Here is a 72,089-nt window from a genome sequence, read left to right as displayed (position 1 = left end):
AATGCAGGAGACCTGGGTTCGATCCCTGAGTTGGGAAGATCCCCTGGAGAAGAAAATGCCAACCCACTCCAGTATTCTTGCCTGGAGAATCCTATGGGTGGAGGAACATGGTGGGCTACAGTCCACGGGGTCGCAAAAAGTTGGATACAACTGAGCGACTTCACTTTCACTTTCACTTTATAGATAAAGACAATGAAACAGAGAAGTTAATGTTTTCTGCCTATTTTTTGTAAAATTTGCAAATGATAGAGCCATGATTTAAAACTAGGAAATATAATTTTAAGGTCACAATATGACATTTTATATTTATATTATATTTCAATGCCTCAGATGTGAAAACACCCCTTATTTCCCAGTCAAAGGCAATGATTCCTTTTAGTGAGGAGTCACATTTAGAAACTATAATCTTGTCACTAGGTTTGCTCAGTGGTACTGGAGAGTCATTGCTTCTGGGCCACTTCATAGAACAAAATTAGAAAGTGGTATAGTTTTCAAATCTAGAGCTTATATTGATATTGCCAGTTTAAATTTAACATTATGATTTTCTCCTATTTTATGTTTGTATCTCATTTCTCTTGCACTTTACTCTTAATGTGCCTTCTTATTTGCTGTATCCTATAATACATATAAATAGTTAAGTATAGTTTTCAAAGGTCAATGTCAGAAAAAACAAACAAAGTGGGGCTAATGTTCTTGATTAAAAATGACAAAAAAACCAGAAAACCAAATATAAAGGACGAATATTGATTGGATTCTGGGTAGGAGAAACAAACAAAAAAATTATCAATAAAAAGTTTTGGGTACCCTTGGGGAAAATGGTACTGTAAAATTATAATTAATGTTTGTTGTTGGGTAACAGATTGTAGTTATCCCACTATCTATAAGGGAGACTTCCCTTATTCCTAAGAGATGTTTGCTTGAGATATTTAGAGGTGATGTATTCTGGTATGTCCAACTTAGTTTCAAATGGTTAGATAAAAAAACATAAATACATGCAAAGACAATAAAAACATCGAAAAAGTAAAAAGAACCATTTCCTTTTAAGAAATCATTTTCTTAAAAAAAAAAAAAAACCCAACAGCTGATTCCACATCTGAAGCAGGGAAATGCCAAATAAAAACAAATCTGGCCTTAAGAAAAGACTTCAATTATAAAGAAAATCTAGTGCAATGGGGAAAACACTCTGATCTCAGGAATCTGTAAATATTTAAAAATGAAACAGAGAGACTTCCTTGGTGGCCCAGTGGTTAAGAATCTGACTTGCAATACAGGGGATGCAGATTTGATTCCTGGTCAGGGAACTAAGATCCCACATGTCATGGAGCAATGAAGCCCAAGCAGTGAAATTACTGAAGCTCACAAGCTCTGGAGCCTGGACCACAACTAGAGAGAGCACACATGCCACAACTCTTGAACCCGCATGCTGCAGCCAAAGAGTCCATGCACCACAACGAATGATCCCTCATGACACACGAAGATCCTGCATGTTGCAGCTAAGACCCAGTGCAGCCTAAGAAATAATACATCTTTTAAAACCAAACGTAGAAAAGGTTATTCTTTTGTAGGGTAAAGGAAGGGAAGCAGAGATAAGCTGAATTTTTAAGAGAAAGCTGGATAAGCAAGAGGAAAGACCAGTAACATGTGACAGGAAAAGGATCTAGCTGATTGCCATGAGAAGCTGATAAGAGGACCACATTCCACTTCTCTTGTACATGCTTGCTCATGCTTGGGGCAAGGATTCAGGATTTATAGAGAAAAAAAAAATGAAGTCTCACTAAAGTTTGGTCAAGACAAAAGTATAGGGTAAAAAAATGGACAATTGTCAAATATTTGATTGGAAAATACTTTCTAAGGTCATTTTAAAATGTCCTAGTTTCAAATGAAGAGTCTACCACTTGAAAAGTTTGTGAAAATGGCACAACAAAAAAATTACACACAGGTGGCTCAGTGGTAGCGAGTCGACTTGCCAAAGCAAGAGATATATGTTCAGTGCCATGGAGCAACTAAGCTCTTGCATTACAACATTGAGCCTGTGCCCTAAAACCTGGGAACCGCAACTACTGAAGCCTGTGCACCCTAGAGCCCATGCTCTGCAATAACAGAGTAGCCTCTGTTAGCCACAACTAGAGAAAAACCCATGCAGCAACAAAGACCATGCACAGCCAAAAATAAATAAACAAATAAAATGACAAGATAAATAAATATTTTTTAAAATTACAGGCACAGAGAGATTAAAACAAATATGGATAAAATTAATAGTGAATGAATCTATATGAATGCAGTTATTTATTGTATTATTTGAATTTTCCTCTGTATTTGAATTTTTTTTTTTTTTTTTTTTGCTAATGAAAAGCTGGGAGGAATACATCCAAAGAGACATTTTACAAAAAATTTCAAGGGCTTAGGAATAAATCTAACAAAAGGTATACAACCTTTTTTTTCTTGGGAAAAAATATATGCTCATATTGAAATACCTTTAAAAAAAATCTAGATAGAGATGTACCATGATTTGGAATAAGAAGGACTAGTCAATTATCTCTAAAATCTTCTAAGATTAACTTATAACTTGACAAACTGGTTCTAAAATTATTATTGAAGAACAAAAAGGGCCAACCACAGTAAAATACTCTGCTTTTTAAAAAATGCAGTATTATAAACAAAATACCTATATATAGAAAACTATAAAACACTGATGAAAGAAATCAAAAGAGGACACAAATAGAGAAATATACCATGTTCATGGATCATAAGAATCAATATAGTGAAAATGATTATACTATCCAAAGCAATCTATAGATTCAGTGTAATCTCTACCAGGCTACCAACAGTGTTTTTCAGAACAAATAATTTCACAATTTGTATGGAAATACAAAAAAACCTTGAATAGCCAAAGCAATCTTGAGAAAGAATGATGGAACTGGAGGAATCAACCTGCCTGACTTCAGGCTCTACTACAAAGCCACAGTCATCAAGACAGTATGGTACTGGCACAAAGACAGAAATATAGATCAATGGAACAAAATAGAAAGCCCAGAGATAAATCCACACACCTATGGACACCTTATCTTTGACAAAGGAGGCAAGAATATACAATGGAGAAAAGACAATCTCTTTAACAAGTGGTGCTGGGAAAACTGGTCGACCACTTGTAAAAGAATGAAACTAGAACACTTTCTAACACCTTACACAAAAATAAACTCAAAATGGATTAAAGATCTAAATGTATAAAACTCCTAGAGGAGAACATAGGCAAAACACTCTCTGACATAAACCACAGAGAGATCCTCTATGACCCACCTCCCAGAGTAATGGAAATAAAAGCAAAAATAAACAAATGGGACCTAATTAAACATAAAAGATTTTGCACAATGAAGGAAACTATAAGCAAGGTGAAAAGACAGCCTTCAGAATGGGAGAAAATAATAGTAAATGAAGCACCTGACAAAGAATTAATCTCAAAAATATACAAGCAGCTCCTGCAGGTCAATTCCAGAAAAAATAAATGACCCAATCAAAAAATGGGCCAAAGAACTAAACAGACATTTCTCCAAAGAAGACATACAGATGGCTAACAGACACATGAAACAATGCTCAACATCACTCATTATCAGAGAAATGCAAATCAAAACCATAATGAGGTACCATCTCATGCCAATCAGAATGGCTGCTATCAAAAAGTCTACAAACAATAAATACTGGAGAAGTGTGGAGAAAAGGGAACCCACTTACACTGTTGGTTGAAATCCAAACTACTACAGCCACTATGGAGAACAGTGTGGAGATTCCTTAAAAAACTGGAAATAGAACTGCCATACAACCCAGCAATCCCACTGCTGGGCATACACACTGAGGGAACCAGAATTGAAAGAGACACGTGTACCCCAGTGTTCATCACAGCACTGTTTAAAATAGCCAGGACACAGAAGCAACCTAGATGTTCACTGGCAGACAAATGGATAAGAAAGCTGTGGTACATATATGCAGTGGACTATTACTCAGCCATTAAAAAGAATTTGAATCAGTTCTAATGAGGTGGGAGAAACTGGAACCTATTATACAGAGTAAAACCAGAAAGAAAAACACCAATACAGTATCAGTTCAGTTCAGTCGCTCAGTTGTGTCTGACTCTTTGTGACCCCATGAATCGCAGCACACCAGGCCTCCCTGTCCATCACCAACTCCCGGAGTTCACTCAGACTCACGTCCATCAAGTCGGTGATGCCATCCAGCCATCTCATCCTCTGTTGTCCCCTTCTCCTCCTGCCCCCAATCCCTCCCAGCATCAGGGTCTTTTCCAATGAGTCAACTCTTCACATGAGGTGGTCAAAGTACTAGAGTTTCAGCTTTAACATCATTCCTTCTAAAGAAATCCCAGGGCTGATCTCTTTCAGAATGGACTGGTTGGATCTCCTTGCACTCCAAGGGACTCTCAAGAGTCTTCTCCAACACCACAGTTCAAAAGCATCAATTCTTCAGCGCTCAGCCTTCTTCACAGTCCAACTCTTACATTCATACATGACTACTGGAAAAACCATAGCCTTGACTAGACAGACCTTAGTTGGCAAAGTAATGTCTCTGCTTTTGAATATGCTATCTAGGTTGGTCATAACTTGTCTTCCAAGGAGAAGTGTCTTTTTAATTTCATGGCTGTAGTCACCATCTGCAGTGATTTTGGAGCCCCCTAAAATAAAGTCTGACACTGTTTCTACTGTTTCCCCATCTATTTCCCATGAAGTGATGGGACCAGATGCCATGATCTTCGTTTTCTGAATGTTGAGCTTTAAGCCAACTTTTTCACTCTCCACTTTCACTTTCATCAAGAGGCTTTTTAGTTCCTCTTCACTTTCTGCCATAAGGGTGGTGTCATCTGCATATCTGAGGTTATTGATATTTCTCCCGGCAATCTTGATTCCAGCTTGTGTTTCCTCCAGTCCAGCGTTTCTCATGATGTACTCTGCATACAGTATACTTATGCATATATATGGAATTTAGAAAGATGGTAACAATGACCCTATATGCAAGACAGCAAAAGAGACACAGATGTAAAGAAAAGTCCTTTGAACTCTGTGAGAGAAAGTGAGGGTTGGATAATTTGAGAGAATAACATTGAAACATGTATATTATCTTATGTGAAACAGATCACCACCCCAGGTTCAATGCATGAGACAGGATGCTCCGGGCTGGTGCACTGGGATGACCCAGAGGGATGGGATGGGGAAAGAAGTGGGAGGGGGCTTCAGGATGGGGAACACATGTACACCCATGGCTGATTCATGTCAATGTATGGCAAAAAAACACTACAATATTGTAAAGTAATTAGCCTCCAATTAATATAAATAATTTAAAATAAAATTTTAAAATGCAGTATTAACTATAAGACTGGAAAAAAAATCAATGGAAAAGAATCGAGAGCTCAGAAGAAAGTCCCTTGCATGTATAAAACAGAACTACAGATCAGTGGAGAGAGGATGGCTCCTGAGTAAGTGGTAATGAAACAAAAGAGTTTTAAGTAAATTAAAGCCTTAAATATGAGAGGCAAAATTATAAAACTTTTGGAAGATAAAATAGGAAAATAGTTTAAGACTTCAAATAAGGAAATGTTTCTTAAACAGTACAAAACACACACACACAAAGGAAAAGACTGACAAATTGAATCACATTAAAATTAAGAACATCTATTTATGGAAAGACACTATAAATGAAAGATAATCATAAACAAAAAAGACTCCAAATCATATAATTGAAAGACTAATATCCAGAATATGCAAAAAATTCATACAAATAAAAAAGAAAAATTAACACATAGGAAAAGTAGGTAAAAGGCTTTTTATAAAATAGAAACCATAAAAATGTGAAAAAATGCACAACCTCTTAGAAATGAAGGAATGCAAATTGAAAACACACTGAGATAGCATTTCTTGGGCATTGAACTTGCAAAATAATTTTTAATCTGATGTTATCAAGTGTTGGCTTGGCAAAGTTGGAAATGACAACTTTCATTGTTGGTGGAAATTGGTACAACCACTGTGTGAAACAGTTTTGTGTCAGAGTAAAGTTGAACATGTGCAGAACCTTAAGCCCAGTGATTCTATACCTAGATCAGAACCCCAAGATGTGCACCTGAGCATCAGGAGACACTACAAGAATATTAATGCAACATCAGGTGTGAGTCCCATCTAAAAACTGCCTTGTGTCAATACACAGTTCAATTCAGTCGCTCAGTCATGTCTGACTCTTCCTGACCCCATGGATCACAGCATGCCAGGCCTCCCTGTCCATCACCAACTCCTGGAGTATACTCAAACTCATCTCCATTGAGTCAGCGATGCCATCTAACCATCTCATCCTCTGTCAACCACTTCTCCTCCTGCCTTCAATCTTTCCCAGTATCAGGGTCTTTGCAAATGAGTCAGCTCTTCGCATCAGGTGGCCAAAGTATTGGAGTTTCAGCTTCAACATCAGTCCTTCCAATGAAGAATTGATGCTTTTGAACTGTGGTGTTGGAGAAGACTCTTGAGAGTCCCTTGGACTGCAAGGAGATCCAACCAGTCCATCCTAAAGGAGCTCAGTCCTGGGTGTTCATTGGAAGGACTGATGTTGAAGCTAAAGTCCAATACTTTGGCCACCTGATGCGAAGAGCTGACTTATTTGCAAAGACCCTGATGCTGAGAAACAGTGAGGGCAGAAGGAGAAGGGGATGACAGAGGATGAGATGGCTGGATGGCATCACCGACTCAACGGACATGAGTTTGAGTAAACTCTGGGACTCTGGGAGGCCTGGCGTGCTGTGGTTCATAGGGTCACAAAGAGTCAGACATGACTCAGCAACTGAACTGAACTGAACCTACCTATTAAATGTATATCTCTCTGCTTAGGAGTTTATTTTCTATCTCCAACACCCACCTCATCCCCACACATTAGCCCTATGGGCTTCCTTCATAGCTCAGTTGGTAAAGGATCCACCTGCAATGCAGGAGACCCCAGTTCACTTCCTGGGTCGGGAAGATCCACTGGAGAAGGGACAGGCTACCCACACCAGTATTCTTGGGCTTCCCTTATGGCTCAGCTGGTAAAGCATCCACCTGCAATGTGGGAGACCTGGGTTTGATTCCTGGGTTGGGAAGATCCCCTGGAGAAGCGAAAGGCTTCAGAATACTCCAGTATTCTGGCCTGGAGAATTCCATGGACTTTATAGTCCATGGGGTCGCAAAGGGTCAAACACAACTGAGCTACCTTCACTTTCTCTTTCACTTGGATTTCCCTGGTGGCTCAGATGGTAAAGCATCTGCCTGCAATGCAAGACACCGGGTTCAGTCCTGGGTCGGGAAGATTCCCTGGAGAAGGAAACGGCAACCCACTCCAGTATTTTTGCCTGGAAAATCCTATGGTCAGAGAAGCCTGATAAGTTACAGTCCATGGAGTCGCAAAGAGTCTGACAAAAAGTGACTTCACTTTTGTATGTTGTACATATATGTATGGATGAGTGTAATTATATACTATGGTAAGTGCCAGAAAGAAAATGTGTATCTTCTTCTGTGATATAAAGCATACATTAGGGCTTCCTTAGTGGCTCAGACAGTAAAGTATATTTTATTGGAGTATGGTTGATTTACAATGTTGTGTTAGTTTCAGGTGTACAGAAAAGTGAATCAGTTACACATACACATGTGTGTATGCTCAGTCGTGTTGGACTCTGAGACCTCATGGACTATAGCCCCCCAGGCACCTCTGTCCATGGAATTTTCCAGGCAAGAATACTGAGACATGATGCAATTTCCTACTCCAGGGGCTCTTCCCAACCCAGGGATTGAATCTGCATCTCTTGCATCTCCTGCATTGGCAGGTGGATTCTTTACCACTGTTCCACCTGGGAAGCCCTATACATATACATATATGTACCATTTTTTCAGAGATTCTGTATTTCTCATATAGGCCATTACAGAGTACTGAGTAGAGTTCCCTGTGCTATACAGAGGCCTACATAGTAGTGTGTGTATACCAATCCCAATCTTCCCAATGTGTACCTTCCCCTTCCTTGCCTTCTAGTAACCATGTTTGTTTTCTATAAGCATGAGAGCACTTTAGATGGCATGGTTGGAGAAGGCTTTTTGAGGAAGTGACATTTCATCTGAGACTTGAACACTGAGAAAAGACCAAACACATGAAAGCAGAAAGAAAACTTAAAAGCTGTCAAATAACCAAAGTAGATGCTCTTAAGACAATAAAGACCTAGCATTGAGGAAGGAACCCAGATGGAGTCAGAGGGATAATGTTTTGAAACAAGATGGGAGAGGTAGGCAAAGTCCAGGTCATATGCCCTTGGAGTTCTGCATGAGAAATTTGAATTTTATTTGAAATTCATTGAAAGTCCACTGCAAATTTTTATTGACAGGAATGACATTACATTTACATGTTGAAAAGATTATTCTGGTGTAGTGTGATAAATGCAATAGAGGAAATAGAGATTGACAGCAGAAAGGCAATTTAAAAGACTGTTGCACTAATCCAAGTGAGAGACTTTGGTGTAGCTAAAAGAGGGTGGCAGCAATACAGATGGAAGGAAATGAACAGATAAGAGAGATATTTAGAAGTTAAAATTGATTGGATTTGGTGATTGATTAGATACGGAAAAGGAAAGGAAAAAGCAGATCTTCAGTTTCCTGAAAGAGGAAATTGGGTGACTGGTAATGCCATTCACTGGGATTTCCAAATGGATGTGTTAAGTATCCACGCAGATACTCAGATATGCGGATGACACCATCCTTATGGCAGAAAGCGAAGAAAAACTAGAGAGCTTCTTGATTAAAGTTAAAGAGGAGAGTGAAAAATGGGGTCGCAGAGAGTCGGACACAACTGAGTGACTGAACTGAACTGAATCTCCCTACATGTATGCTTCCCTGGTGGCTCAGTGGTAAAGAATCCACCTGCAACGCAGGCAACGTAAGTTTGATCCCTGGGTCGGGAAGATCCCCTGGAAAAGGGCATGGCAACTCAGTCCAATATTTTTGCCTAAAAAATCCCATGGACAGAGTAGCCTGGCAGACTATGGTCAATGGGGTTGCAAAGGGTTGAACACGACTAAAGTGACTGAGCATGGCATAGCACTTGTGTGCACCTCAAAAGAGGAGAAAGCCCTGGTTGTAATCTCAGAGAGACTGGTTTTATCTTCTCCACGGGGATCATTTAGATAATTTAGCTTCCCAAGGATATAAATCCAAGACTCCTCCCCTTCTATTCCTAAGGAAAATCAGTTTACATCAAGGACAAAAATGGTTGTGTCTTCCCACGTAAACTCCCAGATGCCTATTTGTGTCCCTCAACTACAGTTTGATCCCTCTGTGCATGTAGGCTTGGCTGCCTGGCTGCAGTGTTATTCTGGCACTGTGGGTAAATCGTGTTTTGATTTTTGATCCAGAGATCTCGTGTTTCTACTAGTTTCTCTTTCCCTCCCTCATTTTCCTCCCAGTCTCTCTCCCTCTCTTTCTCTCTCTCCCTTCCCATGTTAAGTAGGGGACTATCTCAGACCCCTCACAGTTTCTGACTTGACATCTTCTTTTAAGAAATTAGTGAATTACTTTCTTTAATAGTGATTCAACCAACACTGAATTTCTAATTTGTATACACCACTTAAGTATTTTTCTGCCTACAATGGAGGAAATCTGAAAATGAGGAAACACTGAGAAAATCTACTTCTAACCTATCTATTGGTTTGTGTGCTTCAGAAACATCAGTGCTATATAAGATGAAGTCTGAGGAATTATTCCAGATGAAGGGAGACAGAAGGGACACAGGGACAGGAACTAAATGAATTGTGTGAAGGGGAAAGGATTGTTATAGAGGTTATCAGAACAATTGTGAAGATTTGCGTATGGACTGTGTGTTAATAATAACAGGGTGTTGATGTTAAATTTCCTGCATTTAGCAATTACACTGTGATTTTGTAAGATAATTTCTTTTTCCCTGGTGGCTAAGACAGTAAAGAATCTGCCTGCAATATAGGAGACCCAGGTTCGATCACTGGGTCAGGAATATCCCCTGGAGATGGAAATTACTACCCTCCAGTATTCTTACTTAGAGAATTCCATGGACAGAAGAGACTGGTGGGCTAGAGTCTATGTGGTTGCCAAGATTCAAACATGACTGAGCGACTAACACTTTTCTTAAAGAATAGATGCTAATTTAATTAGATGTGAGAGGTAATGATTTCTGTGCTGTGTTGTGCTTAGTCGCTCAGTTGTGTCTGATTCTTTGGGACCCCATCATGGACTGTAGCCTGCCAGGCTCCTCTGTCTATGCAGATTCTCCAGGCAAAAGTAATGGAGTGGGTTGCCATGCCCTCCTTCAGGGATCTTCCCAAACTAGGGATTGAACCCAGATCTCCTGCATTGAAGGCAGTTTCTTTACCAACTGAGCCACTAGGGAAACCCAAGAATACTGGAGTGAGTAGGCTTTCCCTTCTCCAGGAATTGATCCTAAATACCAGCATAACCTAGGAATCAAACTGGTATCTCCTGCATTGCAGACAGATTCTTTATCAGCTGATGACATGATGTCTGTAACTCAGTTTGAAATGGAGAGATAAAAGCAAATGGCATAATATTTACTGATAATTGGTGATATAGGTGAAGGGGTTTCCAGAGTTCATGGTACTATTCTTGCAACTTCTCTCTAACACATTTTTTTTCTAAAATAAAAAGCTTTATAGAACAAACAAAAGTATTCCCATTAGGAAAAAGTATGAGGCATGGCAGGCACTGAACTAACTATAGCTCTAGAGATAGAGTATAAGACCCTCTAGTACTAACACCAAAAAAAAATGTCATTTTCATCATAGGGGATTGAAATGCAAATGTAGGAAGTCAAGAGAGATAGAGTAATGGATGCAATATGTTCCTGATACTGTAGTGAAGGAGATAAGCAAGTAAATTGATACCATGTGATGAAACAAAAAATATATATTATTTTAGAGCATGGGGTCCCTGAATTGGTTTCAGTCTATGGCCTTTTAGGAACCAGGCTGCACAGCAGGAGGTGAGTGTGGGCAAAACCAAATCCACCTTCTCCACCCTGGCCCGTGGAAAAATTGTCTTCCATGAAACTAGTCCCTGGTGCCAAAAAGGTTGGAAACTGCTGTTTTAGAGGATGATTTTGACTGTTTTCTTCACTTAGCTTGTGTGACATCACTCTCCTACTTGTGTGACATTCCCCTCCTTTCTCACTGACTGCTTCTTCTAGTATCCTTTGATAATTTCTCTACATCTCAAACTTCTAAATTCTTGCCACAAAATCCATGCTTTGAAACTTTTCCTGTCTCTACCTTCTCTTGCCCCTTAGGGGGACTTTAGTTATATAGATTTCAGTTCAGTTTAGTTCAGTTGCTCAGTCGTGTCCGACTCTTTACAACCCCATGGACTGCAGCACATCAGGTTTCCCTGTCCATCACTAACTCCCAGAGTTTACTCAAACTTATGTCCATTGAGTCAGTGATACCATACAACCATCTCATTTTCTGTCATCCCCTTCTCCTCCCGCCTTCAATCTCTCCCAGCATCAGGGTCTTTTCAAATGAGTCAGTTCTTCGCACCAGGTGGCCAAAGTATTGGCATTTCAGCTTCAACATCAGTCCTTCCAATGAACACCCAGTTACTGATCTCCTTTAGGATGGACTGGTTGGATCTCCTTCCAGTCCAAGGGACTCTCAAGAGTCTTTTCTAACACCAGTCCAAAAGCATCAATTCTTTGGCAATCAGCTTCCTTTATAGTCCAGCTCTCACATCCATACATGACTACTGGAAAAACCATAGCCTTGACTAGACGGACCTTTGTCGGCAAAGTGATGTCTCTGCTTTTCAATATGCTGTCATAACTTTAGAGGTCAGCTAAGGAAGCTAATCCCCCAGTTTATATCTCCATGCCTGGGCCTCTCCTCTGAACTCCTGCTGATTCAACAGATCTACTTGGATGTCAGACACCCATCAAAAAGGTGTTTGAAGGATTTTCAGTTCTATGGGAAAATTGCCCTGGTCAGCAACACAGAAAGAGGAAGTCGAAGACCTGGCTCTGGTACATGAGATAAGAGAACGGAAAACAAATTAAGAGCCTGAGACTTGAGACTACCAGAGCACCAGTAAGTCAGAGACACACTCGAAGCTGGCCAAAGAGGTGTATGAAGCCCACAAAAGAGAATTCTCGGGCATGTACTGGTTCCTGTAGAAATGGGCTTCCTCTTGAAGATAACATCACGAGAAATAGTGAACAGTCAACAAAGGCTGAAAACCACATTGGTCTAATTAGTGCCGCTATGGACGAAGATCCAGGGGAGATGTCTGAACAGTAGTCAAAGGATAAGTACAGAATCAGATAGGTCAACTTGGCTCACTGGAGACTTGGGCTCAGGAACTTCATGGGGACTGAATATCTGTGAACCGTTATCTGACTGGTGTGGTGATTGGGGTTTATGTTTATAAATTTGATGTTTCATTCACCAACATTGATTCATTTTGTACTTTGATAAAAGCAAAGTGTCACCAAACCAGGTTCATTTGACTGGCTTGCAGCAAACTGAATACTGAAATGCTGAGGTTTGTAGCAGAGAAAAGGTTTATTTATAAGGCAACAGAACAAGTCTAAGATCCACCTCCATCGAGAAAGGGGGTTAGGGTGGTGAGGCTTGGGGGAAGATGGTTGGAGGTAAGAAAAGTGAGGTAATTGGTGGTGTGCACTAATGTAGTTGAGCTCATGGCTCATCTTAGGATGTATATTCAGAAAATGTTGGCATTAGCATGTTCTCAGGGTGGAATTTCTGACCTTCTGACATCAAATGTTACCCATTAGACACTCATGCAGGCCCAGTTGAATGGTCATGGTCTCAATCAGCTTGAATTAGCAAGAATTAGCTCCAAGTTCCTGAAAAACAACTAGGCAATTGTTACCTAAGTTGACATCGTGACCTGTAAGTCGAGGTGGTATCTATAGGGGGTGGTTAAAAGAGTCTTATGATAATATTGTCTAAGGTAAGTGAAGCTTGAGGGGACTGCAGTTTGCAAGAACAATGAAAGCAACCTTGATCAGTGAAGGCAGGTTACAACTTACTATTTATTAGACAAGTAAGTTATAGTTTACTGGATCTACTATTCAGTTTCAAAAGTAGTTTTTTGTTTTGTTTTGGTTTGGTTTCTGAAAGGAAATAGAATTTATTCTTTGGGTTGTTGGTGTGCCTTGCTGAGGGGATGGAGTGCCTATGGTCTCTTACTGCTTGGTTTGTTTTCTCTGACCACAGTTGAAAACACAGTATCAAAGAGGAGAGCAATGTGAATCCACAATTAATACACTGTGTGATAGTGCTTCAACATGCCAAAGACCTCAGGTCAGCATATTAGCAATAATTATTATGAAATAGTTGTATTTCCATACTTTTAAATTCAAGTGTGCTCTATACACTCTAATTCTCACAACCACTCCGTGAACTAGTGTCAACTCTCCATTTTACAGTGAAGAAACTGAGGCTCAAGCAGGTTACTCTGACTTACTGAAAGTCATTCAATTGTGAGCTAAGTCTAGAGAAAATATATGTCCTGGTGTGTCCAAGAGAGTCTCAGTTTATTTCTATAGTTCCAGTATAATTATTAGTAACATCTCTTTCACTCTCCAAAGTCTCCTCATTTAACAATAAATTATATAGTCATCCTACTAAAGCTGACTGCTTTCATTCACTCATTTCCAGTCTTTCATTATTGTTTTGTCCCCTCCACTTATAGTAGATTGGGGTGGTTATAACACCCTAAAGAGCTGGCTTTGGACCATGAAATCACTTCTATGAGAAAGAGCATTTCAAAATGCAAACAAGTCAACAAGTAACTTTTAAAACTGAAAATTATCAGTTCAGTTCAGTTCAGTCGCTCAGTCGTGTCCGACTCTTTGCGACACCATGAATCGCAGCACGCCAGGCCTCCCTGTCCATCACCAACTACCGAAGTTCACTCAGATTCACGTCCATCGAGTCGGTGATGCCATCCAGCCATCTCATCCTCTGTTGTCCCCTTCTCCTTCTGCCCCCAATCCCTCCCAGCATCAGGATCTTTCCAATGAGTCAACTCTTCGCATGAGGTGGCCAAAGTACTGGAGTTTCAGCTTTAGCATCATTCTTTCCAAAGAAATCCCAGGGCTGATCTCTTTCAGAATGGACTGGTTGGATCTCCTTGCAGTCCAAGGGACTCTCAAGAGTCTTCTCCAACACCACAGTTCAAAAGCATCAATTCTTTAGCACTCAGCCTTCTTCACAGTCAAACTCTCACATCCATACATGACTACTGGAAAAACCATAGCCTTGAGTAGACGGACCTTTGTTGGCAAAGTAATGTCTCTGCTTTTGAATATGCTATCTAGGTTGGTCATAACTTTTCTTCCAAGGAGTAAGTGTCTTTTAATTTCATGGCTGCAGTCACCATCTGCAGTGATTTTGGAGCCCAAAAAAATAAAGTCTGATACTGTTTCCACTGTTTCCCCATCTATTTCCCATGAAGTGATGGGACCGGATGCCATGATCTTCGTTTTCTGAATGTTGAGCTTTAAGCCAACTTTTTCACTCTCCTTTCACTTTCATCAAGAGGCTTTTTAGTTCCTCTTCACTTTCTGCCATAAGGGTGGTGTCATCTGCATATCTGAGGTTATTGATATTTCTCTCGGCAATCTTGATTCCAGCTTGTGTTTCTTCCAGTCCAGCGTTTCTCATGATGTACTCTGCATATAAGTTAAATAGGCAGGGTGACAATATACAGCCTTGACGCACTCCTTTTCCTATTTGGAACCAGTCTGTTGTTCCATGTTCAGTTATAGCAAATAAATAATCAGGGTTTGAATCACAGTTCTATTACTTCCCAGGCATGTGGCTTTGGGGAAATTAATGTGGAAAAAAAAAATCAGCCAGAGCACCATAAGCTTTGCATTTAGTTTTATCAAGAAAATGTTAGGCTTGAGAAGACTCCTGAAGGAGCGAAGGAATGGTTTATCTTGGGGAAAGAAGGAGCAAAAATTTTAAAGAAGTTTAGCTAGTGTGGGGGAGGGGATTGTCAACAAAAATTCAGCTAGTCTGGGGAATAGTTGGTCAGAAAAACTTCTTGGAAGGGAAAGGAATTGTTGCAGATTAGCAGCCAATATTTGGGTGACTTAAATCCATCAAAATAAGTGGGAGGAACAGTTAGAGGCTAAGCTTCTATGCAAAATAAAAATGGGAGGAACAACTTCAGGCAGAGACAACACAGCGGCCACGAGGAAAATTCTCAGGACTTTAGGGTCGCTTACATTAGTTAACCTCTCCAAGGCCTATTTTACAGATTTATAGAGTGGTTCTGAGGACAGTACATAAGTGTTCAGTAAATGGCAGTTGTCATTTCTTTGAACCTCCTCCTCCACCCCACCACCAAACCCCACCCCTTGTTCCTGGTGTAGCACGTAAGGATATGGATTCTGAAGCCACACTGCCTGGGTTAGAACCCTGGCTCTACCAGTACTTAGCTTGGTGATTATTAGCAGAAAGGACCCCAAGCTATAAAGAGGGCAAATAGGCAGGTTATTTGGGGTCTTAGAATAGTGGTTTGAAGATCTCAGATTCCAGAGGAACCGAGAATAGGTTCTTCCACTTGAAGAAAGTGGGTGTGCATTTTATGCTAAAACAGGGGGAAGTTCCCTCAGGCTTACATTTGTTTACCTAGAGTTTGGATTGGAGAGTAAAATTGTTTTACACATACAAATGGGTTATGGAACACATCTCATCCTTAGTCCAGACAAAGTACTGTTCTCAGCATTATTCTTTCCTTTTGGCAACTCAGGAACTATTCGGTAGTTTAATTTAGAGTGTTCAGCAAAAGTCCAGCCCAGGTGTTAACATGGAAGTCCTCATGAAACAGGAATCCGAGTTCTTGTTCACAGAACCAAAGAATGAACTTCACAAACAGGCAAACACTCAAGGTTTATTTTGAAGAGAAGAAAAATACAATGCTATCAGTATAGACACTGAGAGGGTGAAGTGCCCGAAAAAGTGGGAATTACAGCAGTTTATAGGCTTGCTAGTATTGAGCTGTACATTTTGTTGGCCCCTTAATATATGTCATTTTTAACCAATTAGTTTAAAGGTTACAATGTTTAACTTGACATCTTTATGGCTTCTTTTGATCCTCAGTTTCTAAATCTCCTCAGACATTGAGTTGCCATCTTGTGACCCTTTCTCATGACCCCAGGCCATTGTTTAAGGACCAAATGTATGGGCTAAGAGTTAATGGTCCACCTGGTATTTTTCTTCTTGATAAGCTGGACAGCAGTTAATAGATGTCCTGTCTTGTGTCTGGATGTTTTATGACCTACCAGACCAGGGAGGCATTCTTCTGAAAGCCAGGAAACTGGACCAGAATATAGCTTTAGATTAATGGAGTGAGATGTTTATTGAAAAAAAAAAACTGAGGTCTCAGTGTCCTAGGCTGACTGCCTAGCAATTTCTACCTCACTCAGGTCCCATGTGTGTTATTCCTAACATAGTTTTTTAACAGTGACTTTAAGCAGGCTACTTAGCTTGTCTGTACCTCAGTTTCCTCATCTGCAAATAAAACCAATTATAGTTCATATCTCCCAAATTGTTGAGAAGAGTAAATATGTTGTTAATAGAAAGCAGATATAATAGCATCTGACACATACTAAGTGCTTAATAAATGGTATTGTATTTTCTTTCTTCACTTACCTCTACCTTCTGAAGGAGGATAGAATGGAAATGAGGGTGAAGATATATTTGCCAAAGAGGTTTACAGCAGTGCCATCCCCAGAATTTTTATGTAGTTGGGCTTGGGGCTGACAATTTGTTTGGAAGGGGGACAGTGACAAGAGGGGGATTCAACTGGCATTAGTGCCTCCATAAATTTAATGAACTATCCCATATACATTCTTTGATGTGGGCAAAAAAGTATTTTTTTCTCAAAGAATTCAAATTTCCATCATGCTGCACTGTTCACCACTCATCTCAAGCCAACCAAACTCCCATTTCTAAACATCAACGTTCTTGATCTGATAGGGAAGGCAACGGGAGTTTCTCAACACTCTGTTGTATTTGCACAATAAATTCACCATTTTCTACTTGGATTACATATTATAGGTCAATAAATATAACAGCATACTAAAGAAACTTTTATTTACACTTTGCATAAGTTTGAGGAAATTGTTTTTGACAGAGGATGAAAACTCCAAGAGGCATCTGGCTGAGGGCTGGAGAATGTACACAGAGATTACAGAAGCTAGGAACCTCCCAAGCTGGATTTGGACCTTGCCCACCCAGCAGATTGGAGTGGTAATTCATGGTAGTTTGAAGGTGCTTTATTTGTTACAAATTATGCAGAGATTTTACTATGTTTTCCTTTTTTTGGAAATATCTTCTTTTTTTGGCTTTTGGAAAACAAGGTAGATTTCTTCAGATGTCAAAAGTATTAATGACTATTCCAACAGCTTTTCTTTAGCCCTAAGACCAAAAAAATAGTGATTAACTCACATGTACTGTTTAGTAGTTTCATTCCCTGCATTCACAAAATTTCCATTAGATTCTTCCTGTAACTGTTCAGATTCTGTCTAAATCCAAAGGCTATAGTAATGCTGACAGTTTCTATCATAAGTATCAGGGTTCTACACATTTTTCTCTCTCTTTACAATAGTAATTTCCCAGATAGCTCAGTTGGTAAAGCATCCGCCTGCAATGCAGGAGACCCTGGTTCGATTTCTGGGGTGGGAAAACCCCCTGGAGAAGGGATAGGTTACCCGCTCCAATATTCTTGGGCTTCCTTTGTGGCTCAGCTGGTAAAGAATCTGCCTGTAATGTGGGAGACCTAGGTGCAACCCAAGAATCCACCTGCAATGCGGGAGACCTGGGTTTGATCACTGGTTTGGAAAGATCCCCTGCAGAAGGGAAAGGCTACGCACTCCAGTATTCTGGCCTAGAGAGTTCCATGGACTATTCCCATGAGGTCACAAAGAGTTGGACACGACTGAGCGACTTTCACTTTCACAACAGTAACAGTGCTTTGTAGAGATATGTGTTGCTATTAATCAATGCCCAGAGAGGCTGACCATTTTTTCCCATGTTACCGACAAGGAAATCAGCCCCTTCTGAAATCAACAGAACCAGCACAGGCACATTTCTAAAAGTTGAAAATTAACCTAACAAGAAAGATACTTCATGTTTTATTCCATGGAACAAATATTTATATAAATGCAACACTTCTATGAAGTCTAATTTTTCCTAAATTTAAGATCTATACATTTTGGTATCAGTCTAGAGGGCCCTTATCTATCTCAAGATAATAAAAATATTCAACTAGCTTTCTTTGGTATTTATTGTTTTACTACAAGTGTTTCAATATTTCATTTTGTTCCTTTCTACTTTTGTATATTAAATTGAAAATTTTACTTTTATAAGAAAAAAATAATTAAAAATGAATAAGAAAAATACAAATACATATAGAATGTACACACTATCAAATAAATAATAAAGTAGACTATAAGGGCAGAAAGAATTGGGGGAAAAGGATGAAAACTACAAGGGGTAAGAAGACTTGGTGAAGAAGGAGGGACTAAAATGGGCCTTAAAGAATGGAAATGATGTAGGTTAAGAGGAGAGCTGATGCTTTTGAACTGTGCTGTTGGAGAAGACTCTTGAGAGTCCCTTGGACTGCAAGGAGATCCAACCAGTCCATTTTGAAGGAGATCAGCCCTAGGATTTCTTTGGAAAGAATGATGCTAAAGCTGAAACTCCAGTACTTTGGCCACCTCGTGCAAAGAGTTGACTCATTGGAAAAGACTCTGATGCTGGGAGGGATTGGGGGCAGGAGGAGAAGGGGACGACAGAGGATCAGATGGCTGGATGGCATCACGGACTCGATGGACGTGAATCTGAGTGAACTCTGGGAGTTGATGATGGACAGGGAGGCCTGGCGTGCTGTGATTCATGGGGTTGCAAAGAGTTGGACACGACTGACCGACTGAACTGAACTGAAGAGGAGAGCAGAAGGATTAGGGGAAGAGGAAATACAACAAAAAACTGAGAAGATTATCTTAAGAGGGGAATAAGTCATTTTGTCTCATGTATAATGTTTAGGTAAAGGAGAAAACTTTAGGGTCCACATTATAAGAACTTGGAATTAGGATTTAAGGGGTTTTACACTTTATTCTGCAAAGCCGGAGACAAATTGAAGAACTGACTAGAGTTTCAACTTACATTGCAAAGGAGACGAAATCAAGAACATAAGAAGCATTTGTGTAAAAAATCACAAGGTCAGGTGATAACTCAGATTGTTATATGGTAGTGAGCAGTTCCAGAGAAGGCAATGGCACCCCACTCCAGTACTCTTGCCTGGAAAATCCCATTGACCGAGGACCCTGGTGGGCTGCGGTCCGTGGGGCTGCTGAGGGTCAGACACAACTGAGCGACTTCACTTTCATTTTCACTTTCACGCGTTGGAGAAGGAAATGGCAACCACTCCAGTGTTCTTGCCTGGAGAATCCCAGGGACGGGGGATCCTGGTGGGCTGCTGTCTATGGGGTCGCACAGAGTTGGACACGACTGAAGTGACTTAGCAGCAGCAGTAGCAGCAGCAGTGAGCAGTTCTGATAGGGTAAATTTTGGTTCCATTTTGATAAAAAGAGAAAAAAAGATGTTTCTGTCTTTTGAAGAAAAACAATTTTATGGCTTATCTTGGAATTCAAGGCTTTTAGAATATTCCTGTTTTTCATGACTTAGCATGCAATCCTTTTAGGAATGTCAGCCTTTTCCAGGCTGTGGTTTAGGATGTGCTTTATTAGCTATTATGGTAGGCAACATTAGACAAGATATCAGTTTTCTTTTATTGTAGAGTTTAGAGTTTAGACAGATTTCCCCAGCTGTCCCATGGTTAATATGCTGCTCTTCCATTGCAGGGGGCATGGGTTCAATCCTTAGTCAGGGGACTCAGATCCCACATGCTGAGCAGGGGAAAAAAAAAAAAAAAAATATATATATATATATATATATAGTGTGTGTGTGTGTGTGTAGAGCCTCAAAGGTCCATAGATTTTAGCTGGACTACCAGGTTAAGTAGTGCTGATTGTGCAGTTTGTGTATTGTACAACTCTAGGGGGTTGTATGTGCATTGTCCCTCTGGAATTATACAATTCAGTCTGCTCAATCATACTTGGAAACCTGGAGGCCAGGCAAGTAACACAAGTCAGTGAAGTATCTAAAGGATTCCAACTAATTAAAAAACAACATTCCTGACTTCCCTGGTGGTCCAGTGTTAAGAATCTGCTTACCAGTGCAGGGGACATGGGTTCAATCCCTGGTCTTGGAAGATTCCACGTGATGTAGGCAACTAAGCCTGTGTGTCATAACTACTGAGCCCAGGCTCTAGAGTCCATGGGCTGCAACTACTGAGGCTGCATGCCACAACTACTGAACTCTGAATGCCTAGAGCCTAAGTTCCACAACAAGAGAAGCCACGGCAATGCGAAGCCTGTACACTGCAACTAGAGAGTAGTCCCCACTTGCACAACTAGTCCATGTGCAGTAACAAAGACCCAGCAGGGCCATAAATAAATAAAATTTAAAACAAAACAAGACAAAAACACAATGTTCTGAATACTGGAGAGTTTTAATACAATAAATTTGCAGATTATATCCAACCTTGAGGCTCCAGTTTGAGGCCTCTGCTATAGAATGTAGAGTCAGTCAATATTTTTGAGCAGGGTAATGATACATTAAAGAGGTTTATAAGACAGATTATAGAGCAAAGAAATTAGAAAGAAGGAAACCAGTCAAAAACCACCTTCAATGATCTAGAGTTGAGGAAACAAGAGCCTGGGAATAGGTATAGAAAGAAAAGAATTAATAGAATTCAGATTTTATTCAGAATCAAGTCAATTAAGGTAATTTCCCATAAGAAAAAAAGAGAAGGAGTTCAGAGCAATGCAAGGTTTTGAACTTGAGTCCTTAGAAATATACTTGGAGGAAAAATATTTAACTTTGAAACAAATTTAGATATTTTCTAGAAAGGTTTTTTAGATTTTACAAACAAAAAAAATTTGAGTTTTGAAAGATTATATAATGTTATGGTACTGCTTATAATTAAAAATGTGGTGACTTTCCTGGTGGTTCAGTGGTTAAGAATCTGCCTGCCAGTGCAGGGGACATGGGTTTGATCTCTGGTCCAGGAAGATTGCACATACACAGGCAACTCAGCCCCTGTGCCACAACTACTGAAGTCCCTTCACCCTAGAGCCCATACTCTACAACAGTAGAAGCTGCCACAACAAGAAGTCTGCACTCCACATCTAGAGAAGAGCCCCCAAGTGCAGCAACAAAGAGCCAAAAATAAATCAAAAATGAGATGTAAAAATTGTATTTTTTACAAAAAATGAGGAAGGAATTCCATGCTGGTCTAGAGGTTAGGACTTTATGCTGTCATTGCCAAGAACCAGTGTTCAATCCCTGGTCAGGGAACTAAAATTCCACAAATCAAGCAACTCAGCCAAAAAAAATTAACAAAACCAAAAGACTAAAAAAAAAACCCAAACCAACCCAGATTTCAAATAAAGGTCTTCCATTTCCAAGACCTATAACTGTTTCTACAGATTAAGAATGGGAAACCAAGAAAACCATGCCTTGCTCACTGAGTTAGACCTTTCTATGAAATGACAGTGGAGCCTGTTAATCTTGCCACCTTTGCCCAGCCTTATTATCTGGTCAAGCTCCAGGCTCTCACCATGGTCCAGCCTGCTCCAACATAGTGAAATCCAAAATACAATAAAGGAAAATAGAAAGTGGTTAAAAACTCTTTCTTTAAGGAAAAATCCCACTTTCTTTTTTTAAGGTGTATTTGGCATTTAAAAATTGGCACAATGGCTTGTACTAAAATGAATACAAGATAAAGGTCTGAGATAAATAATGGAAATGGCTGAAAAACTTACAAGTTTATTACTGCAATAAGTCACATCTCAGTTCAGTTCAGTCACTCAGTCGTGTTCAACTCTTTGTGACCCCACGGACTGCAGCGCACCAGGCTTTCCTGTCCATCACTGATTCCTGGAGCTTACTCAAACTCATGTCCATAGAGTCAATGATGCCATCCAACCATTTCATCCTCTGTTGTCCCCTTCTCCTCTGGCCTTCAATCTTTTCCAGCATCATGGCCTTTTCCAACAAGTCAGTTCTTCTCATCAGGTGACCAAAGTAATGGAGTTTCAGCTTCAGCATCAGTCCTTCCAATGAATATTCAGGACTGATTTCCTTTAGGATGGATTGGTTGGATCTCCTTGTAGTCCAATGGACTCTTGAGAGTCTTCTCCAACACCACAGTTCAAAAGCATCATTTCTTCGGTGCTCAGCTTTCTTTATAGTCCAACTCTCACATCCATACGTGACTAACAGAAAAACCATAGCTTTGACTAGGTGGACTTTTGTTGGCAAAGTAATGTCTCTGCTTTTTAATATGCTACCTAGGTTGATCATAGTTTTTCTTCCAAGGAGCAAGTGTCCTTTAATTTCATGGTTGCAGTCACCAACTCAAAATCTGCTGTGATTTTGGAGCCCTCCAAAATAAAGTCTCTCACCATTTAATTTTTATTCTTGAATCTTATACTTATCACAAATGGTTAAAAGGTGAGCACAACTCTCTTGGATAATCTGAAGCAGAACATCAAGAATCAGCTTCAGTTCCACCTGGTTACATACTCACAGTTAGTTTTCCCTTCACACTGTTTTAGTATGATCCCATTTGGCAGTTATACATACTTGGTGGAAGAATTTCTCCTTGTTCTATGATCAAGGGTATTCATTTGTCTTAACTGGTATTCTACTGTGCATTATGAAAACATGATTTTTTCTTTGAATGCAATTTTGATACATTCTCAGATTGTACTTCATACATCGTGGGTTTTTAGTATATCTATTATCTGCCTGGATAATTCCCATGTTATGCTGTCTGGGTATTTGTTCATGCTTTTATGCTAACACCCTTACCACTTTGTTCAATAAAGCCTTATTGCTGGATAATTTGAATATCCTAGCAAATAGCTCACCTATCACTCTATTAATCACCTTAAAAGCAACACTGCTTTCTCTAAAGTTTATAATAATGTCACATAATACATCTTCATCAAATGAATGATTAAGTGAAATGAATATCAGCTAAGAAAAGAAGTATTATGGTCAACTTTGAGTGGATATTACAAAAAGTAGGTGCTTCCAACATTTTAAATATTATTTGAAGAGCAATAAAAATGGTTTTAAGTCTGGTTGTAGGTTAGAATTTGAAACATTTTAAGAAATGATGCCTAGGGACTTCCCTGGTGGTCCAGTGTTTAAGACTCTGTACTTCCAAAGCAGAGGATACAGCTTCCATCCCTGGTTAGGGAACTAAGATCCTACATGTCTCAAGGCACAAAGATGAAAGAAAGAGAGAGAGAAAGGAAGAAAGAAATCATGCCTAAGCAATAAAGTGTAGACGTAAAGAACAAAAACTTGTAAAAATGACCAGTTTCGATAGCTTCTCAGAGGAAGCAGGGTCCATCCTCCTGCCCAAAGCCAATCCCTCCTGTATGATTTATCTATTTCTGCTTATGGAGTTCAGGACATGCAGCCCTCAAATATGACACCTTTGTATGTTCAATATTTTAAGCTGAAGAAGCTTGAGAAAATGGGAGTAGCAGTAAGGTTGTTCTGACCTTTCTTCTGCCATTTTCCCTTGTAACAAGTTATAAAGCCCTCATGTGAAAAGTGCCTTCCCTATACCCAGAGGAAAGGAGGATCCTTATCTCAAGACAAAAGGACATCAAGAAGAATTCCAACAAACAGGCCTTGCTCAAATAACTCATACTCCTTAACCTGCCATATTTTCATAGGATGCCCACACTCTCCATCGAATCTAGCATAAAGGGGGCTTCTTTGGTGGTCCAGTGGTTAAGAATTCACCTCATAATGCAGAGGACGCCGGTTTTATCCTTGGTTAAGGAAGGTCCCACTTGCCTCAGAGCAACTAAGCCTGTGCATCTCATCAGCTGAGCCTGTGCTCTAGATAGAGCCTGTGAGCTGCAACTACTGAGCCCATACACCTAAAGCCTTTGCTGTGCAACAAGAGAAGCCACTGTGATGAAAAGCCTGAGGTCCGCAGCTGGAGAGTAGCCCCCACTCGCTGCAACTGGAGAAAGTCCCTGCACAGCAATGAAGACCTAGCATAGCCAAAAAAAATAAATAATCAAAAATTAAAAAATAAAAAAACTAGCACAAAATACACAGGTCTGTCTCTTTGGGTCTTCATTTCCTTATGAAGGCTCCTGTGCCACATAAAATTTACATGAAATAAATGTTTATGCTTTTCTCCTAACAATCTGTCTCTGTCAGTTGAATTTTCAGACCCGTCCAAGGATATTAAGAAGGCTGACAAAATCCTTTTCCTCCCCTGCATTGTACAGCAAATTACTTTATTATTAATATCTCACACCATTTCAGATGGTATGGTATGGTCTGGGAACAGCTTAACTGAGTGTTTCTGGTTCAGTGCATCTCATGTGGTTACAACCAAACTGTCAGCCAGGCTGTCGTCATCTGAAGGCTTAGCTGAGCTGGAGGATTCACTTTCAAGCTCATTCACATAGTTGTTGGCAAGAAAGTCTCACCTCTTCACCATCTGTGCCTCTCCATAGGGCTGCTTATGAAATGGCAGCTGGTTTTCTTCAGAGCAAGTGGTGGGAGACGGAGTGAGAAAAAGAAACGGCACTAAGACAGAAATGAGTGATGCCATATTCCAGGCAGCACATCCCTGGTACAAGATGGGAGGGACAACAGAGGTGGGTACCAGCAAGCAGGGAATGTCAGAAGCCATCTTGGAGTCAGACCACCAGACTTCTTCCACCTCCATCAATCACCCTTCTGCTCTCACAACTTGGACTACTTCCACTTTACTAACTCTTTCCCTATTTTGGTTGTAGATGCTCTGAAGTTATAGTCCTGAAGCTTCACTTGTATACCTTCTTGTGAAAAAAAAAAAAAAGAAAGAAAGAAACCAAAATCCTTCTGTTCTGCTCTAGTTACCACTCTATCTGTAAGGCTGAGCTCCTGAAAGAGAAGTCTACACACATTTCTTACTTCCTCCCTTCCCTTTTTTTTTTTTGGTCCACGGAGATTTGACCTGCACCCCAACTTCTCCAATGGAACTGCCATCCCAGGGTCACTGGAACATTGCAAGGACTTCTTGGTTGAAAACCCCAATACATTTTTCAGTCCTTGCTTAATCTCTTTAGCATTTGTTTCCCATGAATCTATTTCCCCATGACTGTGCTGACACCATTCTTTCCTGGCTTTTGTTCTAATCCTTTCATAACTGTTTCTCAGCCTCCATTGCATATCTCCTTCCTTTACCTCTCTTTACATACTGATATTCTCCACAATTCAAACCTCACTGTTTTTTTCTTATTATTCTAAACATTTTTCTTTATAATGTCTTCTATACCATCTCTTTAGCTACTCTCTGGATGCTGCTAACTGCCAAATCAATATTCCCAAGTTAGTTCTTGAGTTCCACCCTGTTATAAAGAAGTGGAGCAGGACCGTATGGCCCTTGCCCCCCACCAGGTCTTCCGCCTGCCTTTTACCTGTGGGAAACTTTAGTCAAAGAATAAGTTTAATCAGAGAAGTGAGAAATGCTGAAACCAAGGAAAACAGTCAAAGGAGACTAAATAATAATAGTGTAGTCATTAAGCATAAGAAAGAAAGTGAGGTTACTCAGTAGTTTCCGACTCTTTGCGACCCCATTGACTGTAGCCTACCAGGCTCCTCTGTCCATGGGATTTTCCAGGCAATAGTACTGGAGTGGATTGCCATTTCCTTCTCCAGGGGATCTTCCCAACCCAGGGCTTGAACTCGGGTCTCCTGCATTGTAGCCAGACACTTTACCGTTTGAGCCACCAGGGAAGTCATTAAGCATAGTCAAGGATATTTAGTTCTTTGTCAAGGGCTATAGATAATATTCTGAGCCATATCCTGTGAGCTGTCTTATAGATACCAAAACACCAGGTGGAGAAGTTAACTATATGATGCCCAGGCTATACCCAGTACTTGAACTGCCACAATTCCAAGAATTGACTGCAAAGAAACAGGAACAAGTGCACCCTGGAACTGAAGATTAACTGTACCTGAAACAACCAAGATGATGCTAGTCAGGCAACTCATTATCAGTTGAAGATGACTGTTAGAAATGACTGTTCTCTTTCTGCATCTTTCTCCCCAACTCCCCTTCCCCCACTCTGTCTATTTAAGCTCTCATCCCCTGCTTGTTGGGGATGGGGGAAGTTGACCTTTGGACAGATGTCTGCCACCCTCCCCTCAAGTTGCTGGCATCTGAAATAAAGCAAAATTTCCTTTCCACTTTTGGGTGGTGAGCAGCCAGAGCCCCCAACATACATCTCCTTTTGGTAACAGATTTTGGGCTCCTGTGCTTTCATGACACCAGCTTGTAGCTAGCTAGCCCCAGGTACGGGATTTGGAGGATGTTACTAGCAACTACTGAAACTATTTGTTTTGAGGATCCTCCCTGTTTCTCCCAGCTTCTTCCGGCTGCCAAATTACACTTTTCTTGGTGGAATGGAAACTTGTGTTTGGGATGAGCTGACGAGCTCCAAGACTGGGTAAGTCCACTGGTGTGCACATGGGCAACTTTTCCATTTGTGAGTGCTAGTGCTATTTGGGCATTCTTGCCAAGTGGTTCTGACTGCTGTTGAGGACTCTTTGTGTGCACCAGGGCTATTTAGTCATTCTTGCCAGTTGCTTCTGACATGTGTCTGATGTTGAAGATCATTTATGAACACTGAGTATTATTTGGGCATTTTTGCCAATTGGTTCTAATGTCTGTCTGCCATCGAGGATGGTTAATGAGCATAAATGCTTTTGGACATCCTTGCAAATTGGTTCTAACATCTGACTACTGTTGAGCACCCTTTGTGACCAAGTATCATTTAAGTATTTTGCTAACTGGTTCTGACATTTGACTACCACTGCTAGTAAAGCAATGCTCAAAATTCTCCAAGCCAGGCTTCAGCAATATGTGAACTGTGAACTTCCAGATGTTCAAGCTGGTTTTGGAAAAGGCAGAGAAACCAGAGATCAAATTGCCAACATCTGCTGGATCATGGAAAAAGAAAGAGAGTTCCAGAGAAACATCTATTTTTGATTTATAGACTATTCCAAAGCCTTTGATTGTGTGGATCACAATAAACTGTGGAAAATTCTGAAACAGATGGGAATACCAGATCACCTGACCCACCTCTTGAGAAACCTATATGCAGGTTAGGAAGCAACAGTTAGAAATGGACATGGAACAACAGACTGGTTCCAAATAGGGAAAGGAGTACATCAAGGCTGTATATTGTCACCCTGCTTATTTAACTTCTATGTAGAACGCTGGACTGGAAGAAACACAAGCTGGAATCAAGATTGCTGGCAGAAATATCAATAATCTCAGATATGCAGATGACACCACCCTTATGGCAGAAAGTGAAGAACTAAAAAGCCTCTTGATGAAAGTGAAAGAGGAGAGTGAAAAAGTTGGCTTAAAGCTAACATTCAGAAAATGAAGATCATGGCATCTGGTCCCATCACCTCATGGGAAATAGATGTGGAAGCGGTGGAAACAGTGTCAGACTTTATTTTGGGGGGCTCCAAAATCACTGCAGATGGTGATTGCAGCCATGAAATTAAAAGACTCTTACTCCTCGGAAGGAAATTTATGACCAAGCTAGACAGCATATTCAAAAGCAGAGACATTACTTTGCCAACAAAGGTCTGTCTAGTCAAAGCTCTGGTTTTTCCTGTGGTCATGTATGGATGTGAGAGTTGGACTGTGAAGAAGGCTGAGCGCTGAAGAATTGATGCTTTTGAACTGTGGTGTTGGAGAAGACTCTTGAGAGTTCCTTGGGCTGCAAGGAGATCCAACCAGTCCATCCTAAAGGAGACCAGTCCTGGGTGTTCATTGGAAGGCCTGATGCTAAAGCTGAAACTCCAGTACTTTGGCCACCTCAGGCAAAGAGTTGACTCTTTGGAAAAGACTTTGATTCTGGGAGGTATTGGGGGCAGGGGCAAAAGGGGACAACAGAGGATGAGATGGCTGGATGGCATCACCGACTCGATGGACATGAGTTTGGGTGAACTCTGGGAGTTGGTGATGGACAGGGAAGCCTGGTGTGCTGCGATTCATAGGGTCACAAAGAGTCGGACATGACTGAGAGACTGAACTGAAGTGAGGACTGTTTGTGTCGGGGAAATGTTTGTTTGGAACTCTGTACCAGTCACCCTTGGAGAGGGTTTATGACAGATCTGTCATTTGGTGTGTGAGTGTGTATTCCATTTGTAATACTGGTATCCTCATTTCCTTATGTAAAATGGGAAATTCAGTTTCAATTCATTAAGAAAAATTTTATCTGTGGAATTATGACTTCAGAAATTGTGATTAAAAATCATTTTAGCTGTGGAGTTATGACTAAGAAAAAAAGCTGTGGAATTATGATTTTTTTAATCAATATATAGCAACAATATTCTTTAGATTTCAGATTGGTTAAGATGGCACTCTTGAAATTCAAAAAAACAAGATCTTTTTGCATATGCAGTTAGGGAAAGCTAGCTTGTTAAAACACCTTTTTTTTTCAGATCCTGAAGAAACAAAAATATGCTTAGGAGAAAATTTGAAGTTAATGCTTCTCATGTCCTTGAAATACAACCACAGTCCACATAGCCTGGAACTCTAGCCTCTGGTTAATTGTAAAACTTCAAGCTAAGGAAAAAAAAAAGGAGGGAAGTCTTTTAAAATTGAGTGTGTAATTTGGTTATTCTGATTATTATCCATAAACTGATAAGTTTAATTGCAATGCCTAATTCATGAAGTGTAAAAAGATGAAACAATATGATCTCTGTTCGTCTGTATGTTTGTATGTCTCAATGTGTGTTTTGTCTTTGGATAGTATCTCTGAGGTCAATTTGTAAAGAAACTATTCAATTGGCCTTAAAAAAGCACTTAAAAATCAAACAAATCTAAATTTACCTACCTTTGTCTTCTTGTAAGAGCAAGAGGGAAACTAAAGATGTTTGGGTTTATAAAACATATATGTTGTACCACTGAAGAAAAATTATGCTATAAAAATGTATGCATTTTGAGGTTACAAAATATGTTCTTAAGTTTGCCAATCAGAAAATGCTAGTGTAACATTTCAGTACTTGTTTCCTGGTTTTGTTAAAACTTTCAAGAGTTGAAAATTGTCGTATGTAAAAATGATAAGCAAAGCATTTCAGTATGTAAAGCAAGTAGGATATATGTTGTCAACAAAGAGAAAGAATAAAGACATTTTTGTTGAGTAAAAATGATAATAATTTTGTTCTACAGTTGTTTGTTTCTGGATGAAGAAATTTTGGATCTAGAAATTGACAAAAGGTTTGTGAAAAAGGAATTTTGAAAAAAGAATTGGGTATGTTGTCAGGATTAGATTAGACTAAATTTGATTAGGTATATGAATTTTATTAACAGTGAACTGATACAAGACAAGTTTTTTTTTTTTTTTTTTTTCTCCCTGTTAAGAAAGCAAAGTTCTCCTGGAATATTGGTCTGATTTGGTAACAGAGACTTCTAATGAAAAATAATTGTTTGGTTTCTAATCAAACTTTTGACCTCAATGTTCAGGAAAGAAAAATTGTTCAGTAAAGCTGCTCATGATGTATAACACTGCTAGCTTTAAATGTACTGCTTACAACACATGCACAATGTTTGTGTGACAATTGGATATGAATGATAAAATGTTTGGTCTCTAAAGAATTTCCCTCTTAAGATACCTCTGAGCCTGTTCATGATATCTGATTAGTTTTCCCCTAATGTGGACAACAAGCCAAATATGTAAATAAAAAGGAGGCCTAGTACTGAGGGAACATAGATGGACCCAGAGCAGGCAAATGAACCACTCTGGCAACTTTGGAAAAATATATTGATTATTAATGCTCTCTATGGAAAGAGTTGTAACTTAAAAGGGGAAAAGGATGGAAGAAATATTCACATATTGAGGTATGGGAAAGTCATTCTGGCCTATACATGATTTAATTTAAACTTTAGGCTAACAAAAACAGCCTGTTAGTGGCCTATTAAACATACATTGTACATCTGCTTTAATCATTAAGACAAAAAAATGGCGCAAAGGTATATTTTGATTATTATCCTCATTGTAATATGTCTAATAATTTTCAAGTGTTTGTCCAGGTGCTATGAAAGTTTATTGCCACTCTTGTTCTGTACCTGTCCCTCCTCAAAATTGAGGAATATCAAAGCAAAGAGGGGATTGAAATGGAGCAGAATCATATGGTCCTTGCCCCCAATCATGTTCTCTGCCTGCCTTTTACCTGTGGAAAACTTTAGTCAATGAATAAGCTTAATCAGAGAAGTGAGAAATGCTGAAACAAAGGAAAACAGTCAAAGGAAACTAAATAATAATAGTGTAGTCATTAAGCATAGTCAAGGATATTTAGTTCTTTCTCAAGGGCTATAGATAATATTCTGAGCCATATCCTGTGAGCTGTCTTATAGATACCAAAACACCAGGTGGAAAAGTTAATTACATGATGACCAGGCTATACCCAGGACTTGAACTGCCACAATTCCAAGAATTGAGCACAAAGAAACGGGAACAAGTGCACCCCAGAACTGAAGATTAACTGTACCTGAAACAACCAAGGTGATGCTAGTCAGGCAACTTATGACCAGTTGAAGATGACTATTAGAGATGACTGTTCTCTTTCTGCATGTAACCCCCTCTCCAACTCTGTCTCTTACCCACTGCCTGTCGGCAGGGGTCGCATAGGGGGAGTTGGCCTTTGGACAGATGTCTACCACCCTCCCCTCAAGTTTTTGGCATCTGAAATAAAGCAAACTTTCCTTTCCACCAATCTGGCCTGCTCATTGGCTTTTGAGCAGCGAGCAGCCGGACCCCCTATGCATAACTTTCAGTAACAATAACAACTTCTGTTATTATTAAAATCTATGAAAATTTCTCAACTGACGGATGTGTTGGCTCAATTTTAGGGGATCCATTACATCTTAGAATTTCTTCTTCATCTTTTAAATTTTTGGCTGTACCAAGTAGCATGCAGGATCTTAGTTCCCTGACCAGGGGTCAGACCCACATCCCCTGCAATGGAAATGCAGTCTTAACCACTGGAGTGCCATGGAAGTCCCACTTCTGAGAACTTCTGATTGGGAGGAGTACTTTTTTAAAAGTATTCTAAAGAGAATTTTATCTCTAAAAACTGTTTTATCCATTTGCTACAATCCCTAGTGCAAAGGAAGGATGGAATGTGGACCAAGCAAAGGATTTTCCCCTCTGCCCAAAAGAAGCTACCAATATGTTCACCAAGCCATTATTTATAGCTTTAGTTCAACATAAAGAAGAATAGAAGGCTCATCCTAATAATTAGTTCTTGCAGAGAATGGTAAAAATAAGGACTGTACTAGCTTCATATCAAGTCCTATGTGCCAGCACCTCCTTCAGACAGTTTCTGGTGAATGTCCTAAGACTCTCAGAACCTTGCTGCATTCAGTCCTCCTAGCCACAACTGCTCAAGTAAGACCAGCTTCTTCCTGGAATGCTTAGGTTTTCAGACCTAAACTTCTCAACCAATTCTAAGAGTTATGTCCTACAGTGTGTTAGCATAGACATTGAGTCCATATCCTGCAGCTGTTCCTACTGCAGTTACTCCTGCTGTCCTTACATTTCTACCATATAAACATGCTGCAAATGAGAGTTCACTATGCTCATTAATACTGTAATGCCCAGTCGCAGGGTACCAGGCAGCAGCTTGACAAACAAGATCAGAAAATTTTAAGATTGCCATGTCAATATGTGCCGTTCCTCTAGATCAAAATCAGATGTCAAATGGACAAGTGTTTCCTCTTATTCAAGCCATAATCCTTATTTTTGCCAGAGTAATCACTAGCCTTGAGACTGTGCACTCAGAACTTCTTGTGCTGCACACTCCAGAGCCTTCATTCTAAGACAGATGAAGCCATCTCTCTACTTCAAACCCAACTAGTCAAAGACACTGCCCAGAAGCCAATCAGCAGTGAGACTGCAGTCCCGAGGTTAGAAACTCATGTTTCATCCAAGAAAAATATCTCAACAATGAAAAACTTCAGTATTGTGCATGTGTGTGCATGGGTGAGGGGTGGAGGGTTGATTCAAAATAAAATGAAATTCCAAGTAGAAAAAAAAACTGAAATACATATATATACTGAGAAAATACTATGTCTAACAAAATTAATGCTAGTCCTAAATTATTTATGGAGTTTTAAAAAGAGAGGAAAGAAGGAAGGAAGGAGGGAGGGAGGGAGGGAAAGAAAAACTTTAAAAAGGGAGCCCCTTTATACAGAAATCAATGAGAAAACTATAAGCCTTGGTGCTAGATACCCTGAAACTACCTTTTCCAGTTAGTTATCACTCCTTCATAGCATAGCACTACTTCTTTACCATTGGGATTGCATAAATTTATGGCTGATGTTGTTTTATACTGTATGTTTGTATTTTTGTTTTGTTGAGAATGCTTCATGAACTCTTTTCTAACTGAAACTTAATAATTCACATTTTTTACTACGTAAATTATTTGTGTCCATATGTAATCCTGATGTTTTGACGATTGACTGGGGAAAAGGTACAAAAAATTTTCAAATAGTATCTCTAGTGCCAGGACAAACCAGGAGCATTCTGATCCTAACAGTTGTTCAAAGACTGAATAGTTCTGACTCCCACTGCATACCAAAAGCCCACAAAAAGAAGATAAACTACCAGATTTGACCTTCAAATCTGCCATCATCAAATTAGGAGGAAGAATTTCAGCAGCAGAGCACGTTAAAACCTCATTCCAGAGTGTTATATGTGCCTATTAGAGTGCTGCCTATGTGCAACAGGAACCATGTCAGTATCACAAACACTTACTATAGGATGTAAACAATGGTAAGGAGACTCTGGTTAATGTTATAAATTTGAGATGGCTTTAATTATGTATGTTTTTTTCAAAAAGTTATTCCTACAAGCGTGGCTAAGAAACTATGATACTGACATGAATCACAAGATCAGTAAAACCTTTCAAGAATCTGGAAACTTGGTACCTCTGTCTCCTTGACAGTCTCCTGTTACAATTGAGACAGGCTGTTCAGACTGAGGAGGAGGCTGAATGGACAGCCTGAAGAAAATAGTAAATGTTTGTTAAAATCTGAAAGAATTTTGGAGAAACAGATGGCTCAAAGCAATAAAAAGATTGCCAAGTTCTTTTGGAGGTTCACCTGAGTTTAGAGGTCACAGATTGATTGTGGGGATTTCATGCCAGATCCCTTAAGTTTGTTTACACATTTAATCTTCATGACATTCATATATGTAAATATAATTTTCTTGATTATACGGAATGTAAGTCACTAATATAAGCTTCCATAGCTATTTAGTTAGGGTTTTGTGGTTGCAGACAATAGAAAATTACTCTGGCTAATATAAGGTAAAAGAAATTTTGAAAGGATGTTTGAAAGCTGACAAAACATATTGGCTAATGAACCAATATATAAAGGATGAAACCAAAGCATTTTCACAGGTCTCACTAGTAGAAACGGATAAACTGACTCTTTAGGACATAGCTACCTATTAAATCATTTAATGTCTTTGGATCACTCCATTCAATTAACATTGCTATAGATTATATACAAAAGTTGTCAGGACATGTGAGATGAAAGTCGCTCAGTGGTGTCTGACTCTTTGTGACCCCATGGACTATACAATCCATGGAATTCTCTAGGCCAGAATACTGAAGTGGGTAGCCTTTCCCTTCTCTGGAGGAACTTCCCAACCCAGGGATCACACCCAGGTCTCCCACATTGCAGGCAGATTCTTTACCAGCTGAGCCGCAAGGGAAGCCCAAGAATACTGGAGTGGGTAGTCTATCCCTTCTCCAGTGGATCTTTCCAACCCAGGAATTGAACCAGGATCTCCTGCATTGCAAGCAGATTCTTTACCAACTGAGCTATCAGGGAAGCCCCAGGACATGCACCTGTGACCAATTAAATTTATGACAAAGGAGGCAAGAATATACACTGGAGAAGAAAACAGTCTCTTCAAGTAAGTGGTGCTTGCAAAACTTGACAGCTACACATGAAATAATGAAATTAGAACATTCTCTAATACCATCCACAAAAATAAACTCAAAGTGGATCAAAGACCTAAATGTAAGGCGTGCATGCTAAGTTGCTTCAGCTGTGTCTGACTCTTTGCGGCCCTATGACTATAGCCCACCAGTCTCCTCTGTCCGTGGGATTCTCCTGGCAAGAACACTGGAGTGGGTTGACATGCCTTTCTCCAGGAGATCTTCCAGATCCAGGGACTGAACCTGCATCTCCTCTGTCTCCTGCATTGGCAGGTGGGTTGTTTACCACCAGTGCCACCTGGGAAGCCCAACTGTAAAGCTCTTAGAGGAAAAACAGTCAAAATACTCATATAAATTGAAGCAATATCTTTTTCAATCCACCTCCCAAAGTACTGAAAAACAAAAATAAACAAATGGGACCTAATTAAACTTAAAGGCTTTTGCATAGCAAAGGAAACCAAAAACAAAATATTTTCTTCCACAAAATGGAAGAGAACATTTACAGATGAAGTGACCAACAAAGGGTTAATCTCCAGCTGATAACAGTTCATTCATACTCCTCCCCAGGGGAATAGGAAGGACTGGTTGGACATGTGAGTTGGGGAGAATAAACAGCTCAGCCGTCCCCACCCTTTCTATTAATAGGCCTATGTTTTGCGGAAAGTGGGTCTGATCTCCTCACATGGGCCTCTATTGTTCTACTGGGAAGCCTGTGGTTTTCAACTATGCCAGTGCCCAGTCCATAAGTCTGGGAAAAGTGTGTGTCCACTTGGCCACGCCTTCCAGTCAGCTTTATTAAGATAATATTTTGACCTTCCTCAGTGTGACTCATATCTCAATTGATTCTGAATTCAGAAGGAAGAATGGGACAATATTTATTAGGTACCTGGTATTTTGGGGGGCTCCAAAATCACTGCAGATGGTGACTGCAGCCATGAAATTAAAAGACTCTTACTTCTTGGAAGGAAAGTTATGACCAACCTAGATAGCATATTCAAAAGCAGAGACATTACATTGCCAACAAAGGTCTGTCTAGTCAAGGCTATGGTTTTTCCAGTGGTCATGTGTGGATGTGAGAGTTGGACTGTGAAGAAAGCTGAGTGCCAAAGAATTGATGCTTTTGAACTGTGGTGTTGGAGAAGACTCTTGAAAGTCACTTGGACTGCAAGGAGATCCAGCCAGTCCATTCTGAAGGAGATCAGCCCTGGGATTTCTTTGGAAGGAATGATGCTAAAGCTGAAACTCCAGTACTTTGGCCACCTCATGCAAAGAGTTGACTCATTGGAAAAGACTCTGATGCTGGGAGGGATTGGGGGCAGGAGGAGAAGGGGACAACAGAGGATGAGATGGTTGGATGGCATCACTGACTCGATGGACATGAGTTTGGGTAAACTCCGGGAGTTGATGATGGACAGGGAGGCCTGGCGTGTTGCAATTCATGGGGTCGCAAAGAGTCGAACACAACTGAGCGACTGAACTGAACTGACTTGCAAGGAAAAGATTTTCAGCTGGTGTGAACTCTTAGGTCAGGCTCAGGGACCCTGGAGGTATGACCTTAGATTTGCCTTCTTGCTACTCTCCTCTCCAGAGGGTAGTGATGTGAGATAAATGTGGAATGTTAGCAGATCAGATTACACCTGGTTCCAGGAGCATTCTCTGTGAAATCTCTCTCATGAGTTGCAGCTGCACTGGGAGGCAGGCATGTGACTTGGCACACACTCCTAAAGAGACTGGGCAGCAAGCATAGGACATACACAGGCAGGGAATAGGAAGGGAGGCTGCCCCAAGGTGAAGTTGTCTGCAACTGGCTCTACCTCATTCTTGGGACTGAACCCTGGGGAGTGGAAGAAAGTGGAAGCTGAACCTAACTTGTTGCCAGATGTTAGGAGGCCTCTGTCTTTTGGCTTTGTGCATTATTATGGTTTATCTTTCAAAGTTAAGGAAACTGGTGTGGAGGTGGGGAACATGTCTTTGTTGCAGAAGTCGGAGGGTGAAGAAACCAAGCACCACGTTCTGAAAGTTGGAGATAAGACATCAGGCCCAGAGGAGTTAACACTTCTAGCTCTGAGCCCCCCAAAAGCAGTTACAGTTGTTATGGGCAGTGCATGACATCAGACTATAGTGAGCAGTGCCGACTGTTAATAGGCCAGTTTAAACTAGGGGTTCTCCTCACCCCTGAGAACAGCTGTTAGGACACAGCATGGAGGATGCCTGACCTTTACACAAACAATCATGGTTAAGGGTATTACAGGGGCTGGGTAATTGACAAGGGTTAGTGAGGTAAGTTTCAGTTCCTAACATTAAGTTTCCATTTCCCCAAAACTATGTAACTTACCTAACTTTGCAAAGAGTAAGCTGAGCTACAGAAGCAGAAGGGAGCATGAAGTTCTTTCTAGCTGGGTGGAAGTTTTAAACTTTCCTTTTCATCTTGACTTTTTATCAATTTTGAGCCAATAAGACCAACTAATATTGAGTAACACAGCAAGTAGTCTGGGAAAATTCTAATACTTGGTATCTGCTCTTCAATAACGAGATAAAGTCTTTGTTAAGTTCACTTGGTTTTTGCAGTCCATCTATCACCCATTTCAACCCTTATTTCAATTTCCCTTTCTTTTTAATTTTTTTACTTTTATTAAAAAAATTTTTTTTTGGTCTACATCAAGTGACATGTGGAACTTCCCTGCCCACATGCCCTCTGCAGTGGAAGCATGCAGACTTAACCACTGGACCAAAACGAAAGTCTTTTCCTTCCTTTTTCAGAGAAGCAGGATAATAATTAAAAAAAAAAAACTTTCCTTCTCATATTTCCTGTTAGACTCAATTCTGGCACATAAAATTAAAACTGATTTTCTTCTGGTACAGCACTTTCTAGTTCATTATTCTTCCCTAGAACACACATGTGATGCCTGAGGCTTGGCAATCATTACTAAGTATGGTAGAGCACAAGACAAAAGGGATTGGTTTCCCTGATGGCCTTATTGAGTGACCACGACTGTCTTAAATTTCCCCTTTCCTAGATTTACTGGTATATGAGATAAAGAAATCCTTTGCTGTTTTTGGCAGTCAGTTCAGTTCAGTCACTCAGTCGTGTCCGACTCTTTGCAACCCCATGAATTGCAGCACGTCAGGCCTCCCTGTCCATCACCAACCCCCGGAATTCACTCAGACTCACATCCATCAAGTCAGTGATGCCATCCTCAGCCCTCTCATCCTCTGTCGTCCCCTTCTTCTCCTGCCCTCAATCCCTCCCAGCATCAGAGTCTTTTCCAATGAGTCAATCTTCGCATGAGGTGGCCAAAGTACTGGAGTTTCAGCTTTAGCATCATTCCTTCCAAAGAACACCCAGGACTGATCTGCTTTAGAATGGACTGGTTGGATCTCCTTGCAGCTCAAGGAACTCTCAAGAGTCTTCTCCAACACCACACTTCAAAAGCATCAATTCCTCGGCGCTCAGCTGCTGGAGCTCCTGCAGCCAGGAAATCAGCCTGAAGGAGTGAGCGGTGTCGGAGGACGATGATGTAACCTCTGACTCATAGTATGGAACTACATGTTTATTTCAAGCTTTAGGTTCTCTTTTATACTTTGACAAAAGCATTAGGTCAGAGGTTTGACATTTTCAGTTTCCTGCACCCAGATTTACTGTCTCCAGAAATCACTGTTGTCCTTCAGAGTTCCTGCTTGATTCTCTCAGAATTGGCTTTACTATCTATTATCTACTTTCTCTTATATCTATTATCTACTTTCTCTTATGTGTCCTATACTTAACTTGTGATTACATTGTAACTCATGCTACATTCCTCAGTTTGTTTCTTATCTTTCTAAATCCTGTTTGCCCCTAGCATCTTAAGATCACTACTTCCTAAAAAGGCTTCTAGCTATTCTTAATTATTCCTAAACCCTAAACTCAGCAAACTTCTTTTGCCATAAGTATTTCCCTCACAAACAGGTCTCAGATAACAATCCTTCCCATGGCTTCAAGCTGCAGCCCATGTGCGCACCCTGGAACTTCCTTTGTAAAGATCCTTGAACAAATGTCAATGGTTACTTTATAGGTTATTTTCTGGGCACAACTGTAGAAGGCTTTGTGCTTTCTCATGTTTCTCTCAAGCACCTTAACATTCTTTCCAGCCAATTCAACCGAAGAAAGGAAAGAACAAGTCAGAATCACAAGGCCTAACTCCTTCATCCCGGGACCGTGCCTGCGAGATGAGGAGAGGGGGTTGGGGCCGTGCCTCCATTTTGTCAGTAATGCCTAACACGGCTCCCAACACTCAGCTTTCTTCACAGTCCAACTCTCACATCCATACATGACCACTGGAAAAACCATAGCCTTTACTAGACGGACCTTAGTCGCCAAAGTAATGTCTCTGCTTTTGAATATGCCGTCTAGGTTGGTCATAACTTTCCTTCCAAGGAGTAAGCATCTTTTAATTTCATGGCTGCAATCACCATCTGCAGTGATTTTGGACCCCAAAAAATTAAAGTCGGATATTGTTTCTACTGTTTCCCCATCTATTTCCCATGAAGTGATGAGACCGGATGCCATGATCTTCGTTTTCTGAATGTTGAGCTTTAAGCCAACTTTTTCACTCTCCTCTTTCACTTTCATCAAGAGACTTTTCAGTTCCTCTTCACTTTCTGCCATAAGGGTGGTGTCATCTGCATATCTGAGGTTATTGATATTTCTCCAGGCAATCTTGATTCCAGCTGGTGCTTCTTCCAGCCCAGAGTTTCTCATGATGTACTCTGCATAGAAGTTAAATAAGCAAGGTGACGATATACAGCCTTGACATACTCCTTTTCCTATTTGGAACCAGTCTGTTGTTCCATGTCCTGTTCTAACTGTTGCTTCCTGACCTGCATACAGATTTCTCAAGAGGCAGGTTAGGTGGGCTGGTATTCCCATCTCTTTCAGAATTTTCCACAGTCTATTGTGATCCACACAGTCAAAGGCTTTGGCATAGTCAGTAAAGCAAAAATAGATGTTTCTCTGGAACTCTCTTGCTTTTTCCATGATCTAGCGGATGTTGGCAATGTGATCTCTGGTTCCTCTGCCTTTTCTAAAACCAGCTTGAACATCTGGAAGTACATGGTTCATGTATTGCTGAAGCCTGGCTTGGACAATTTTAAGCATTATTTTACTAGCGTGTGAGATGAGTCTAACTGTGCGGTAGTTTGAGCATTCTTTGGCATTGCCTTTCTTTGGGATTGGAATGCAAACTGACCTTTTCCAGTCCTGTGGCCACTGCTGAGTTTTCCAAATTTGCTGGCATATTGAGTGCAGCACTTTCACACCGTCATCTTTCAGGATTTGAAACAGCTCAACTGGAATTCCTTCACCTCCACTAGCTTTGTTCGTAGTGATGCTTTCTAAGGCCAGTCAAGTGCCGTCTTAATTGATACATTCATCCATTCCATTTCCGTGTATGGTAGGCAGAATCTGCTGCTGCTAAGTCGCTTCAATAACGTCTGACTCTGTGCAACCCCATAGATGGCAACCCACCAGGCTCCCCCATCCCTGGGATTCTCCAAGCAAGAACACTGGAATGGGTTGCCATTTCCTTCTCCAATGCATGAAAGTGAAAAGTGAACGTGAAGTCGCTCAGTTGTGTCCAACTCTTAGTGACCCCGTGGACTGCAACCTACCAGGCTCCTCCATCCATGGAATTTTCCAGGCAAGAGGACTGGAGTAGTGTGCCATTGCCTTCTCCAGTAGGCAGAATAATGGTACCCTAAAGACGTCTATGTCCTAATCTCTTGAACTTGTGAATGTATCACTTTACATTGCAAAAGGGACTTTGCAGCCAGGGTTAAGTTAAGGATCTCCAGGTGAGAAAAGCATCCTGAATTCTCCAGGTGGACCCAATGTGATCATAAAAGTCCTTTTAAGTGCAAAAGGATGGCAGAAAGAAGATGTGAGAAAGACGTGACAACAGAAAGGTCAGAGAAATGCTATGTGCTGGCTTTGAAGGTAGAAGGCCATAAGCTAAAGAATGTGGGTATCTCACTGATCCTGTTCGTGATACTAATTGTCTTGCTATTCTCACTGTTCACTCAATTCACTGAACCCAGGGTAGGCAAGGCATGAGTTAAAGAGTCTCGAAGAAGACTCAAGGAGCTGTAGGAACTGCAGACACATTTATTCTCTCCTGGCTGACGTGGCAGTCATAGCAGCAGCTATAGCATAACCTAACACACTGGAGTGGGTTGCCATTGCCTTCTCTAATGCAGGAAAGAGAAAAGTGAAAGTGATTTTGCTCAGTCGAGCCCGACTCTTAGCGACCCCATGGAACACCGAAGAATTGATGCTTTTGAACTGTGGTGTTAGAGAAGGCTCTTGAGAATCCCTTGGACTGCAAGAAGATCCAACCAGTCGATCTTAAAGGAAATCAGTCCTGAATATTCATTGGAAGGACAGATGTTGAAGCTGAAACTCCAATACTTTGGCCACCAAGAGCTGACTCATTTGAAAAGACCACGATGCTGGGAAAGATTGAAGGCAGAAAGAGAAGGGGACAACAGAGGATGAGGTGGTTGGATGGCATCACCAACTCAATGGACATGAGTTTGAGTAAACTCTGGGAGTTGGTGATGTACAGGGAGGCCTGGCATGCTGCAGTCCATGGGGTTCCAAAGAGTCAGACATAACTAAACAACTGAACTGAACTGAACTGATCCTCAAACATGCATTGAATAGTCCATAGTACTTTATTTTTTTTTTTAATTTTTATTTTTACTTTATTTTACTTTACAATACTGTATTGGTTTTGCCATACATTGACATGAATCCACCACAGGTATACATGAGTTCCCAAACATGAACCCCCCTCCCACCTCCCTCCCCATAACATCTCTCTGGGTCATCCCTGTGCACCAGCCCGAAGCATCCTATATCCTGCATTGGATATAGACTGGTGATTCATTTCTTACATGATAGTATACATGTTTCAATGCCATTCTCCCAAATCATCCCACCCTCTCCCTCTCCCTCAGAGTCCAAAAGTCCACTCTACACATCTGTGTTTCTTAAAATATCACCTTATCACATGCTAATTCATTCACTAGATTGCATCTATTTCTGGATTCCATTCTGCTCTGTTGATGTATCTATTTACACACTAGCCCATACTGTTATTATAACAGCTCTAAAGCAGGTTGTCATCTCTGGTTTTACTAGTTCTCTGTCATTTTTCTTCTTCATCAGACATGTTCTCATTTGACTTTTTTTCTCTGTCAATTTTAGAATTAGTCTGTCTCTTAAATTTTTTTCTTAGAATCATGGTGGATTTTATAGATTAATTTAGAAGAACTTAAGTTTTATGATAATAAGTCATCCTATCCTATGCTTTTCCATTTATTCAGAGTTTTTGTTTTCCTTGGTAGTGAGTTAAAAGATTTCTTTGTGTATTGCACATTTTCTAATAATTTATTCCCAAGAATTCAATCTTTCATGTTGCTATTGTAACTGGCTATTTTTGAACTGATTGTTGTTTGTATCTATGAAATGGAGTGATTTCTGAATATTCAACTTTAAGGACTATATTCTCCATTTCTGAAAAGAAAAGGCTATTGGAATTTTGATTGATTTGAGTGCATATCATCAATTCATAAACACAGATAGCTTTTCAATTTCAAGTTTTCTTTAACATAGAACTGAAGGGGGCCCTGAATAGCCAAAACAATCTTGGAAAAGACAAGTTGGAGGACTCACACTTCCCCATTTCAAAACTTATTTCAAAACTACAGTAATCAGACTGTGTGGTACTGGCATAAATAGAATAGATTGAAAAATAACCTATATAATTATGATCAATTCATTTTCAATAAAGGTGTCAAGGCAATCAACAGGAGAAAGAACTGTCTTTAGCCAACAATTCTTTTAATTTCTTTCAGTGGTATTTTGTTTTTTGACTATAAACCATCCAGTTAAGTTTCAGTATTTCACTCTTTTTGATGCTTTGTGAATGAAATTGTTTTCTTAATTTTATTTTTGGATTGTATTACTAGCTTATAGAAATACAACTATTTTATATATTGATATTATATCTCTGCAAAATTGCTGAATTCATTTATTAGTCCCAATAGATTTGTAGTTTCTTCAGAATTGTCTTTAAATAAGATTGTTATATGCTGGGACTTCCCTGGTGGTCCAATGATTAAGTCTTAAACCTTGTAGGAGACAGGCCTATTAAAAGGCCTGGCAAAAGAATTAAGCAATTTTGCTGAGAGGACATGACTCAGCATGTAACTCCTGAAGGAATCCAAGAAGGAACAAAAGACAACTTGAAAGCAGGATGTACACTAGGAGTGGAAAGCCATCAACAGACTGTTCCTATCTTTAGCGGCTGGGAGGCACATAAAGATTAATTAGGGACGGTATCAGCGACCACAGGAAGATGGCTGCTTGGCCTTGGAGGCATATCTCTGGAACTGCAAAGCAGCCACAGGGTGACTTCTGTGATGGGGCTGTTAAGACGATTGATGAACCTTCTTTTTTTCAGGTGATGAAAGGGTCTTCACTGCTTGGCCCCACAGGGCAGGGACTGGAGGAGCTGCCATCCCCCGCAATGACTGAAGTCCTAGAGGTAATACGTGTTCCAGGGCACGCAGAGGCACGCTGTGCTCACTGACTCTGTTCACCTCGCCTGGGACCTGTTACAGTCCCTTGGGGCTGTGGTCTTCTCCAGTATCACATATAATGTAGTGTCACTCAAAGGCAGCACTTAACCTTTTGTTCTGTAGTGCCTGTGAGATTCCCATTGGTTTCCACCTGTATTCTATCCATGCTGCCCTGGCTGCCTTGAGAGGCCACTTCTGCCTTTCCAGTGACAAAATGGCGTGCTTTACTTGAGTTCAGTTCAGTCGCTCAGTCGTGTCTGACTCTTTGCGACCCCGTGAACAGAATGATCTCTGTTCATATCCAAGGCAAATCATTCAATATCATAGTAATCCAAGTCTATGCCCCAACCAGTAACACTGAAGAAGCTGAAGTTGAAAGGTTTTATGAAGACCTACAAGACCTTTTAGAACTAACACCCAAAAAAGCTGTTCTTTTCATTATAGGGGACTGGAATGCAAAAGTAGGAAGTCAAGAAAAACCTGGAGTAAATTTGGCCTTGGAATGCGGAATGAAGCAGGGCAAAGACTAACCGAGTTTTGCCAAGAAAATGCACTGGTCATAGCAAACACCCTCTTCCAACAACACAAGAGAAGACTCTACACATGGACATCACCAGATGGTCAACACCGAAATCAGATTGATTATATTCTTTGCAACCAAAGATGGAGAAGCTCTATACAGTCAACAAAAACAAGACCAGGAGCTGACTGTGGCTCAGATCATGAACTCCTTATTACTAAATTCAGACTCAAATTGAAGAAAGTAGGGAAAACTGCTAGACCACTCAGGTATGACCTAAATCAAACCCCTTATGATTATATAGTGGAAGTGAGAAATAGATTTAAGGGCTTAGATCTGATAGATAGAGTGCCTGATGAACTATGGAATGAGGTTCATGACATTGTATGGGAGACAGGGATCAAGATCATCCCCATGGAAAAGAAATGCAAAAAAGCAAAATGGCTGTCTGGGGAGGGCTTACAAATAGCTGTGAAAAGAAGACAGGTGAAAAGCAAAGGAGAAAAGCAAAGATATAAGCATCTGAATGCAGAGTTCCAAAGAATAGCAAGGAGAGATAAGAAAGCCTTCTTCAGCGATCAATGCAAAGAAATAGAGGAAAACAAAGAATGGGAAAGACTAGAGATCTCTTCAAGACAATTAGAGATACCAAGGAAACATTTCATGCAAAGATGGGCTCGATAAAGGACAGAAATGGTCTGGACCTAACAGAAGCAGAAGATATTAAGAAGGGGTGGCAAGAATACACAGAAGAACTGTACAAAAAAGATCTTCAGACCCAGATAATCATGATGGTGTGATCACTCATCTAGAGCCAGACATTCTGGAATGTGAAGTCAAGTGGGCCTTAGAAAGCATCACTACGAACAAAGCTAGTGGAGGTGATGGAATTCCAGTTGAACTGTTTCAAATCCTGAAAGATGATGCTGTGAAAGTGCTGCACTCAATATGCCAGCACATTTGGAAAACTCAGCAATGGCCACAGGACTGGAAAAGGTCAGTTTTCATTCCAATCTCAAAGAAAGGCAATGCCAAAGAATGCTCAAACTACCGCATAATTGCACTCATCTCACATGCTAGTAAAGTAATCCTTAAAATTCTCCAAGCCAGGCTTCAGCATTACGTGAACTGTGAGCTTCCTGATGTTCAAGCTGGTTTTAGAAAAGGCAGAGGAACCAGAGATCACATTGCCAACATCTGCTGGATCATGGAAAAAGCAAGAGAGTTCCAGAAAAACATCTATTTCTGCTTTATTGACTATGTCAAAGCCTTTGACTGTGTGGATCACAATAAACTGTGGAAAATTCTAAAAGAGATGGGAATACCAGACCACCTGACCTGCCTCTTGAGAAATCTGTATGCACGTGAGAAAGCAACAGTTCGAACTGGACATGGAACAACAGACTGGTTCCAAATAGGAAAAGGAGTATGTCAAGGCTGTATATTGTCACCCTGCTTATTTAACTTCTATGCAGAGTACATCATGAGAAACGCTGGGCTGGAAGAAACACAAGCTGGAATCAAGATGGCCGAGAGAAATATCATTAACCTCAGATATGCAGATGACACCACCCTTATGGCAGAAAGTGAAGAGGAGCTAAAAAGCCTCTTGATGAAAGTGAAAGAGGAGAGTGAAAAAGTTGGCTTAAAGCTCAACATTCAGAAAACGAAGATCATAGCATCCGGTCTCATCACTTCATGGGAAATAGATGGGGAAACAGTGGAAACAGTGTCCGACTTTATTTTGGGAGGCTCCAAAATCACTGCAGATGGTGACTACAGCCATGAAGTTAAAAGACGCTTACTCCTTGGAAGAAAAGTTATGACCAACCTAGATAGTATATTCAAAAGCAGAGACATTACTATGCCAACTAAGGTCCGTCTAGTCAAGGCTGTGATTTTCCCATTGGTCATGTATGGATGTGAGAGTTGGACTGTGAAGAAGGCAGAGCACCAAAGAATTGATGCTTTTGAACTATGGTGTTGGAGAAGACTCTTGAGAGTCCCCTGGACTGCAAGGAGATCCAACCAGTCCATTCTGAAGGAGATCAGCCCTGCGATTTCTTTGGAAGGAATGATGCTAAAGCTGAAACTCCAGTACTTAAGCCACCTCATGCAAAGAGTTGACTCATTGGAAAAGACCCGGATGCTGGGAGGGATTGGGGGCAGGAGGAGAATAGGACGACAGAGGATGAGATGGCTGGATGGCATCACTGACTCAATGGACGTGAGTCTGAGTGAACTCTGGGAGTTGGTGATGGACATGGAGGCCTGGCGTGCTGTGATTCATGGAGTCACAAAAGTCGGACACGACTGATTGACTGAACTGAACTGAACAGCACCACACCAGGCTCTCTGTACATCACCAACTCCCAGAGTTTACCCAAACTCATCTCCATTGAGTCGGTGATGCCATCCAACCATCTCATCCTCCATCATCACCTTCTCCTCCTGCCCTCAATTTTTCCCAGCATTAGGGTCTTGTCAAATGCATCAGCTCACCTATCTTACTAGCCTCTTGGTCCAGGAAAACATTCTTTCTTGTTGCTTCTTCCCATATCTAGAGTTATATTGTTACCATCATCAATCTCATATGGAACTATATATTATTTTATCAGAGGCCTCAGTCAAACATTTGGCAGTTGAAGAAATAGCAATTTTGTAAAACAGGCAAAATACAAATAACATAGCCAGCAGTATTAGTAAAGTCATACGTAAGACTTAAGCTAGAACTTCCACTAGATGCAGCCCAGTATATCCCAGGTTATCTGACCTAGTCTACTCTGTACAAATCTTTATCTTCCAGGGAAATGATATATTGGCACTGTCTATAACGCACATAGCTCCATTTTTTAGTGTTACTGGATTGATTATCCTTCAGTCAGTTCAGTTAAGTTCATTTCAGTAGCTCAGTTGTGTCCGACTCTTTGCGACCCCATGAATCGTAGCATGCCAGGCCTCCCTGTCCATCAATCACCAATTCCCAGAGTTCACCCAAATTCATGTGCATTAAGTCAGTGATACCATCCAGCCATCTCATCCTCTGTCATCCCCTTCTCCTCCTGCCCCCAGTCCCTCCCAGCATCAGGGTCTTTTCCAGTGAGTCAACTCTTTGCATGAGGTGGCCAAAGTATTGGAGTTTCAGCTTTAGCATCAGTCTTTCCAATGAACACCCAGGACTGATCTCCTTTAGGATGGACTGGTTGGATCTCCTTGCAGTCCAAGGGACTCTCAAGAGTCTTCTCCATTACCACAGTTTAAAAGCATCAAATCTTCAGTGCTTAGCTGTCTTTATAGTCCAACTCTTATATCCATATATGACTATTGGAAAAACCATAGCCTTGACTAGACAGACCTTCGTTGACAAACTAATGTCTCTGCTTTTTAATATGCTGTCTAGGTTAGTCATATCTTTCCTTCCAAGGAGCAAGCATCTTTTAATTTCATCACCATCTACAGTGATTTTGGAGCCCGAAAAACTAAAGTCAGCCAACGTTTCCACTGTTTCCCCATCTATTTACCATGAAGTGATGGGACTGGATGCCATGATCTTAAGTTTTCTAAATGTTGAGCTTTAAGCCAACTTTTTCACTCTCCTCTTTCACTTTCATCAGGAGGCTCTTTAGTTCTTCATTTTCTGCCATAACGATGGTGTCATCTGCATATCTGAGGTTATTGATATTTCTCCTGGCAGTCTTGATTCCAGCTTGTGCTTCATCCAGCTCAGCATTTCTCATCATGTACTCTGCATATAAGTTAAATAAGCAGGGTGACGATATACAGCCTTGACCTACTCCTTTTCCTGTTTGGAACCAGTCTGTTGTTCAATGTCCAGTTCTAACTGTTGCTTCCTGACCTGCATATAGGTTTCTCAAGAGGCAGGTTAGGTGGTCTGGAATTCCCATCTCTTTCACAATTTTCAACAGTTTATTGTGATCCACACAGTCAAAGGTTTTGGCATAGTCAATAAAGCTGAATGAAAACTGACCTTTTCCAGTCCTGTGGCCACTGCTGTTTTCCAAATTTTCTGGCATATTGAGTGCTTATTTAACTTATAGGCAGAGTACATCATGAGAACCACTGGGCTGGAAGAAGCACAAGCTGGAATCAAGATTGCTGGGAGAAATATCAATAACCTCAGATGTACAGATGACACCATCTGCATATGGGCTCCAAAATCATTGCAGATGGTGACTGCAGCTGTGATATTAAAAGACTCTTACTCCTTGGAAGGAAAGTTATGACCAACCTAGACAGCATATTAAAAAGCAGAGACATTAGTTTGTCAACAAAGGTCTGTCTTGTCAAGGCTATGGTTTTTCCAATAGTCATATATGGATGTGAGAGTTGGACTATAAAGGTAGCTAGAAGAATTGAGGCTTTTAAACTGTGGTGTTGGAGAAGACTCTTGAGAGTCCCTTGGACTGCAAGGGGATCCAACCAGTCCATCCTAAAGGAGATCAGTCCTGGGTGTTCATTGGAAAGACTGATGTTGACGCTGAAACTCCAATACTTTGGCCACCTGATGAGAAGAGCTGACTCATTTGAAAAGACCCTGATGTTGGAAAAGATTGAGGGCAGGAGGAGAAGGGGATGACAGAGGATGAGATGGTTGTATGGCATCACCAAGTCAATGGACATGAGTTTGGGTAAACTCTGGGAATTGGTGATGGACAGGGAGGCCTGGTGTGTGGTGGTTCACGGGGTCACAAAAAGTCGTACCCGACTGAGCAAATGAACTGACTGATAAACCTGAAATAGATGTTTTTCTGGAACTCCTTTGCTTTTTTGACGATTCAGGGGATGTTGGCAATTTGATCTCTGGTTCCTCTGCCTTACCTCTTAAAAACAAAATCCATAGCAAATTTATCTGAGATGGATATCTACAATGTCCCTCTATGAGAAAAGGTTGCAGACCTGAAAGAGAAGATAATGTTAACACGTACTCACTTAAATTCAGTCATAAAGATTCTGAAGGAACCGCCCCCTGGCCAGGCCAAGCTAACTAATTCAGGATCAAAGCTTGAGTATCAGAGGCAGGCCTTATTGCTGTCTTCTGTCCAGGTTTCATAGCTATTTGTCTTAAGAATTCATTCTGGCTTCTTATTAATTTCATAACATTTATTTTTGAAAACATTCTGATTGCAAATTTAAGAATTAAGAGCCAATGTCCCATGAATGCGCTGATCTAAAGATGCATGATTGGCCTGAAAATAGAGTTGTACTTCTGTTAATTATTATTCCTACCTGGAGCAATTGTCACATAAATACTGAGAAATCATTTTTTTTCTTACATGAAATACAGGTACATATATATTCTATAGGTAATGTTCAATAAGTTAACTGCATAATAATGTTTATGTTTACCTTTTTAGTTGTAAACTGAACTTAGCAGGATAGTAATGAAAAGAATGATAAAAACATCAAATAGTCACCGAATGCTGTTTTCTCATTATTTTGCTTTATATAGCACTGTGGCTCAATAGCTTATCATAGTATTCATGAAATAAATAGCTATAAAATATTATGCTAGCTGCTGAAATAAGCAAAAACACCTATTCTGTATCTTTGGAGCTTATAATCTAGTTAGAGATGGACATTCATATAACCACAGGAAGGCATTTAAAATTATAACTGTAGTAAGGACCAACCTAGATAGCATATTCAAAGGCAGAGACATTACTTTGCTGACTAAGGTCCGTCTAGTCAAGGCCATGGTTTTTCCTGTGGTCATGTATGGATGTGAGAGTTGGACTGTGAAGAAGGCTGAGCGCCGAAGGATTGATGTGTTTGAACTGTGGTGTTGGAGAAGACTCTTGAGAGTCCCTTGGACTGTAAGGAGATCCAACCAGTCCATTCTCAAGGAGATCAGCCCTAGGATTTCTTTGGAAGGAACGATGCTAAATCTGAAGCTCCAGTACTTTGGCCACCTCATGCGAAGAGTTGACTCATTGGGAAAGACTCTGATGCTGGGAGGGATTGGGGGCAGGAGGAGAAGGGGATGACAGAGGATGAGATGGCTGGATGGCATCACCGACTCGATGGACGTGAGTTTGAGTGAACTCCAGGAGATGGTGATGAATAGGGAGGCCTGGCGTGCTGTGATTCATGGGTTCGCAAAGAGTTGGACACGACTGAGCGACTGAACTGAACTGAACTGAAGGATTTTGAAGAAAAGGGACATAGAGAAATAAACACATATAGCAGGTAACTGACCTGGTTTGGGGGTCAGGTAAGGTCTTTCTGTGGAAGTGTTTCATCAGTGGTCTGAAAGATTAGTAAGGGGAGAAGGCAATGGCACCCCACTGCAGTACTCTTGCCTGGAAAATCCCATGGGCAGAGGAGCCTGGTGGGCTGCAGTCCATTGGGTCGCTAGGAGTCGGACACGACTGAGTGACTTCATTTTCACTTTTCACTTTCATGCATTGACTGAAGCGACTTAGCAGCAACAATAAGCTGATAGAGGGAACGGCTTATATGAAGGCCCTGTGAGGTCCCTATAAAGGCATATAGCAGTTTGTAATAGTGTCCAGAAACCAGAGATACAAAGCCTTATTGGTCTGCTGAAGGATATTTGTTTTCATCCCAGCAACAATGAAAAGCTCTTGAAGAATTTTAAAGGAGGAAGCCTATGACAGGATCAAATTTTCTTTTTCAGAATCTCATTATGGTTGTCCTGTGAGCAATGGGTGAGAGAGTAGCAAGCAGACTTAGAGGGGCTGGCACTAGTACAGTCAAGAGATGATACAGCCAAAGGGTGATGTGCAGACAGGGTAACATGGTTCAGAGGTGGCTAGTAGATTTAATTGCAAGTTCTTTCCCTTTTTGACTGCACAAAGGATATTTTCCTTCAAAAATATGTTAGAGAGAAAATTCTGACTTGCTTTATGCTTTTCAGTTTGCAAAATTTGATTAAGTAAGGAGGAAGCCTCTGGAAACAAACAGTACCAGAAAAGCTCTTTCTACTCCTGAAGAATGAGAGCCAATAATAGTCTCTATTGAATCATCCTGGGGTTTGTACTGTGTATGGGAATGTCTACCTCAACATATTTTCTCTATCTAAATTAAGCTCTTCTTATGTAGCTATTTTCCTTAGCCTTTGGATTTGTTGTTTTGGTAAATTTTCAATGGAAAAATTGGAGAAGGCGATGGCATCCTATTCCAGTACTCTTGCCTGGAAAATCCATGGATGGAGGATCCTGGTAGGCTGCACTCCATGGGGTCGCTAAGAGTCGGACATGACTGAGCGACTACACTTTCACTTTTCACTTTCATGCATTGAAGGAAATGGCAATGCACTCCAGTGTTCTTGCCTGGAGAATCCCAGGGACACGGGAGCCTGGTGGGCTGCCGTCTATGGGGTTGCACAGAGTCGGACACGACTGGAGCGACTTAGCAGCAGCAGCAATGGAAAATTAAATGCTTGAACTTGACATCAAAAAAAAAAAAAAAAAAAGATTAACTAGGTCCTTGTCCTTGAGGCAGACAAACAGGGACACAAAAATGTTAAATATTAACTCCCCAGGATTATCATTAAAGGCCATCTGACCTGCTATGCTCATGTAAGCACGTACAAGCAAGTCTCAAAAAGTATAATAAAGCAGACTTGAGATCAGTTTGGGCACCTTCACCTCGTGGTGGTGTTGGTCCCCTAATCCTCTTTGTAACTTTCTTGAGTGTTTCTCATTCTTTCACTACACCGTGCTTTCAGGAACCTGTGCTGTTGAGCTGGACTCAACATCACCTTCCAGTGTAGGGGGTGTGGGTTTGATCCAAGATCTGGGAGCTAAGATCCCATGTGCCTTACAGCAAAGACGCTAAAACATAACAGAAGCAACACTATGCGTGTGTGTGTGCTAAGTAGCTTCAGTCATGTCCGACTCATAGACTTTTTTGGCTATGCTGCTTAGGCGCCTCCGTCCATGGGGATCTTTAGGCAAGAATACCTGAGTGGGTTGCCATGCCCTCCTCCAGGAGATCTTCTCCATCCAGGGATCAAACCAGTGTTTCTTATTTCTCCAACATCGGCAGGTGGGTTCTTTACCATTAGCGCCACATAGGAAGCCCCAAACAATATTGTACAAATTCAATAAAGACTTTTTTTAAATAAGATTGTTATCTGCAAAACAAGAATGTTATTTATTTCATCTTCTTGCGTAATTGCCCTGGCTAGAAACTTCAGTACAATGTTGAATAGAACTGACAAGAGCAGGTATACTTTATTTTTTCCTAAAATTATAAAGATAATTGTATTAGCTAGAAAATGTTAGTGGAAATAGTAGTCATCATTTTTTAAAACTTTTGTTAATGACACTGACTGTAATATTTTCCTATTGAACATAAGCTAGTTTGGGGGTTAAAATAAATTCCTGTTAAGGAAGTGTCCTATATTCTTATTCTTTTAATGACATTTTTGGTTCAAAAATAGATGTTACATGTTTTATCAAATTCTTTTCAATCTGTGGAATTGATCTTTCTCAGATCTATTCAAAAAATATATGTCCTGGGAACTTCCCTGGTTGGTTCAGTGGTTAAGAATTTGCCTGCCAATTCAGGAAACACATGTTCCCTAATCTGGGAACTAGCATTTATTCACATGCTGCAACTGCTGAGCCCATGGACACTAGAGACCATACTTTGCAACAAGAGAAGCCATTACAGTAAGAAGCCTGTGCACTGCAACTAGAGAGTAGCCCCCACTCACCGAAGCTAAAGAAAGCCCCTAAGGAGCAACAAAGAGCCCTTGAACTGCAACAAAGACCCAGCAAAGCAAGAAAGAATAAAGAATTAAAAAATATATCTGTCATAACATTTAATCATTCTTGCTTGTATTCTGGAAATAAACCCCACTTTGTCAAGTCATTGCTTTATAATATTGAAGAATTTATTTCCTAATATTTTACTTAGCATTATTTCATCAATATTTACAAGTGAGATTAATAATTAGTTTTTTTCCCCCTTTAGTCTTTATCAGATTTAGTATTGAAATTATCCTTGCTTTGTATAACAAATTTGGACAGTTTCTTTCTTTATGTGATGGGATAGCTTAAATAATTTTGGCATTGTATGTTCCTGAAAGGTGCAACATAACTACCTATGAGAAGCACCTGGTGCTTTTTTTGTACTTTCTTCTTTAAATTAAAAAAAAAAAATCATTTCTCAAAAGTCATTTTACTGGCAAAATAGGTATATTTTGAAATATGTCGATACATTTTAAAATATATTGATATATTTTGAAATATATTAGATTTATACTCATATAGTGGTGGCCTCTAAACTTTTTACAGAAAATGTACATACCGACTGTATTTTTTGATATGTACATATTTTACACATTTTACAATTTAACAAATAATTATATGAATAAATGCATCCTCTAATGTATTTACTCAGGAAGTATAGTTAAGACATTTCTTGTTTATTTACTTAAGGTATTTGCCTGGTCATCATTATTGTTGTTTAGTTGATAAGTTGTGTTGACTCTTTTGCAACCCCATGGACTGTAGCCTGCTAGGCTCCTCTGTCCATGGGATTTTCTTAACAAGCATACTGCAGTGGGTTGCCATTTTCTTCTCCAGGGGATCTTTCTGACCCAGGGATCAAACCCAGGTCTCCTGCATTGGCAGGCAGATTCTTTACCACTGAACCACCTGGGAAGCTCTTGCCTGGTCACTAAAGTAAAGTCGCTCAGTCGTGTCCAACTCTTTGTGACCCCGTGGACTGTAGCCCACCAGGCTCCTCCGTCCATAGGATTCTCCAGGCAAGAATACTGGAGTGGGTTGCCATTTCCTTCTCCAGGGGATCTTTCTGACCCAGGGATCAAACCCAGGTCTCCCACATTGCAGACAGATGTTTTACGGTCTGAGCCACCAAGGAAGTCCATACCTGGTCTTCCAGGATACCCAAACTATGCAGTCTCATTAGGTCGGGGTCATCCTTCCTCTCATCCATCCTTTATGCAGGAGAGTTGAGGGAGAAAACTAGGTCCCTCATTTGTACGTTCTTTTATGGTAATTAAATTGTTTAGATTTGTTTTGAGATCAGTGTCTGTACACGACATTTTCTTTAAAAAGAATCCTTTTAATCTAGAATGTCCAGCTTTTTGCTTTTATTCTTAATTAACTTAGCCAACAGTTTGCTTTTTCAAGCAACCAGCTTTTGGGTTATTTAATTCTACCGTTTTTTGTTTTTATTTTCTAACTAACTGGTTTCTTTTATCTTTTTAATCCCTTCTTTTGGCTTTCTTGGGATTAATTTTGCTGATCTTTCTTTAATTTCACTTGGACACCCACTTCATTTGTTTTCATTCTTTCTTATTAGTTAATATAGTGAAATTTTCTAGCTGCTTGGTGATTTACTCCCCTGTGAATAAGACCTAGCTTGGAATATTTGCAGGGCTAGATTCTAAGATATATTTGTGTCAGAATAACTTGTAATATATGCAATTTATATCTGCTTAAAAATCAAAATTATTTAAGCAGGCACTGATAAAAGGTTGGTAAAACTTAGTGCTTGACATAACTTTTGTCTGGTAAAGGAAGTAGACCTTGAACTTTATGCAAACTTTCTTTGCTGTAATTTGCTCCACCTAAGACCCAAACTCCACCCCACATACCTAACCACTGACTAATGTTTCCTCCCATGATCTTCCTGTTTTTGCAGTGTTTGCCATAGTTCATTAAGGTCAGGACTTTCCTTACCAATTTTAATATACCACTTCCTCTTTTCACAGCCACCTCTCCCATGGTCTCTGCATATAAAGCTGTGCCTGGGCACTCCCTCTCAGAGATGCTTCTGGCTTCAATTTTGACTATCTCCCTATTGCAGTAGTCTCTTTTAATGAAGTGTTGCCTTGCTAATGTTCAGACTCACAGTTTTGCTTTGAAATCAAAACAGTTTGAAAAATACTTTGATTCCTCGAATTACATTGACTTTTTAAAAAACTGAAGTATAGTTGGTTTACAATACTAAATTAGTTCCAGGTACACAACCTAGTGATTCAGTATTTTTTTGGTTATACTCCATTAAAGTTATTGCAAGCTAATAGCCATAATTCCCTGTACTATACTATAAATATATCCTTGTTCCCTTATCACTTTATGCATAGTAATTTGTATCTATTAATTTCATTCTCCTAATGTCTTTCCTCCCTTACTTCTCCCCTTTGGTAACCACTAGTTTGTTTTCTATATCTGTGAGTCTGTTTCTGCTTTGCATATACATTTATTTGTACCATTTTTTTAGATTTGACATATGAGTGCTATCACAAAGTGTTTGTCTTTCTCTGTCTGACTTATTTACTGAGCATAATACCCTCCAAGTCCATCCATATAGCAACTGACAAAATTTCATTCCTTTTTAAGGTGGAGTAATAGTCCATTGTATACATATATACATAGTACGTCTTATTAATCCAATCATATATATATATATATATCTTGGCTGTGCTGGTTTTTTGTTGCAGCACTCAGGCTTCTCTAGTTGTAGCAGGCAAGCTTAGTTGCCCCACAGCATGTGGGATCTTATTCTCTGACTAGGAATTGAACTTATGTCCCCTGAACTGAAAGGATTCTTTAACCACTGACCACTAAGGAAGTCCCAATCCAATCATCTGTTTATGGGCATTTGGTTTCCTTCCATATCTTGGCTATTGTAAACAGTGCTGCTATGAACACTGAGATATATATATCTTTTCAAATTAGTGTTTTTGTACATTTGCTGGATTATATGGTAGTTCTTCCCTACCATAGGATTTCCCTGGTGGCTCAGTTGGTAAAGAATCTGCCTGCAATGCAGGAGACCTGGGTTCAATCCCTGCGTCAGGAAGATCCCCTGGAGAAGGGAATGGCAACCCACTTCAATATTCTTGCCTGAAGAATTCCGTGGACAGAGGAGCCTGGTAAGCTACTGTCCATGGGGTCCCAAAGAGTATGATACAACTGAGTGATTAACACTTTCATGGCAGTTCTGTTTCTCGTTTTTTGAGGAACCTCCATACTCTTTTCCATAGTGGCTGCACCAATTTCATTCCTGCCATGTATAAGGGTTCTCTTTTCTCCATATCCTCTCCAACTCTTGTTATTTGTAGATATTTTTATGATAGCCATACAGACAGGTGTGAAGTGTTACTTTATTATTGTTTTGATTTGCATTTCTCTAATAATTAGCAGATTGAGCATCCTCAGCTTCAGGAGCAGTCTTTTAGGATTGACTGGCTGTATCTCCTTGCAGGGCAAGGGACTCTCAAGAGTCTTCTCCAGGACCACAATTCGAAAGCATCAGCTCTTTGGTGCTCAGCCTTCTTTATGGACCACCTCTCACATCCATACATGACAACTGGAAAAACCATAGCTTTGACTAGACAAGACCTTTGTTGGCAAAATGATGTCTCTGCTTTTTAATACACAAGTTTGTCACACATTTGTTAGAACTTTTCTTCCAAGGATCTAGTGTCTTTTAATTTTCTGCATGATTTTAGAGCCCAAGAAAATCTATCACTGCTTCCACATTTCCCCCTTCTATTTGTCATGAAGTTATGGGGCCAGATGCCATGATCTTAGTTTTTGGGATGTTGAGTTTTAAGCCGGTTTTTTTGCCCCTCTTTGAGCCTCATCAAGAGATTCTTTAGTTCCTTTTCACTTTCTGCCATTGGGGTGGTATCATCCGCATATCAGAGGTTGTTGCTACTTCTCCTAGCAATCTTGAGTCCAACTTATGATTCACCCAGTCCAGCATTTTGCATGACATACTCTGCATAGAAGTTAAATAAGATGACAAGATAAAGCCTTGTTGTACCCCTTTCCCAATTTTTGAACCAGTCAATTACAATTATTGATATGAAAGACATGTTTAGTCATGGTTATGCCATATTATGATTCATGTTTTCAAGGTTTAAAAATAATTTCCCATGTGAGATTTTGCATGGTTATACATGCATGTCTTCCAATGATTATGAATGTTTGCAATTTTTTGTAATGTCTAATCTCTATTTCTTTAGACATTATAAGTGCTCTATTCTAAAGAATAATTAACTAATAGCTTTCCTCCTCCTTCTCTCCTTTCTCTCCACAAATTTCCAATTTTAGTTAATTATATTCTCTTTCTTAATATTTATCTTTCTGTTTAATAGTAAGAATCCCCACATTTGTTTTAGTCTTAATTATGTGCAGTCTTTATGCTCTCTCCCCTATGCTTGCTTTCTAGTCACCTCTTTGATAAAATGTGTCCACTGGTAGATCGTTCAAGTGAGTTTATGGAAATGATACCCCTAAAACTGTGTTTTCAATTTTTTTTTGCTTTTTACTCAAGAAACAATTTAACTGGCTATAGAGTTTCTAGGTCACATCTCTTTCCTTGAGGATTTTGTCTGTATTGCTATATCTACAGTGTCTTCTAGAAATGAATATTGTGATACAATACAAAATCAGCCTAAATTTTCCTCATTATAAGTAATTTTACTTTCTTTAACTTTTGGAGAATGCTTTATTTTGAACATATATCGGCATTAACCATGTGGGATCATTTTTTAGATTACTGTATGTCCTCTTACACTTTCAGACTTAAGTCTCCTTTTATTTCTGCAATATTTTGTTGAATTTTTTCCTGTTCCATTATCTTTTTCTTGTTTGCTTTAAAGATGTAGATATATGTTTTTCATCAGTTGTCGCAAATTCACAGTCATTATCTGTTTATATATTACCTCTCTTCCTTCCTCATTATTCTTTCTACTTGGGATGCTATCAAATTGTAGGATCTTATTCTATCTTCCATGTCCTTTAATCCTTTAATCATATTTCCCATTTTTTGTTGTTTCTCCTTACTGCATTCTGGGTCAGTTCTTCAGCTATAACTTTTGAGTCACATATTCTCACTTGAGTTATCCAATCTAGTTAATCTCTCCACTGAGATTTTTCTGCTGCCAACAATTATATTTCTTATTTCTTCCAGATTGTTTCCAAAATATTTCTACTCATTCCTAAGTGTTTCCAGTTGAATGTTCACTTTTTAAATTGTATGCTTTACTTAAAACAGTTCCCACATATGTGTTTTAATGTTGTATGAGTGTAATTATAACTCCAATACTTGAAATCTTTGGGAAATTTAAATCAGATGCTTCTTGTTTCTGCTGACTCTCATTTATGGTTATTGCCTTCTTGTATGTTTGATAATACTATTTGTGAGTTCATTGCTTGATCATAATCTGTAGGAATTCTCTGAATCAAACTTGGAGAGCTCTTGTCCAGACAAGGTTTGTTTCTATTTCTGTAGGTAACCAAGACCATCAGTTCTTGGAGTTTTGGCTTAAAGTTTATCCAGGTTCAATTTATACAAAACATCTGTCATTCCAAGGTTTGGTACCAAAAAGTGTATTGTAGAAATACTTCTTCAGGCCAACACTGTATTTTCTGGTTTCCTGCTCACTCGGGCAGCTTTCTGCTATCTTGGCTATCTACTGTTTTTTAAGCCATCAGGGATTTGCTTGAATGAATGAATGTGAAGTCACTCAGTCGTGTCCGACTCTTTGTGACCCCATGGAGTGTACCTTCCAGGCTCCTCTGTCCATGGGATTTTCCAGGCAATAGTACTGGAGTGGATTGCCGTTTCCTTCTCCAGGGGATCTTCCCAACCCAGGGATTGAACCCAGGTCTCCCGCATTGTAGACAGACGCTTTACTGTCTGAGCCACCTTTTTTAAGCCATCAGGGATTTGCTTATGACCCTGTAATTTGTGCATCAGTCTGTTTGACTTTGACTTCACCTTGGCCAATGGAAATAGATCATTACAGAGATGTTTACAGTGTAAAGTCTCTTCTCCCTGACTGTCACAGATGCAGACTGTTTTCTGTAAATGCAACTTTTCCGTGTGATACATAGGTTGCTACACTTGCTCTGCTTCTTGGAACTGTAAAGGGTCTAGAGAAGCTCCAGCAACCAACCTGTGAATCTCATTCCTGCTTTTGAAATACAAGATTTATTTCAGAATTATTTATTTATAAATAAAAAGATTTATTTATTTATCTAGTCTCTAACTAGAGATTTAAGTTATGTCCTTAACCTTCCAGCAGTATATTTTGCTACTTAATCCTAACCCTGACATGTATCCAATCCCAACCCCCAAATCTAATCTAACAAGAACTTTCTAAATTATGCATTCTTAACATCCTCCCATACTCAGCCTTTCTGCTTATTTGTAATTCAGGGATTTGTCTCAGTTTCTTCTTCTCATTCTACTTGTCACTTTTGAGTGATACTCCCCCCAAAAGGAAAAATTCTAACTTTGCACTACTGTTTTCAAATATTATGTCCCACTATATCTTTTGAGGTACTTTCATTTTTGAAGGTACAAGATGCACTTTAAAAATTGTGCTTGGTAGTTTGATACCTCTAACATTCAACTACCAGGTGCAACTCACCTTGGCTTAAAATATTTTCACATTATTTTAACTTTTTGTGTTGTGACTATTATGTGGCCTTATATCTTCAGTGTTTTTTAAAAAAATGCTATTGAGGACTTCAAAAGTGTTATACTAAAACAAAGACATAGTGATGAAAATATAAATGATGTAATATACTATTACATTATTACAAAGACATAATGACATAATAAAGAGTTCAGAATGTAAAAAAATGAACAGGATTTCCATTTCTAGGTAAATGAAGATACAAATGTGATAATTCCATAGAAAAAAGTGGAAAAGAAAATATAAACACAAGTATGGGGTTGGGAAGAGTCACACACGACTGAGCGACTTCACTTTCACTTTCCACTTTCACTTTTCACTTTGGAGAAGGAAATGGCAACCCACTCCAGTGCGACATAGCAGCAGCAGCAGCATAAAAGTGATATCTAAAAATTAGCAATCCAGCTATTTTTTTCTCACTGTTTTGTCTTCTAAGAAACTTTATCAAGTTTTGGCATGAAATTAATACTTTCATTTCAACACACTGTGCCTTATGCTAACCCAATAAAATTTTTTATTGCTAAAACAAAAAATATGCTATAAAGTTAAATAATTCTTTTGCTAAAATCAAAAGGAGGCCAAAACTGAAGATATTTTATTCAAAGTTGCACTCTTTTTAGAGTAAAACAGGTAGCTTTTACTGTCCCTAAAAAACTTGTAAAACTCAGTTGCAAAGTTATTGAAAATACCCCGAGAGAAAGCAAAACAAACTACTGGCAAAATTCCATTTATTATATATCAAATTATATATCATTGCATTAAGTCAATGCCATTCATTGTGAAAGAGGAATTGTGGTCCTGTATGTATACTAGGAATAGCAGTACGTCAAGGAGTGGATATTTTCACCCTGCTTACTTAACTTATATGCAGAGTACATCGTGAGAAATGCTGAGCTGGATGAAGCACAAGTTGGAATCAAGATTGCCGGGAGAAATATCAGTAACCTCAGATATGCAGATGATACCACCCCTATGGCAGAAAGCGAAGAAGAACTAAACAGCCTCTTGATGAAGTGAGAGTGAAAAAGTTGGCTTAAAGCTCAACGTTCAGAAAACGAAGATCATGGCATCTGGCCCCATCACTTCACGGCAAATAGATGGGGAAACAGTGGAAACAGTGTCAGACTTTATTTTTGAGGGCTCCAAAATCACTGTAGGTGGTGATTGCAGCCATGAAGTTAAATAAAACTTACTCCTTGGAAGGAAAGTTATGACCAACGTAGACAACATATTCAAAAGCAGAGGCATTACTTTGCCAACAAAGGTCTGTCTAGTCAAGGCTAAGGTTTTTCCAGTGGTCATATATGGATGTGAGAGTTGGGACTATAAAGAAAGCTGAGTGCTGAAGAATTGATGGTTTTGAACTGTGGTGTTGGAGAAGACTCTTGAGAGTCCCTTGGACTGCAAGGGGATCCAACCAGTCCATCCTAAAGGAATTCAGTCCTGGGTGTTCATTGGAAGGACTGATGTTGAAGCTGAAACGCCAATATTTTGGCCCCCTGATGCGAAGACCTAACTCATTTAAAAAGAGCCTGATGATGGGAAAGATTGAGGGCAGGAGGAGAAGGGGACAACAGAGGATGAGATGGTTGGATGGCATTACCGACTTAGTGGACATGGGTTTGGGTGAACTCTGGGAGTTGGTGATAGACAGGGAGGCCTGGCATGCTGCGGTTCATGGGGTTGCAGAGTCAGACACGACTGAGCGACTGAACTGAACTGAACTGATGTATACTAGAATATATTTTGTTGGGGGCTTTCCTGGTAGCTAAAAGTGTCCACCTGCTAATGCAAAAAGGCTGTGTTCAATCCCTGGTCCAGGAAGATCCCTTATATAGCAGAGCCGCTGGGCCTGTGCACCACAACTATTTGAATCTGTGCTCTAGAGCCTACTGCCCTAGAGCCCATGCTCTGTTGCAGAAGAGGCCACCAAGGTGAGATGCCCACCCACCACAACTGGAGAGTGGCCTGTGGCTGATAGCAGCTAGAGAGGAGCTGGTGCAGCAATGGAGACCTAGTGCAACTGAGAATAAATAAGTACATTTATATTTTTTTAGACAGAGAAGATTTTGTTTAGAGTTGGATTAAGCCAGTAACCACTAGAAAATGAATCAATTCTCGGCATGTGTGGTATATGAAGTGCTAAAGTGTTTTTTGTTCTGCTCATTACTAAAAATCCAGTGCTTCTGGAGAGAAAAAAAAAATTATGTAGATTTTCACTATGTTGTAGGCCATAACATAGACTGGAGAGGGTATGGGATTCAGTTCAACGTTACACCAGCTAACTAGATTTAACAATGAAAGTTGCACTTAGAGGGCAATGCATGCATTGCTTTATAAAGAAAAATGGTTGGCCAATAATATGTCTTCTGATCTTATTTAAAGGAAACTGCAAAAAATGTGAATAAACCAAAGGTTGGCGGCTTGTTCATCTCCCCAGTGTGTATGAACCAAATCAGGCTTTTACCTGTATCACTTGTGCCTATAACCCTGCCTCCCTCACTAAACTACAGATTAATTTATCCAATTACTTGAATTCTCTGGTTGGATATTGAAAAAGGACACTTAAAATGAACATATCCTAAACATAATCTTGTTTCTTCCCCCCCCAAACCATAGTCTTCCTGCATTCATTACTGTCTCAGTTATGGGATCACCATCGACCCTTTGCTTCAACCAATAACCCATGGGACCTTCTAAACTGTGCTCCTGATTTGTCTCTTATTCCACTACAATTTGCTCTCCACACACAGTATCCAATTAATTATTTCCTATTTATACTTTTAAATCTATGAAATATAGTTTATATACAGAAGAGTGTATATGATGTGTTATAAAGCAAATGTTCATGTATCTACACACAGCTTTAGAAGTTGAACCTTATATGTAAAAGAAATATCAGATTTTCTGCCTCACAGTAAATATAAAATTTAACTTAAAATGGACCAAATATATGAATGTTTGAGCTAAAACTATAAAACTCTTTGAAGAAAATATAAGGATAAATCTTTGTATCTTTGAGTCTAACAAGGATTTCTTAAATATGACACCCAAACTGTAAGCAACCAAAGGGAAAATATATACAAAATTAAACTTCACCAAAATTAAAAGTTTTGTGCTTCATAAAAATGGATCACTTTCAGGATTTCATAAGGCTACTTCTGCTTAAATCTCCTCGTTCCTATCGAGATAACCATATCCCTTTGTTTTTTTCCTCTTTTTTTTTTTTTTTGGATCATTCGCTTGCTTTACTTCAGTTTTACCATATATATATATGTTTATATCTTGAAATTATATAAATGGAGTCCACTGTATATGTTCTTTTGTGACTTTCTTTTTTCTCAATATTATGTTCGTGAGCTTCATCCATCCTAATGGATATAGCTGTAGCTCTGTATAAAATTTTATAGCATATCTCATAATTATGGGCATATTTATACTATAATTAATGGGCTTCCCTGATGGCTCAGACGGTAAAGAGACTGCCTGAAATGTAGGAAAGCCAGGTTCAATCCCTGGGTCGGGAAGATCCCATGGAGAAGGTAATGGCTACCCAATCCAGCGGAGAAACCCATGGACAGAGGAGCCTGGTGAGCTACAGTCTATGGGGTTGCAAAGAGTCAGAAACAACTGAGCAACTAACACACACACAACACACACAGTCGTGGACTTTGGGCTGTTTTCAGTTATCAACAGTGCTACAATAAACACTCTGATACATGTCTCCTGGTACTTTTGTGCAAGTTTCTCTAAGATCTATATCAACATGGCTGTAGATATTGGACTAATAACCGTGAAGTTATGCATCCTCATTTTCCCAAAATAGTTATACCAATTTAATACTCTGACAACTAGTAGAGGGTGAGTTTGCATTGATATTTTCAATGTTTTGGTAATGTGTTTTTTTCTACTTTTTACCAAGCTAGTGGCTGATACAGTTATTATTGCAGTTTTAATATGTATTTCCCTGGTTAATTAATAATGAACACTTTTCTTGTCTTTATTGACTATCTGAATTTCCTCTTTTGGAGAACGGCTTTCTCAGATTTTTGTTAATTTTCTGTGTTCTTTGTCTTTTACTATATTGATTTATAGAAGTACTTTTAATACTCTAGATACTAAAGTCTTCGGTTATTTGTTTTGCAGATACTTTTCCAAATTTATGGCGCCAAACTGATCTTATCTGTTAAACATGCCAATCAGATCTGGTCACATGCTTGTTTAAAGACTTCTAGTGGCTCCCAACTGCATTTGGCTATAAAATCTAAACTTTCATGATCCTCAAGGCCCTATATGATCCAGTCCCTACTAATCTCTTGCCTCCCTAAGCTCCAGCGACACTGGATTTCTTCTTATTCCTTAATTGCATGTGTGAGGTATGTGTGTGAATTCCTTCTCTTGCTCAGCTTTGAATAAGTGCCAATTCTTGGCAAATGCTCACTTGTACTTCTGCAGAAAGTTAGATAGGCTGAGCTGCAAGGTGCATAATACTAGCACTGATAAAAAATGTTTTCTTGCAATTTTGTAAAACCAGAGGATAAAAACAACAAAAGTAATCTCAACAACAAAAGAGGAAGACAGAGACTAACTCAAGTAATGTCTACTGTTAATGTTTGTATCCAGTGGAAAATTTTCAACTTATGTAGTAGACTAGATGTTACATATGAGGAGAATTATATAAATCACAGTAGAAGCCGTTCAGATGAGGCAAAGTCCAACCTACTACTGGCTGCAGATTTATTGGAGGCCACATTTGCTGAGTGACTTGAAGGTTGCATTCCTGAGAAGAAATACCAACAGGGAATATCACACCTGAAAATATAGGGTATAATGTTTCTTTGTCTTTTATTAGAATTTCTGACATTGACTTACATACCTCTCATTAATAGATATAATATGATTAAGGTCTTTCTATGAGCATTCTCCATTCAGTGTGACTCAGTGAAACAAAAAGTTCTTATGACCAAGTTTGTCTAGTCTCAAGGCCTTTGTATTTACTGTTCTTTTTAAAAATACCAGCTTTGAGATATCATTCATATATCATGCAATTAATCCATTTAAAGTATATAGTTTAATAAATTTTAACATAGTCAGAGTTATACAACTAATATACAATCAATTTGGGGACATCTTTATCACCCTCAACAGAAACCCTGTAGCCGTAAGCAATGCATTTGCTCTTTATGCCTGAATGCTAGTCTCCAGGTTTCATAAGACTGACAACTTCTTGACAAGTCTCAAGTGAAGCATTACCATTTCCAGGAAAGCTACCTTACCTCTCCTTTTATTCTCTCACTTTCTGTGGATGACAGTGTTTGTTGCTTACAGTAACTCCCTGTCCCTTCCTATTGTCTTGTTTAACAGAACTTTGATTTTTTTCAGGTTATCAGGTAGCCATATGCTACAGGGGCAGTCAGGCCCATCCCCATCCCAAGACATAAAGCACAACCAACCTAAGCCAAAGGTGATGTCTCATCTCATTTCCCTTGATTGGTTTAGTCATGGTACTGCTATAATACAAGGGTACTGCTGGGAATTCTTCTAGGTATCTATTTTGTGCTCTTAGAAAGGGAGATGTGAGAGGGGAAAAAAAGCCCATTTCCCCTACCTCCAGACTCGTTAGTGCAACAATGTATTGTTTAGACACACAGAGCCATCTTACAAGCCTGAGAGGAAAGCTCAAGAGAATCAGAGATGGAGTCACAATGTCATTGAGCCACTGAGTAACCAGTCCTGGAACCGTCTTACTCTGACAACCCATAGTCTAGTTGGGGAGGTGGGAGAGGACTACTGACATAGATCATTTCTGTGTGAGAAATGAGGAAAGCAGAGGTGAGTGTGGTGGTCTGGGTGGGTGGAGAACTGCGATTCTTACTCCAGTTGCACAGAAGACTAGGTAAGCAAGGAGCCCCTCTCCTCTGTGCTCTGTGTGGTGGTGGATTGTATGAACACTTCATTACATAGGCACAATTGATTAAATCATTGCCATTGGTGATTGATGTCACCCAACCCTCTCTGCTCCTCACAGGTTGGGGGGCAGTGGGCTGAAAGTTGCAACCATCTAATCTCATGGCTGGTTCCCCTGGCAGCCACCTGCCATCCTTAGGAGCTTTCTAAAAGTCAGCTCATTAACATCAACTCAAGTGTTAGTCCAAAGGGGCTTGTTATGAATAGCAGTGTTACCAAACTCAAGTCCCTGTGCCTAACTCACAGTGAGGCCAAAACAATAGAAGTTTGGAGTAAAGATAGGTTTATTGTAAGGCCAAGCAAGGAGACAGGTAGATCTGACCTTAAACAGTCAGAATTCCCTGAAGGCTTTCAGCAAAGCCCTTATAAAGGCAAGTTGAGGGAGGGGCATGGTTAGTTATTGCAAACTTCTTGGTGCTGATTTTTTTGTTCTTGTAACCGTCCACATAGGTCATGTCATGATGTACCTGTAAACCTCCAACAAGACAAATGTTATTCTCTGTTCAGTCTGATCATGGTCAGTTTGTCACATATATTTCAGGTTATAGGCAAATTGTTTTATAGAAAGTGCAGAGCCAGCATGACTAAGCACAAACAACAGAGCAGAAAGGTTAAAGTGAGGTTATAGTGAATATGGTGTCAGATTTGTTCTTCCCTATTTACACAAGATTTTCCTCCAGAGGTATTTCAGGAACAAAGACCAAATACTATTGAGAGAGTCAATTCCTCAGTTCAGTTTAGTTGCTAAGTTGTGTCAGACTTTTTGCGACCCCATGGACTGCAGCACGCCAGGCCTCCCAGTCCATCACCAACTCCCGGAGTTTACTCAAACTCATGTCCATTGAGTTGGTGATGCCATCCAGCCATCTTCCGTCCCCTTCTACTCCCACCTTCAATCTTCCCCAGCATCAGGGTTTTTTCCAGTGAGTCAAATCTTTGTATCAGGTGGCCAAAGTATTGGAGTTTCAGCTTCAACATCAGTCCTTCCAATGAATATTCAGGACTGATTTCCTTTAGGATAGACTGGTTTGATCTCCTTGCAGACCAAGGGCTCTCAAGAGTCTTCTCCAACACCACAGTTCAAAAGCATCAATTCTTTGGTGCTCAGCTTTCTTTATAATCCAACTCTCACATTCATACATGAAAACTGGAAAAACCATAGCTTTGACTAGACGGGCCTTTGTTGGCAAAGTAATGTCTCTGCTTTTTAATATGCTATCTAGGCTGGTCATAACTTTTCTTCCAAGGAGCAAGCGTCTTCTAATTTCATGGCGGCAGTCACCATCTGCAGTGATTTTGGAAGCCTCCAAAAATAAAGTCTGACACTGTTTCCACTGTTTCCCCATCTATTTGCCATGAAGTGATGGGACCAGATGCCATGATCTTAGTTTTCTGAATGTTGAGTTTTAAGCCAACTTTTTCACTCTCCTCTTTTACTTTCACCAAGAGGCTCTTTAGTTCTTCGCTTTCTGCCATAAGTGTGGTGTCATTTGCATATCTGAGGTTATTGTTATTTCTTCCAGCAATCCTGATTCCAGCTAGCACTTTATGAGTCCAGCATTTCACATGATGTACTCTGCATATAAGTTAAATAAGCACAGTGACAATATACAGCCTTGATGTACTTCTTTCCCAATTTGGAACCAGTCTGTTCCATGTCTAGTTCTAACTGTTGCTTCTTGACCTGCATACAGATTTCTCAGGAGGCAGGTCAAGTGATCTGGTATTTCCATCTCTTTAAGAACTTTCCAGTTTGTTGTGATCCACACAGTCAAAGGCTTTGGCGCAGTCAATAAAGAAGAAATAGAAGTTTTTCTGGAACTCTCTTGCTTTTTTGATGATCCAGTGGATGTTGGCAATTTGATCTCTGGCTCCTCTGCCTTTTTTAAATCCAGCTTGAACATCTGGAATTTCACGGTTCACGAAATGTTGAAGCCTGGCTTGGAGAATTTTGAACATCACTTTGCTAGCGTGTGAGATGAGTGCAATTGTGTGGTAATTTGAGCATTTTTTGGCATTGCCTTTCTTTGGAATTGGAAAGAAAACTGACCTTTTCCAGTCCTGTGGCCACTACTGAGCTTTCTAAATTTGCTGGCATATTGAGTGCAGCACATTCTCAGCATCATCTTTTAGGATATGAAATAGCTCAACTGGAATTCCATCACCTCCACTAGCTTTGTTCGTAGTGATGCTTCCTAAGGCCCACTTGACTTCGCATTCCAGCATGTCTGGCTCTAGGTGAGTGATCATACCTAGAGCCATATCTGGCTCTAGCTCATATCTGGGTTGTGAAGATCTTTTTGTACAGTTCTTCTGTGTATTCTTGCCATCTCTTCCTAATATCTTCTGCTTCTGTTAGGCCCATACCATATCTGTCCTTTATCGAGCCCATCTTTGCAAGGAATGTTCCCTTGGTATCTCTGATTTTCTTGAAGAGATCTCTAGTCCTTCCCATTCTGTTTTTTCCCTCTATTTCTTTGTGTTGATCGCTGAGGAAGGCTCTCTTATCTCTCCTTGCTATTCTTTGGAACTCTGCCTTCAAATGGGTATATCCTTTCTTTTCTCCTTTGCCTTTCGTGTCTCTTCATTTCACAGCTATTTGTAAGGCCTCCTCAGACAACCATTTTGCCTTTTTGCATTTCTTTTTCTTGGGGATGGTCTTGATCACTGCCTCCTGTACAATGTCACAAACCTCCATCCATAGTTCTTCAGGCACTCTGTCTATCAGATCTAATCCCTTGAATCTATTTGTTACTTCCACTGTATAATCATAAGGGATTTGATTAGGTCATATCTGAATGGTCTAGTGATTTTCCCTACTTTCTTCAGTTTAAGTCTGAATTTGGCAATAAGGAGTTCATGATCTGAGTCAATTCCTAGGCAAATTGGTAAGAAGTCTGGGGTCCCTTAGGATGAGAAAGGGGTCTGAGGCTCTCGTGGATGAGAAAAGGACAAACACCTTTTTTTTTTTTTCTCTCTACTTTCCTTAATCTTAGTCACAGAAAACATTTTTTCTTTAACCTCAGAACTGATGATTACACAACAACAGAACTCAGCTTCAACTCTGTACTAAGGATTATATAACAACAGTGTATCCTGCTTGAGGACAGATTCTCCTTGAAAACCTTCTGGCTAATTCTGTCATCTGAAAATGTAAATTGTGGGAGTGGGTCTGGTAAAATCTTTACAACATTGAGGCATTCTTTTGATTTATTGTAATAGCTAATTTTAAAAGTATATAACTCCCTTGCTTAGACTAGTGAGAGGGGCAGTCTCTGTCCCCCTTCTGAATGTCTATGTCAGAAGATTTACCTGTTCTTTTTCACTTTAATAAAACTCTACTACACAAAAGCTCTTGAGTGATCAAACCTGGTCCCTGGTCCTGAAGCTAAATTCTCTTCAGAGATCATGAATCCAACATTGTTCACTATAAACTATCACTATAACAAAAGATGCTTCCATTGCTTCTTACTGCTTAGGAATTCGGAGGGTTTTAGGAGCTCTTTGCCAGAAACAGGACAAAGAACAAATATATATATTATATATATATTATATATATAATAATTATATTATTATAATAATACTTTACTAGCGTGTGTGAGTGAGGTATATCTTTCCTTTTCTCCTTTGCTTTTCACTTCTTTTCTTTTCATAGCTATTTGTAGCGCCTCCTCAGGCAACCATTTTGCTTTTTTGCATTTCTTTTCCATGGCAATGGTCTTGATCCCTGTCTCCTGTGCAATGTCACGAACCTCCATCCATAGTTTATCAGGCACTCTGTCTATTAGATCTAGTCCCTTAAATCTACTTCTCACTTCCACTGTATAATCATAAGGGATTTGATTTAGGTCATACCTGAATGGTCTAGTGGTTTTCCCTACTTTCTTCAATTTAAGTCTGAGTTTGGCAATAAGGAGTTCATGATCTGAGCCACAGTCAGCTCCCAGTCTTGTTTTTGCTGACTGCATAGAGCTTCTCCATTTAGGATCTATCATTTTGTGGTCAGCAGTTTTCATCTGAAAGGGATCTGCTTCCTGTAAAAGCAATTTAAGAATGTGTGTCAGGCCTTTATCTATATCTTTCAGGGAACTGGAAGTTCAGTGATTCTGCTATATGGCAGAATTGTAGTCTAAATTGTTACCAGTTCCCTAGCCCAACAGCTATTGTTTGTTTCTACATCTTTCATACTTCCCAATCATTTACTCAAGTCAGCATTTTATTTCAAAAGACAAGGACACAGGGGCTTATACACAATTTTGCAACTTTTTGGTAAAAGAATATTGCCTATAGCCTGAAATATACAATATACCCTATCTCAAGGCTCTGACTTTTGAGAATTGCTTCATGTAGAGATAAAAAGTTGCAGAACAGAGAATAATGTTTATCCCATTGGAGATTTACAGGAACATCATGACCTGCCCTACTGGACAACTGCCATAACAAAGGATCCAACAACAAGAAGTTTGCAAAATTAACCATGCCCGTCTCTCACTTGGCCTTTATAAAGGCTTTGCTGAAAGCCTTTGGGGAGTTCAGGCTTTCTCTGATGCATGAGCTATCTTTCTCCTTGCATAGCCCTGCAAAAAAAACTTTCTCTGCACCAAACTTTGACATTTCATTGTTATTTGGCCTGTGTCAGGCACAAAACTTGTGTTGGTAACACCACCACCACCACCATCTCTAGCAGCACCACTGCCACCAGAAGCACCACTCTTCTTTTTCCCTGGAGGGCACCTTCCACTTAGTTGCAAGGGAGCTGAGAATGCTACCTCTGGAGAGGTATAACCTTTGGGGAAACCACCACCAGACTCAGCTCTGTTCAAGACATGCTGTGATTCACTCCCCACAGCTTCCTCCATTCTTCACACTGCAGCCCGAGTGATACCAATTCCCTTCTTTAAACCGTTAGTGGTTTCCATTTCTTTTGTGTATGTGTGTGAAGCGGGGAGAGTTGTTAGTTCTGCCTTTATTCACCCTAGTTCATTGAAAATGTACTTTAAAAAATATTTTAATTTATTTATTTGGTTGCTCCGGGTCTTAGCTGTGGCATGTGGGCTTTTCGATTTTTGTTGTGTCTTGCAGGATGTTTAGTTATAGCATGCAGAATATTTAGTTGCGGCTTTCAAACTCTCAGTTGCAACATGTGGGATCTAGTTCCCTGACGTGGGATCAAACCTAGGCCCTCTGCATTGGGAGCTCAGAGTCTTAGCCACCAGGCCACTAGGGAAGTCCAAAAAATTTATTTGTTCTAAAGGTCCTATAATTAGAGTGAGTACCCACTAGTGTGCTTCCCAGGTGACTCAGTGGTAAAGAATCTGTCTGCTAATGCAAGAGACACAGGTTTGATCCCTGGGTTGGGAAGATTCTGTGGAGTAGGAAATGGCAACCTACTCCATTATTTTTGCCTGGAAAATTTCATGGGCAGAGGAGACTGGCAGGCTACAGTCCATGGGATCACAAAAGAGTCAGACACAACTGTGTGACTGAGCACACATGTAGACTTCCACTAATGTGGGATATAAGTCACCCCTTTTAGCTTGGTATTTTTGTCTTTAAAAAGCAGAATTTGTATAGGTCTCTGCTTGTATACCATTGATCACATGGTAGTTGCAAGAATGTCAGATATAATGATGTATACAATCTACATAAGATAGACCAATTAAAAATTTATATAATGTAAAAATATATTGTTAAAAGTTAGCCATGAGGACAGATGCATGCACTGGGAAGAGTAGTTCATTGGGATTGAGAGCCCATATGCAGTAATATTGCTTTTTCTTCCTCCATTACAGTCACTGTTACTAATAGATACAGGTATTCCACAGACATCTAGCTCCACAAGGGTAAATGGCAACCTGCTACATATATGATCTAGTGTGTCTGTGAATCTTCTGTGGTAACTCTCACAAAAATAGCACATAATGCAGGTAGTAGGAAGCACTGGTTATTTATTCTAGTTGGGCTTTGAAAATGTTTAAATTTTGACTTTAATAACTGTGAAGAGTATCTTTCCTCCTGCATTTTCAAAACTGACATGCACGTAGAGTGAAGGAATTTTGATGTTTGTTTGGCCACAGTGATAACTGAAATACTCTTTAAAAATACTTTTAAATAATATGTTTTAGTCACACACAACATAAAACATGGATCATCAATAGCTTTAAGCTGAAAAGTAGAAGTGCATCTGAATTTCAATGCTTTTGGTTTCAGTAGTCTGTAGTTTTCTACCTTTCTCCTAAAAAATGAAACTGATTCAGATTCAGTTCTTTGGTCATCAAGATTTTGCCTCACGTGGCTTCTGGCTTTTCCAATCTTATCTCCTACTACTCCTTCCTCTATACTGACCTCCTTTGGTCCTTCAAATTTTACTAAGCACATTTTTTTGCTTCAGAATGTCAACCAAAAAAATAATGCAGGAGGCTGCAAATAAGAAAAGAATTTATTTGGAGTCTTAAGAATTGCAATTCATGAGACACAGATTTAGGTAAAGGAGGGTTCTAAGGAAGAGAGTCAGAAGCTTATAAAGACAAAACTCCAGGCTGTTAAAAGTTGCCTAACAAAAATTGTGATTGACTTGGATGTGAGTCAGAAAATATTTGTCCTTAGGAATCACAAGTTGTTTTAAGGTAGTGGTCTAATAAGTAAATAGACTGTCATGCATTGTTTTAGAGTAAGAATCCAACAAACATCTTCAGTTTCTGGCAGATGTTCTGGATTACTTCATCAGGTCAAAAGGTCAGATTTCATCCAGGCTGAAATGTGCAAAAGCCATACTTTCTTAATGATTTCCTGGTTCCATTTTAGAGAGCTCTCTTAGCCATAGTGACTCTATTTTTATTTTCCTTTCACAAGAGTTTCCTCCCTCAGTCCCCAGATCTCTGCATTGTTAACTCCTGTTTATAGCTCAAGTGTGAAGTGTAAAACAAATAAATAAGGAAACAATTAGATTGTGATTGACTCTAATGCCATGGAGCTTCCCAAGTGGCTCAGTGGTATAGAATCTGCCTGCCAGTGCAGGAGACACAAAGGACACAAGTTCGATCCTTGGGTCACTCAGATTCACGTTCATCCAGTCAGTGATGCCATCCAGCCATCTCATCCTCTGTCGTCCCCTTCTCCTCCTGCCCCCAATCCCTCCAAGCATCAGAGTCTTTACCAATGAGTCAACTCTTCGCATGAGGTGGCCAAAGTACTGGAGTTTCAGCTTTAGCATCATTCCTTCCAAAGAAATCCCAGGACTGATCTCCTTCAGAATGGACTGGTTGTATCTGCTTGCAGTGCAAGGGACTCTCAAGAGTCTTCTCCAACACCACAGTTCA

The 72,089-nt window shown here is 39.8% G+C and overlaps 1 pseudogene; it reads left to right on the top strand.

Annotated features, from left to right (window-relative positions):
• The first annotated feature begins 42,600 nt into the window (after nt 1-42,600).
• LOC120861131 lies at nt 42,601-48,416 on the top strand (annotated as a pseudogene).
• Nucleotides 48,417-72,089: the final 23,673 nt, after the last annotated feature.

Source organism: Oryx dammah, unplaced genomic scaffold (genome assembly GCF_014754425.2).
Source record: "Oryx dammah isolate SB20612 unplaced genomic scaffold, SCBI_Odam_1.1 HiC_scaffold_11229, whole genome shotgun sequence".
Classification (NCBI taxonomy): Eukaryota; Metazoa; Chordata; class Mammalia; order Artiodactyla; family Bovidae; genus Oryx; species Oryx dammah.
The sequence above is the reverse complement of the archived record's forward strand: the minus strand, read 5'-3'. Positions and strand labels throughout refer to the sequence as shown.